Below are 65000 nucleotides of genomic sequence, written 5' to 3' on the forward strand. Positions count from 1 at the left end.
TGGCCCTTACAATCTGTGAAGCGTCTGCTAAACTTTTCCGGACATTAATATCTTGTACATAATCTATTGCTATCGCCATACAGCGGAGCGAGAAAGCATGCATATCAACACGTTGTTGCAGGATGTGAGAATGACACCAATATGTGGTATCTGGAGACAAACCATCTATTTTTGAAAACAGGACAGGTAAGTGAATAAACAACGATTATCAAACGTGTTATTGTGGGTGTTATTGTTGTCATGCTACCTAACGTGAGCGAGTTATCAGCTAAAGGGCTAACATGCCGGTGTTGTGCCGAAAACACACTCCCCGCCAGATTATGCACCCCCTTCAATAACACGCTGTCCGATTGGCTAATTCTAACCCCTCCCCACACCCAATCCTAATCCTAACCCCTCCCCTAACACCTAATCCTCACCCTAACCATTGTGGGGAGGGGGGTGCATAATCTGGCAGGGAGTGTGTTTTCGGCACGACACCTGGAAGATAACATTAGTAACTGTTACTCTAGTCTAGATTGAAGCCAACTAACGTTAGACTTAATGTTAGTTGTGTTTAATTGTTTTTGAACCAGGTGTGTGACGTTTCATATCGATTGGGTTTATATTCAACCAGGGGCGCAACAGCACATTTTCTGAGGGGTATGCGAGATCAGTTTTGGATAGAGTTAATAAATTGCAACAAACGCGAATTTAAATGCAAATTAACATGTTTCCTTCAACCATATATCCTATACAAATAACGTGTTAATTCACTTTCTTATAATCGACAATTGAATGCAAACTCGGTTGATGATGGCCATTTGCCTTTTCTAGGCAACCTTCTGGTCACGAGTCCGACTCTCTAACCATTAGGCCACGACTGTGCCCATTATTCAAGATATTACATTTTTCACGTAACAGGTCAATCATTTCTAGGCTCTGAACACAAAAGCAACATGTCCATGGACAGTGGCGATGGGACATTGTTGCAACTCAAGACAATTTGCAGCACATAAAACTGCACATCTGCCAACACCTCTGACCACTCTTTATGCAAGCCCCAGGCTTGAAATGGATTTGCCCGCACTGCTGGAGGAGGGTGCCGAGACCTTTGAGAAACTGAATCTCACACCAAAGCAGGTATTTGTGATAATTATAGCTATTTTAATAGTTAAATTACTTTTAATATGCCTAATATAAATATAGGACTGATTTAAAGCTAGGAATTGTACTCCAAAATATATTTTGTGTTGTTTTAATCAGATGGGGTCTAAAAATGAGGACACTGCCAGAGAATCGTACCTGAGGGCGATGCAGGACCTCCAAGCAGACCTCCACGTGGCAGCATCTGGATTTATAAGTAACCCAGAAGTGCCATGGATCAGGATCACCAGATGGTTTGGTGATGGTGTTATAGATTAAGTGTCCTTTCAGTGCAAAAGACCGCACCCTACATGAATGTGTAAAAGACTCAAGGTTCTGTCTGAGGAAGACTCAAGGTTCTGTCACTGAGGAAGGTGTAATGAGCCTAAAGCTTAATCACAGTTACATGCATCAAGTGCAAGCCCAAATGTGTGTAGCAGAGGTAACATACTGTGATTGTCAAGAACTATTTATACAGCGCATCCCGTTTGATGATACAAAAAAAACAATGTCACATGTCAAACAATAGGTGTCAAAACTAATCTCTTACTGTGTTTGCAACTTACTTTGTGACCCATTTTACTGAGATGACAAATCTGCCAAATGTCTCTTATACATGTACTGTATGTTAAAGATGATGTTTAAGTAAAAATGAAGCATTATCTTTGTCTGTAGTACATATTCAGAAAATGAAAAAATAAACAAAATTCAGAAATAAATTCAGAGTACTCAGAGCCTATGTTTTTTATCCTTATGGTTATGTATTTGTGTACAAATTCATCTGACAACACTGAAACATACATATTAAAATAACATAGATGGCACAGAAAACAACTGTATATATAATAATTGGTTCTGCGTTGTAGTTCAGAGTAGTATTTAAACAAATCATAGGAATTAAACATGAAAAAGTCATAAATATGACTAATAAATTATTAATGTAAGATGGAACATTCATCCATGTTACATTGTGGTAAACAACTACTGTCTGTCTATTCTGTGGGGACAATGGATAGCCAAATATTACAAAGAGCACAACAAACTGTCACCATCTTGTCAAGTGAGGTAGGTTGTCCTTTAGTGGCCCTTTAGAAGAGAGACATTGGTGTGGTGGTCTTAAGGGTGGTGTATTTGTTTCTGACCGGGCCAATGACTTTCCACATGGATCTGGTTTCAAAATGTAATCTGGTATGGTTTAATCATTTAAAAATGACATGGTAATATTAACTTTTGGAAATTTCCAATGTGGTTAACCATTAAACCGATAATTGTTCCATCTCTAATAGAGACCCACAGAGACCATTATAATTTCCATCACAATTAATAAAATTCTCATTGAATTTCTATAACGTCTCTATGTTTTATTTTAGCACGGATGTCTGAATCTCATTAGATTTAGCTAAATATTCAATTTTTGTATTTCAATAAGTCTTCATTATTTAATATATGTTTGAATAAATAGTACAGGGGCCTATTGAGCAATTATCACTGCCTCAAATTGAAGTAGAAATGTATATTTATTAATAAAAACGTGATATAAAAACGATTCAAATTTTGTTAATCTCAAAATTAATTACAAAAAAATGTATTTTCGTTTCAGAATAAAATTTTATCATCAGTTAAAAAGCTTATATTAATACAATAATTACCTTTTATTAAAAACGTGTATGAGAGGGTGGGTGGATGGATGGATGGACAGATGGATGGATGGGTGGATGGATGGATGGATGGGTGGATGGATGGATAGATGGATGTCATTGTTACGTCATTGAGAGAAGAGAGTCATTTGGCTGAAGTCTTTGTGGGCCTCATTAATCGTGTTAAATCTGAGAATTTCAAAGAGAATACAAGATCAAATATCAAACATCTACAGTTGTCATGATACACAAAAAACATTCATTCGTTTGTTCCTCTAAACTTCCTCCTAACACAACTCGAATATCATTAATTGTAAAAAAAACCCACACCACCAATCCTTTGTCATTTGCATTTTAAGGCACGTCTTTAGCTGGCAAATGTGTTTTTTTTGTAAATAAACCTACACGCCAGATTTCCAGCTCACCTCAGGGGCAACAAAGCATCGTGTTTTAAATGAGGAGAAGAAACAACATTTGATCAGGGACTAATCACAAATTTCACTCTACGATGCTTTTAATATTTCAAGTTGCTAAGCATTATGCAAATAGGAGCTGCATTAATCGTCTGGCGCATTAGTAAGTCGAGGCACACAACGCGGCTTCGGAGATCGGCTTTATTCGTTGTGTAATTAGGACCCAAATGTTAATGAATTATGCTAATTCGGAACAATTAGCATATAATATTGAAGACAATCAACAATTAGCATATGCTATTGGAAACAATCAAAAGGGCCGCGTTCCCATATGGATCTTGCACAGTATGTATAGAAAGAGGCCGTTATGGGGGGACGTGAAAGGGGTTTGTGAATTATCTTGCTTTCGTTTGCTCTCACCCCCATGTGGTAGACGTGACCTCTATAACACAGCGGCGTGTGGGAGCTCGCAACTATGTCTGCTTGCGTGCACGTGCGTTTCTTCCATAAGCGGTAAATTTGTTGATTTATTATTGCATCCGCCTTATGAACGCAGAATAAAAAGACCAATTAAGAATTTTCTTCGCAGATAATTCAACCCTCAAACCCTTCACTATTGTGTTTCACAGCTTGACCTGAACCATAAAATTCACATAATATATCCATCAGACACCGTTCATGTTCCAGGCATTACAGCAATCAAGACTCACTCCCATTAGAAAGCTCTGGTATTTCCTCTCTCGCTCGCTTTTCTCCAGTGACCTTGGGCAGGTTGCTCCAGGTGCGCTGGCAAGCGTCATGTCAGCGAGGATACCCCGCTCGCTCGGCCTCCCCGTAAGCCCACGTACAGCGCTCTGGGTGCGAAAGCAGCCTCTGAGATAGAGGTGGAGGGGCGCAAAGCCGAAACGCTACAGCCAGGTCGGCCATTTGGAACTTATTAAAACGGCGAGGCGGGCCAGGCCCAGGTTCTGCCGGCCCCCGGAGGCCCCGCACTGTCTGAGCTCATTTGCGGAGTGTCCTTTCCTACTGACAGCCTTCTAATTCGCATTTGAATTTAGGTCACATTGATCTGGGCCTGCGTCCAAAGCCGGCGCTCCCTGTGGAACCTCCTCACACAGGCAGGACTTTTCTCTCCTTTTCTGCCCAGAGAGAGAGAGAGAGAGAGAGAGAGAGAGAGAGATGAAAAACTGCCAACAGCGCTACGGGTGCACGTGAGATCTGTCGGTGTATGTTCCTTTCTCTGGACATGAGCGGGAAGGAACCGAGGGAAGAGGAAATTGGTGGATGTAGAGATGGGAAAAAGCACTTTCAAGCGGGCGGTAATGGCGTGTGTTAAACCAGCGGAAAACTAGAGGGAGGGAGAGTTCTCAATGAAGAGGAGCCCTCTGAACCGCTCCAGATGTTTAACAGGGCTTTAGCTGTAATAGGTATAGATGGAGACATGTGTTATGATATAAAGCTGACTTCATACATAAAGAATATAGCGAGCAACTTGTCATCTGTGGTCAAAACATAAGGCAGGCGAAGTTCAAGTTGAACGTGCACATGTGCGTCTGGACTCGAGGAGGCCACATTTCTGTCCTGACAAAAATCTTCGAGAACCAAGCTGTGAGGATAATCCAATGCTATAAAACACCTCATACAAACCTAAAATGAACAAACCTTTATGTCTCAGGTATACATCTGTAGAGAAGCGTGCAACCTTCTGTCTTCCCCTCCAGATAATTCACTCGGCACACCGCGTCCACATTTCTTCCCTTTGTATTCATTACCATTTCTCGCTTCTCTCTTGAAATCTGCAGATATGGAGGAGCTCTGACCTGAGCGGCGCTGATGTCTCGCGTTCCTGGAGAACTCAATTAATCACAGCATTTAAAATAAATAAATTAAGGGCGTCGTGTAGCAGTGCACAAGCAGCTGCATCCTTACAAGTGCTCCTGAGAGACCAAATTAAGCCACAGAAATGTATATCTAATACACCAGCCCTCTAATGATGCCCGTTAAAAGAGCGGGTATGTAGGCACAGCTTAAAAATTACATGGGTCATTACGGCAAATTGAAACTAAGATTTATCTGCTGCCAGAGGAGCGCATAATTTGTTTTACCTGGTAATCACAGAAGCTGTATAATTAAACATGAAAACAAAAAGCACGAGTGCCGTGGAATAAGACAGCGAGGAGAGATGGCAGGCAGGAGGAGAGGGCTTGTGAAATTCATTGGATTCTGTTTGGCAGCAAGTCATTAAGAATGAGTCGAGCTTTAACATGTGAAACAATAGTTGTTGGAGTTGTGAAATATAGAAATCAAATCACCTTAATTGTCATATTACCAACAGAACATTACAGGCAGGAAAAAGTCTGGAGTACTCCTGAATACTGTCCAAATAACAATACACATTATACACAATCTAAAGTGCACAGAATATACACGACAAATATACACGTAACGTCCAATTTGTATGTCTTGTGTATATACTGTCCATATGTGTATAATGTATATTGTCTTTTTTGTACAGTCTGTCTATTTATACTTTGCACTGTCTGTCTGCACTACATACTGTCACTTAAGTCTGTAAAGTCATACAGTTGTCTGTTCAACTGCATTCTACTTTGTATGGAGTACGCACCCAAGACTTTCACTCACCGCACGTGGTGGTGACAATAAAAGTGAGTTGAGTTGATAATACAGCAGCAAATAAGAAACGCTGGTGATGAGTTAATTATTCCAGTTCAAGTTCCAAGATCCAAGTTCAACCAAAACAAAAAATCATCATTTCATTCAAAATTCATCATTTACTCACCCTCGTGTCATTTCACACCTGTATGACTTTCTTTCTTCTGCAGAACACAAAAGAAGATATTTTGAAGAACATTAGTAACCAAACAGCAATGAACCCATTGACTTCCATTGTATGGCGACAAAACCACAGAGACATTTTTCAAAATATCTTCTGTGCTCCGAAGAAGAAGGAGTCATACTAAATGACATGAGGGTAAATGAATGATAACAGAATTTTCATTTCTTGGCAAACTGTTCCTTTACGTTCAACAAGTTCACGGGCACGTTTTTTTTCTAGTTAAACATATTCTGTAACAAATTACTGTGAACAAATGTTTTTAGGAAAATCCAAATTTCTCTTGAAGATTTAAAGAACATCGATTTTAAGCACTAATTTCTATTAAATCAAAAACTTCCTACTAAAGACCACCTTTTTGTTGTTAAGTGTTTATTCATTTCATTTGTGCAGAAGTTTGCCATTCATAACAGAAGTCAGCTATAAAAAATACACTGTTAAAGTCTGAGGGTGAGAGAAAAAATGGCCATGTAAAACAAAAATAGGACCAATTTGCAGGAATAAAAACTTGAGAAACATTACAAATGAACCTTAGGGGAAAAGTGTAGGACATACCCATGATAAAAATATTTGTTTTGTCTCTACTTAACACATCTTGATTTGATTGAGAGGTCATAGAGGTCACTATAGTGGACCGCTATAGTATCTCTTAAAAAAATGAATGCTGAAATGTATATGTATATCTGAATAGGTTTACATTCCGTAAGAGCACTAAACGCACAAACATTTTTAAATGGGTTTGTACTAAATTCATGCTTGAAAGGGTTAAATCTCCAGTATTTCAGAAATGTCTCCTAAGAAAAATCCTACACTCTCTTTATTGAAGTTTCAGAAGAGGTCTCAATGTCACAAACTTTGAGTTCAGATTTGCAAAGTCTGCAATCAAAAATCATTATTGAAGATCTCAGTATGAACGTAAAGATTTTTCATCATCAATTTACCCAAATTCTAACTCTACATTTTTTAATGTATTTTTGCAACTGCTTCATTTGTTTCTATTTTTATTTCTCCATAGCAATTTCTAGACTAAGTCATGATAACACTTAACACAACTGAGAACTCCATCAAATCTCCTGAGCTATAAAAGAACAACATCTGAGCCATAATCATTTCCTCTGGGTAGGTCCACTGACCTGAAATAAAGTAGAACTGGTCACACCGGTCCACACGCTGTTTGGCTGTCTGTATAAACACATTGAGAATTTCAGAGATGAGGAGTGAAAACACAAGAATCACTCTGTCTAAGTGAATTCACAGATCTAATGCCTACAGTGTCACCCAATCCCTGGGAAAAGAAGGAAACATCTGCATTTTAATCGATTTTTTTCACCCGAGTCTTTCAACATCATTAACTTTATTACGCCGGACACTCCTGTTGCAAAAACAATTCAGCATAATCATTTGCGGCGCATCTCCCCTGTGAGGGCATATATCCCCACCCACCCACCCGCTCCCCGCTCTCTGCCTGGCAATTACCGCAGAGCCACAGATGCATATCTCAGTCTGCACAAACTAGATGCAGCACATAATGTGATTACTCAGTCATTACATATTGGAGTGCATTCATTACGGGCAAAGACCAAAAATCTGGGCATCGTCGACAATGCCTGGGCAATGCCCAAGATGTACTAGGTTGCGGAAAACATAATGTCCATAATTTGGTGTCGGCGGTTCAAGACGATCTGCCCGAATCGCAGAGGAGTTTCAAACGCATTCAATTAATTCATTATGCAAACCGAATTCTGATGGGATGTGAAATCGTCGTTAAAAAACAGGGGAGAGAGAGAGATGTTTGTTTTTGAGATGAAATGGTAATGCGTGAATCCAGACAATGACAGTAAATCCCATCGGAGGAGACTGGAGGATTGTGGGTAAACAGGTTACAAACACAGTAAATGGTTTCAGCAGCCACCTGCAAAACGTTCATTAAAGTGATTGAGGTTCTCAGAATCGTTTTAGGCTTAACATTAATATCACAAAGTTGTTAACAGAGTCATGATAATAATCTAGGACATTATAATCCTATAATGGGGTTTAGTGAAGGACACACTACAGCCAAATCACTCTACGGAGAATCCCGGTTCCCCAAGACTGTCATAAAAGAGCAGTTGATGAAATCTTGCCAAATGATGTCATTTAAGCGAGATACGAAAGTTGGTCAATCCATGAATCATTAAAGCCGAGCGTTTTTCACGCACAAACTTCCAAGGTTTTTTTTCGGGCTGAAATTATTTATCGTGCGGTAATTATTGAGCGCGTGTCGCCGCATTTGAGTACGTGGAAAGCGGGGCAGCGCTCGACAGACTGAAAGAGAGCAGATGTTGATTATTTAAGCCCAACTGATACGATCTGCCGTATTCAAATGGGAACCGCCGACTGTAAGGAGTAATTTCATTCAGCAATTTACTGCAATATGTTAATGCCGAAAGAAAGGGGGATTAATCCCTAAATGTATTCAGTCAAATGAAATTAAATAACATATATTTGAAAGTGTAATTTTAACACACCTTATTATTTCAATCCCAGTAATTGAAACCGCAATCCCGGCAACTTGTATTAAATTATCGCGTGGCAAACGGCAACCTTTCGTTTGCCAAGCCTGAGTGAGTTTCTGCATGAAATGAATTTAATTATTCCTGTGGCCCGATATATTATTAATCATCTATATTGATTTCTGAACTCCCATGCTGCTCGTGGATATGCAAATTCAGCCGTGGCAATATTGGGATGGGATCATTTGCATGGAAGCCCATTATTATTTTATAAGTAAATTTTAATGTGGACTCAATTAAAACCCAGCGAGTGGAACAGTTCAATTGGCTGAAGGTATAGGTTCTTTGCATACATGTGCGGGACAGGAATGCATCAATTAGTAAAGATCAAACTTGTGCTCATCTGCGGAGGGAGGGGGTGCTGGAATCCAATCACACCGTCTCTTCATGTGTGAATGAGTCCTTTTAAAGATTTTCTCTGCAGAGCAGGCATGGCTTGCTATAGGATGAGGTAGGATCATTTGGCCTATCTCGAACAAATCTTTAAAGTAAATCTATAACTGAGGTGTGATTGTGGCATATTCTAAATGAGAAAAGACTGTGACTGATAATACCGAGATACACAGAGATTGAAAACCTGCAAAGAATAATTTCAACAGCGCGTTGTCTTTCGCCCATTCATACAATGGTGATGTCTGACCACACAAACTCAATTGCTATAAAAAAGTTAAACCACATTTTTTCTGTTCCGTTTTTTCTACTTTTCATTTTTTGGTTCAATTAATTAAAAATGACGTTTTTCTTCTCATTATAATACACCTGATTAGCTCTGCACAAATCAAAAGATTCTAATGACCTTTTCAAAAGCGCTCGGGGCATTACACAATACCTCAGGCAGGTAAAACAGGCAGACGCTCTCCATGCCGTTCGTTTTTTAGGGACGATAAAACAGATTAAGCGCTGTACAGAGTGATCTTTATCTTGGAGGTCAATGTGTACACAAAGCTTTATTTCCCTTTTCCTGACCCCTCTTTACAACCCGTTCTGTTTTATTACACAATACACCTCTCTCTCTCTCTCTCTCTCTCTCTCTCACACACACACACACACACACATATTAATTAGTGGGTAAAACAATAATGGTCAACACTGTAAGAGACCAACTTGTAAAAAGGTAAATGTTACTTTGAATGCATGCACAGGTTCTGTTGGAAATCCTACTGCTCAGGGTCTTCACATATATAGAGTATGTACAGTTGTGCATACTTTATCTCATAAATGTTTTTGAGTAGGTGCTCTCAATATGTGGATTTAATGTGTTTTTGGAATCTTGTCTAAAACAAATTCATACATGGACTTAGAAAATATTTCATAAACTTGTATTGTGCTAGTGCACTGTAAAAAAACTACCTAAAATTTTAAGTTAAACAGCTTCATTATGTTTTAAGTTAAATCAAATTAGCTTTACAAGTCAATTAAACTTAAATTATATTTAACTGACTTAAAGGGGGCGTGCAACGGTGTGTCATGCATTCTGACTTCTTTACAATGTTAAACGTGCTGTCTTCTCATGCTTAACATGGTCAACTTGTCAAAAAACGAGGTGGGCGTATTACGTAGTATTTCTGTGCTCGATACACTCCCCCAGCAATCGTACAGGTTTCGGAAAGTTTTTTTCGAACATATAAAACTGTTTCGTAACAATTTTTCTTAGTCCCTTATTGGACAATTCTCCCGGAAAAGCATGCAGCACGCCCACACGGCAGCAAGGACAGCAGGAGAAGGAGCATGCGCAGACGTCACTTTCACTTGTGTTCAGGAGAGAGAGAGAGAGAGAGAGCATACGTTCGCGAAGTGAAACTGAAGTCTGTGTTTTGTTGGCAATGGGTGCACACGTGCATTAGTTCCCCCCACCCCCCCCCCCCCCCCCCGCAGCCCCGTATGCTTTCGGAAAAAATCGTACAGCTGTATCTCTCTTTTATAAAAGTGATCAAACTAAATACTCTTCGAAGATACGACGTATGCAATACTACTCTATAGGTACTCAAGATTAATATGAGATTGGCAGAAACCGCGTGTGTTAGGGCATCTTTAAAAAATCGAGTTGTATTTTACAACTCGATTTTTTAGGTCAGTTCAATATAATTCAGTTCAATGGACTCTAAAGCTAATTTGATTCAACTTAAAAATTTAAGGCAGCTGAAATTGGTGATTTTTTACGTTTTCATCCACATCAAAGTAAAACATGGTTAGTTATGTGAATCTGTTAATATATGCTTCTACAACTCGTTTATACTCAAATATATTACAATTAAAATTCAAGACTTTTTTATTATTACTCAATTCTGAAAGTATGTTATAAAGTACCTGTGGAAAAATATGTGACCCTGAATCACAAAAACATTTGTAGTAATAGCCAAAAATACACTGAATGGGTCAATGCCAAAAATCATTAGGATGTTAAGTAAAGATCATGTTTCATGAAGATATCTTGTAAATTTCTCTATTAAAAACTCTATTTTTGTGAGTGGATACAGCAAAATCACAAACAAAAATGGCCGGAAACATGCCTAAAAACTTCACTCGCTGCTGCACGCTCTTTAGGAATTGCCCGCTCAAGTTTGGTATCTTTGTAAAGCTTAGAATTTCAGCTTTTCAGTTCATCTATTCTCCACAACATAATAACAATGGTAAGCCAAAAGAGGGCATTAAAAAAACCTTCTTAGCAGCGGCCTGCTACAGTGCCTCTGATTAACAACTTTAAAGGCCATTTTCTCAATGTTTTGATTTTTTGCACCCTCAATGTCCAGAGTTTTAAACAGTTATATCTCGGCCATATCTCCAAACAAACCATATCAATGGAAAGCTTATTTATTTAGCTTTCAGATGATGTAAAAATCGCAATTTAAATAAATTGATCCACTGGTTTTGTTGTCCAGGGTCACATATGATCGAAATTGTGAGTATTCTACTATCTTTCATAATACTCAGTGTGATCTACAGACAGTGCATTCTGTCTGACAGGCATGCACTCATACACACACATCTTCTCAGGGGAAAAAATGACCTTCACACAGGAAGTCCAGTGCAAGATTACTCTTAGACGGGAAATGATGTCATTGTTAACAGTGAGAACAACTCCTGGCAAAAGAAGATAGGTTGATAATCTCTGGACAAAAAAAAACAGCCAGGCAACATGAAAGAACATTTGTCTTTTGTCAAAGCAGACCTGTGATGGTGGTGTGATGTGCTTTACATCCAAAGACATTTATCTGTAATATGTTATGCATCGTGCAAAATATTGTTCTACAGGTCCTGTGAATTTAAACCTTCCCTCCACTTGAATGACTAGACAATCATAAAAAACTAAATTCACTTCAAAATACAGTCAACAATGTTTTATGTTTTACAAATACACTAGGCAGCATCAAATCTAGACAATTATCAAAAACTCCAAATATTTAAGAATTAAATGAACTGTAAATGCACAGAATGAAAGACTTTTTGAAACATTTCGAAATCTAGTCCACACACAGACAGAAACAGACTCGCACTACACCTGAACACACACGCACATACATATTAAAATAGCTTCCGGCATTCTCTCGCAAGAGCAAGGAATGTTATTTGATAAACGAAGTCAACAGAATTAGTTTGCCGGTGATATTGGCGACGTTAAACGTAATTGCTGAGCTTACTCAAGTGGTTTATGGGCGATTACTGCCCTAAGTCATTTAACTTTCCTAATTTCATTTTCTCGTGTATCTCCTGCTGTGTGTTCTGTTACGAGTAGAAGGTGCATGAGAAAATCACATCAAATCCGAGCAGTCAAGTTCATCATTTCCCATAAATCAGCAGTGTAACATCAACCGGTCCAGTTTTATAGATGCTGAAAATGCCAAAGCACTAAGCCAGAAATATCACGGAACAATAAATGGAAAATACTTTGGTTATGGACTGGAATGGGGATTTACAGATTTAAGATAGCATTATTTATATTAAGGGTCACTCATAAAGTACTAGTAAAAGCAATGGATTCTGTGCTATAAAACTTGTATACATATATATATATATATATTATATATATATATATATATATATACTGTATATATATATGAATCTAATGCATTCATGCCTTCTGTTTTTGTACAATGAAGAATTTTACCCGATACGTACATACTTTTCACAATACTTAAAAATGCTCAATGGGGTGGTGCAACAGTGTTTAATGCATTCTGAATTCTTTACAATGTATGCTGGCTTCTCATGCTTAACATGGTCAACGTGTCAAAAACGATTTGGACGTATCACATATTAATTCTGTGTCAAATGTATGTATTTTGTTGGCTTTATGTAAACAACACAAACTTATAGTGAATCAAAAGTTATGCAGGGATAATGCGATGATGTATTGTGTGCTTGTGCTGTAGTTCTGCAAACCCCCCTGCCTTCAGAGGCTCGCCTGTTTTCAGAAAATAATCGTACGGCTGTATCTGTCTTTTAAAAAAGTGATCAAACTAAATACTCTTCAAAGATACGAAGTACGCAGTACTACTCTACAGTGTTGGGTGTAACTAGTTACTAAGTAATTAGTTACTGTAATTTAATTACTTTTCCCTTGAAAAGTAAAGTGAGGGATTACTCTTATTTTTTCTCTAATTTAATTACAGTTACTTCTGATGTAATTAAACTAAATACTTTGTGTAATGTGTGTGCAATAATGGAATTGACATCAAAATTCAAAGTCTAAGTTTAAAATCTGTGCTTTAATGTATAATTCTCACATTTGTAATACTTTGGTCAGTTAATAAGAGTACATTATGTAGTTTAATATTATTTATTTGAATGAATTAAAAGAGCCCTTTAATGCCTATCCTTGAATCCCTTAACTAATCAAGGCGGATATAGGATATAGAAAGTAATAAGTAATAAGTAACTAAATACTTTTTGGAGAGAGTAATTTGTACAGTAATCTAATTACACTATTGAATATGAAATTAGTAACTAGTAATTCATTACTTTTTGATAGTAACTTACCCAACACTGCTACTCTATAGATACTCAAGATTAATATGAGATTGGCAGAAACTATGTGTGTTACCTCCGCTTTAAAAAACACAGAATCAACACCAACATTACAGCACAGTTCTGTAGTTTGAATTTACCAATAAAAACCAATATAGTTGTGCATGAAAATAATATTTAAGTATGATGTATTTTAAGTCTGAATAAAGATACTATCACAAACATTACAATGAGATGCATTTCCGTGGGCAAACATACGCTACCAAAAACACACAGACAAGAAAATGCATTTTCCCTCATTCTATCTATTGCAAACACAACAAAAACACGTGCAACGTACAATTTACTGACAGGCTATAAAACTCATGTGTGTATTTGTCAGCAGTGCTGAAACATATTGGAAAAATCCACATGGAGATGCAGGCTTGCTGATATGATAGCAGAGTAATATATGACCCTTCCAGTCAAGCCTCAGGGACCGTCTGCCACGGCAAATCAAAATACAGGACCTGCTCTTGGCTTTCCGAATATCCCACAATGCCACTGGGCATTTCCCCCTCTTGCCCCTGAGGACTCGGGGAATTTCAGCCCAGCCATCATTCCCACATCATTTGGAGCGGTGACGCTCAGATGAGAGCAGAAGTGTGTGGAGACCCCTTTTACTAACCGAGAGCGTCCCTGCAACAGATTCAAAATCCTTGATCCTCTCTCTGTTCCAATCCCTTAGCTCTACACAAGCGATTTAAAACTCATACATGGATGCCCTTTAGCTCACAGAAGCCCAGGAGGTCATTTGTTCAGGACGGAGACCACAGTGGTCAGTAAACCAAGCACAAAACCCAATCCCCTGCTTGACCCATGGTTACGCTTCTTAGAAGAAGTGTGCAGATATGAAAGGAGAGTACAGTAAAGTGCATGGGTGGGATCGTTTCTCATGTACTGCTGGAATTCCAAGGCTCAATAAAGTAGTATACCTAACGCGTTCCAGATGTGAGAAGCCCGTTCCCAGGTCTGGATGCTCAGCGATGTCCTTTACCCCAGCATAGCTCTCGCTGTCAGAATATCGCATGGAATGGTTCTTGGCAGAGGGGGGAGGTTACATTACCCCGCTGGCTTTATTCTTTCATTACTCAAGTCCTGTCATAACACATCCAATCAAATCAAATCTGCTCAGATCAGACAGCATTATCTTTTTATGGGCATGTAATATGTTTTTTGGTTAATTCGCGTAACTGAATTTACCATCCAAAGCGTTTTATGCTGAATGTCTTGGAAAGGAACGGACAGGACCTTGATTCTTTTGTTGCCGTGCGTTTCCAAAATAAATATATTCTTCATTTTGATTGATTGTGTATACTAAACTCTGATTCTTAATTCATTTTGAGTCCACCCTGTCTTTGACAAAGCAATAAAGCTATTTTTTAAGCCCAGTGTGTTGACATACGAGCAGGATGTGGGGGTTTTGCGGGTGTGCGCGGATATCTTGGAAGTCTCCTTAACATCATTTATTTTTGAATCTTAAGCCTTAAATGCCAACATCAAAATGTTGCAATATACCGTTTATTTATCATCTGAGTGCATTGAGATACTGTTTGGGGCCATGGCACAATGATCGCCACAGGTTTTTATTGGGATGGTCACCTGATCACGTCCTACTTTTTTACTGTCCACATATGCACGCACACATTTATTTATCTGTCTAAATGAGGACATTCCATAGATTGTATTTATACACGGCTAGTTATAAATACTACAACCTAACTTTATCCCACATTCTAACCCTAAGCCTAAAATGCCTTTTTGCATTTTTACAACTTGAAAAAAAATGTTTTACTATATTTTATAGTGATTTTACATATGAAGACATCCCCTTACTTACGGGTACGAATTCATTTCCAAAATATAGTTACGTGGGTACGCACACACATACACATTTAAAAAAGTAATGGTAAAAACACGGTGTTAGGTCCCAGATGTTTAGAGGTAGAGAAACGTAAACACTTAATATTGAAATACCTTTCCAATGTGTCAGGCGGAAAAACGAGTCAAAGGTAAAGTGCAAAACAAAAAGAACTTCAGCGTCTGAAACGCCTAAAGTAAACTATACTATCTAACCAAAATGAGTTGAAAAACGTACAAGGGTTGGCACCCGCTCCTTACCTACTGAGCTAATACAATGAATATAGTATCCTGCGAGTTGAGACATGTGACATCCTTACCTGCCCACTTCTCTCCAAGTATACACAGGGGATAATATGCATATACGACAGGGTTTAACAAGGTAACGTACGGATACAACAAACTGTTGTAGTCAAAACAACATGGCGAAGCAACGTGGCGTGAGACAGAGCTCTGGAGCGAGTAGTCGGAAGGGCTCTTTCATTGGGTAGAGTGATCGTTAATTGGAAGACCGGGCGATGAAGTCACACGAAAGGGGCGGGAACTGGTATGTCGGTGGACCAATGGCGCCGTCTGTGAAAGCGAAAGTAGAGAGAGAAACGGAGAGCAGCACAAGGACGTAACACATGGTAAACAACTTTTTAACGCAGTCTACAACTTGAATGTCTGGTCTTGGTTCCAATACAGGTTCCAATACAATGCTTTTAGAAAAGCAAGCGAGCACATCTTCACAAACCATTTGAGGCCACTTGTTAAACAATCACAGAGTTGAAAAACAGAGCTGTTTTCCGAGCCCAGTCAACGGGAACAGAAAGTTCTTTGTTGTCCATCAGTCACATAAAGTTGACAGCCTCTGCCATAATCTGCAATGAGGGGCGTGAACACCGTTTCCTTCCTCATATACCGCAGGAATGGATTTCTTAATTACCTACAACACACACACAATCTGCCTAAGACCTGCTGATGGCTTACAGAGCGCCTGGTCCGTTGCGGGTCCGAGACTTTCACCTCACAATATACTAACAGCCTCACTTCAAATTGCAATCGTGAGTGTACAATTTTCAACCCTGCCAAATGGAAATCCCAGAACACCCCCGCACAAAAAAGAAAGGTGGAAAACTAAAACAGTCTCTGTTCTTGGAACTTATTGGAATTAGGTTTCACTGGACGCCTGCACACCCAGGACTGTCCCTTCCCATGCGGATCCTTGGAAGTCAAAGCTCATGGACGAACAATAAGGAAAAGCCCAGGCATAGTCCATTAATTTCACTTTTTTTTTCAATAAGTAAACTTTAAGTATTCGTGAAATGAGTACTAAAGCCTCTTTAATGGTGTTTTCACAGCTGGCTTGAGCTCTCCTCCTGCTCAGCAATAAAGGTCCTTCCTGAATGAACATTAACATGGGAAGCCAGTAAGATCATACTTGGCTGGCAGCCTCTCTACTAAACACCTTGTGAACCCGCACTTCTCCTGCACAGCCAGAACTGAAATCTGCAAGCCATTCATGATCCAGGCCTGCGTTTGCACTGGTAGCCTCGAATGTTTAACCGGTGACATACGGACAGTTAATCATACACCTCTTTTCATGTTTCCCTTCTCCCCGCGCTCTCCGTTCCTTCCAAGCTCTCTTTTCTCAGCGTTAGTCTCGCTAACACCCACCCATCTCTCACTTGTCTGAAACGGTGAGATGTGATACACGTGTACGGTTAGACGTGTTATCTGGCCTAGATTGATGGTTTGGACTGTTAACAGGCATGTTAAACACGGCTGGGGCTCACGGCACCTCAGGCAGGCCATTCAAGTTCTCCGTCACACGATTCTCACTGTAACCCGCCTCTCTCACACAAACATACTGAAAATACAGACATAAAAACATAAAACGTTCTTTTAAAAGAGATTACGCGCTGTCGTGTGGAAAAGTGCTGCGAGAGGATTTTGCATTCATCGTGTTACACGGTAATAAATAACGGCGCATCGAAACGTGAGGGTGAGCAAATACTGACAGAATGGCTGCACCGAATCCTTAGCGTTTGAAGGATATGAACTGTAAGAAACAGCTGAAAGGTTAAAAAAACAAAATGTTTCGTCTACGTAAATCTAAAAGGAAAGCAAAAAAAGTCCTCTATCCTCCAAAACTGTCACTCACAGAATGACATCATAATAAACAAAATGTCTGAACCCCTGGATGAACTTGATTTTTCTGCACTAAATGATGTTATCAGATCTGAGCATCAGTGTGACACGTGTGGAGATGTGGATTATGGGAAAAAAAATGAAGTCTTTCAAATATGTCCTGTTTCTCATTTCCTGGTTTTAGATGAGCAACACAGAAGAAAGTCCTCCGAGTTTTGGATTGACACGACAGGGAGTAACCAATGACAGAATATTCAGTTTCTATAAACTAACCTTTAAACGTGTAATCACGTAGCACGAAATCGACACAAACTCATCTCAAATCTGTTTTTTTAGGCAAGCAGATGCACGTTTATGGCTTTCTTGGGCACACAAACACTGCAGTCATCTTTGTGCATATAGTTGTTCTCCTTACCAACGCAAACACACGGAAATGACTTGGGTAGTGCTGTTCACCAGGCTGCGATTTGCCAATTCAGATGAAACACGAGCGCTCTGAATCGGGGTGCAGTTCTGACAGAAAAAGCTGGATCGTGCACCACGGTTTGGGTCTTGTTCAAAACGAAGATAAAGCGCTAAGATTTACACTTCAGTGGAGCAAACGTCACTACATTTACGATGATGAAGTCTGACTTTATGTAAGAAGAGGAGAGAAATGAGGGGAGTGGGGAGGTGAGGCATAAATGATTTTCTAATTCGAGAAACTGCAAACTGACAAGATTGCCATTTGATGGAGTTATCGCACACAGCTGTTGGTTGTCATGGAAACCGTTGCGAGATAATGCGACACGTTAGAACTATTTAAGAGTTTCCGAAACACCCATCTCATGATGTCACAGGCGACATCACAGGCTGGGTGGCATGGAAACGCTGGCCCAAGTAAAGCTTGCTTGATGTGGTATTGCTAGGGTTGTAAATCGAGCCGCTGGTGGAAACATTTGTGCACCCCGAGCTGTGAAACCCCCCAGGTGCCCCTTAAAATCACTGACACAGCCACACACGTACACTTTCATATCTCGCTTAAATGAAAAGTGTCACTCTGCCCATCTGGTACGTGTCATTTTAAACGTGTCTTATGATACAGTTTCTTTATAAAACATTTTATTAAAGGTGAAGTGAGTCATTTCCGTGCCACTGGCGCTCACCGAATGAAATGATCGTTTTTAAACAGGTTTTCCGAACGCAACCTATATTAAGTTCTTAAACGTGTGAGAATACATTATGATGTTCATTTGATATTTGAATTTGGAACTGAAATATTTCACGGATATAAGGTGGAACGATTCAATCAGTTAAGTTTCATAGTCTGCAGGTTATTTTGTGTTTTACCCATGATGCAACTCTTTCAAACACTGTAATGACTTACTTGGGTCTCGCTATAGTTGGACTTTTTGCAACAGTTAGAAAGTAAAAGTGAAAGCTTAAAAACGCATCAACAATGTGGACTGTTTTAAAAAGAAAACAACATTTAATGAATAGGCTGTCAAGTTTTTTAATTTTCCTGTTTTAACCACAAGTTGAGGTCTCAGTGCTGTTTTCAGCGATCCTTCAAAGTACATTTTCATGCATTTATCTTTAACTGCACTGGTAATACCATTCTCTCACTAAGTAATAAAACTTCTATGCAATGCGGCTGTAATTTTTCTTTTTAATACACTTTGGATGTGTTTTCAGACTAAAAAGTCTTTCTGGACCTCTCAGTCTAGAGATGGGCCAGATAGGCTACTGGGCATGAATCAAAAATGTTTCTGGACTCCAGGACATCACATCCAGTTCTGTCCTCATGCTCATTAGCACATGTGTTACTTTAAAATAACATTCATCGCAGATTTAGACTTTTAGACTTTTTCTGAGCAATCACAGCAACAAAAACAAAACATTTCAGGAAAAGTCATTTGCTCTGGTCAACGAAAAATCTACTTCAGAATACACAGCAAAGGCCAGATGAGAATGGAAAGTCCTCATTCTTTAAGTTGTCAAAATCAAATGATGTCATTATTTTTAAATGCTAAATGCTGGGAAGTATGATCACATCCCTTATCTCGTCTAATTTGAAGAAACGTTTAACCGCGATTAATAAATGTGAAAAAGTGAATGAAACATGTTAAAAATGATCCAGCTTGTGGATACAGTGTATACATATTAGATTCGTATTATGGAAAAGCAAAACTAAATCCAAATCTTAAGTGAAACAGCTTTAGATTCAGTGTGTTCCCTTAAACTCATTAATCAAGCTAAAATACAACTCATACTGTGTATTGACACAAGGAAAACTGAACCTTACTAACTGTATAATCTTTTAAAATGTCAGATTGCTGAGGACATTTGTTTACATTCCATTAATAAGATCATTTGGCAAAACAAGCACTTGTGATAATTTGAGAGGATTATATTCTTTGTAACAGATTTGAACTGGATCTCTGCCATGTCCTGGACAGTTAAGGCACACTTTAAAACTGAAACAAAAAACATTATTACATTTAAAATGTGAAAAAGTTGTCACCAGGATATACGCTCATGTCTAAAGTATTTTTCATGATGCGACTTCAGTATTTTAAAATTCTGAATGACATTTCCTCAGGCAAGAAAAACACAGATGTGAAGTGAGCCTAACTAGAAAAGCTTGCGTAATGTGTTTTCAGCCTTCCTCAGAACTTGTAAAAATCTGAAAGCTAAAATCAAGTGCATGTTTCTGCTTGAGCTTCACTTTTACAGAAAAAAAATGCTGACCTTTAAACTAAAAAGTTTTAAACACAAATTTAGGGACCCCGGGTTTCCACACATCCGCAGCCAAACATTTGGTCTCAAATAAACGCCCTTAATGAACATCTAGATTTATGCTTTTGTAAATGCCTCGCTCCTGTAAAAATAAAACATCAGCAAGGTGTTAAAAATTCTTAAACGTTCTCGTAATAATCATTTTAACATCAATCCATTTGACATAGGCGTTCATTACACGTACGTCTCTCTCCACGCGCTCTCTACCGACCTGGGAATTGTAACTCAAACATGGCCTCCCTGTGCATTTCTCAGGTTAAAATGAAAGCATTTTTTGTGGTTAGTGAACTCAGCCCCAGAATCTTTCTGCACTCTGAATGAGAGACAGCGTACGAGCTGCTGTTTTGGGGAAGGGGATCAGGTTATTCCAGTGTTTTTGTGTGTCAGCACAGGGCCAACAGTGTTATTGTGCTGCAGGCAGATGCGATGCCCAGCAATGTGAAATTTTAAAAAAATGCTAGAAAACCTGCGCATTTCACTTTTTTAGTGTTGAAAAACAGGATTTCTTTTGGTGAATTACACGATCAATGTGCAAACATGGGATCAAGAAAGAAACGTGCTTTCTTAAGTATTTCACGTGCTACAAAACCTCTTCTAGCCAATAGATAATGGAGACTGAAATCATAAACAAGATCAAGACAAATTAAGAGCTTATTTTTAAGACACACCAGTTTCTCATTCAAAATATTGGATGCAATCTATTGCGAAGGAGGAAAAAGGCTGAAAATGTCAAAACACCAATTTATATTCTCTTTCCCACTATTTCTCTGACTTTATTTATCACTCTCAGCATTTAGATGTTTCCAGCCAGATGAATAAAAAAACACACCTCTAATCCTCTTGTCAATCTCCCAGCTGACGCTTACGGGATTTCTTCCCATGCAGGAATGTCAAACCCCTGTTCACCCAAAGAACCATTGGACACACTAATTTGTCTCCGGCTCTCCCGATTCAGACCACGTACAGAGAGTAACTCCTCCAAGTCTATTATTGACATATTGCCAATCACACAGACTGACATCAAAGACTCAGGCAGGTTCACTCAAAAGAAATCAACACTGTTACCCTGGGACGACTGTGCACGGTGGAAACCCTGATGTCTGACCCGTTATCGAAAAGATGCTCTTTGTAACACACCTAGCCGGTATGAATTCTCAGAGGAGGTGCCGCTGAGCTGTTGTTTTTGTTATTTTACTTTTACTCCGATGTTTTACAGTTCAGTTCAGGAAAGGTGATTAGGTGGTTAGTTTCTCACAGCAGGATACGTCAGCCTTTTTTAGAAGCCTAATGGTCATTGGTAAGTTATTAGAGTGGCCTTTGAGACAAGTTGCTATCAATATTATTGCATCCTTTTAGTCAAGTTTCCTTAAATTAGCTTTTTCATTCTATTTATGAAGTTCGCAAACATAGGTTTTTTATCTCGGAAAGATTTACTGCCAAAAAAGCTTTTTCCCTAAAAAAAGAAAATTCAATGTGGACGTTTTAGCAGCATCTAGTGGTGATGTTGTGGATTGCAACCAACGGCTCACTTCACCGCTCACCCATCCCTTTCGAAGCACTACGGTGGCTGACACAGTGCTAAGATGTCATCACGATTTTGTTTCTTTGCAGAAGGAGATAACGTATTAATGAAACGCACTCTATAGAGCAGTTTGTGTGTTTAGGGCACTAGAAACAACATGACGAATTCTATTCGGTGCACTTTCTAATGTAATAAAAACATAACGCTTCATAATGTAAAGTCTTTATACACCTCTGAAGACAAGTTATGTATATTATATTGCATTTCTGTCAATACATCCTGCTAAATATTACACGCACCATTATTAACAAAAACATTTTACATACTTCTGCCATTCAGCCAAGCTAAATGCATTCATAAAAACTTATTTGAAACTTTTAATATGAACTTTTCCTTCATTATTACAGATAGCAAATATAATTGCTAACTATAATTAGTCACTTCAACACTGACATTAATAATTAAGTCATCTTCAAAACTTATATAAAATGAATGCAGCTTTTTTTCAACGTTGAATCAACATTAAATCAATTCCATTTGCCATCAACAGGAGGCCACAAACGCTGCAGCAAGACATTTGTGATGTTGTAAATAACTTCAAATGCACCTTAGTGGGCCATCTTCAGTCACAACAAGTTTGACAAAAAACAAAGCATGTATTAAAGATGATGAGCCACCTCGCCAGAGTGCGCGGTCTCTAGACCCTTCCAGTCCAGTTCAGCAGTTTTAATGCACAGATTTAAGGGCTTGCAGTGAGGGACGAAACTTTATGGAAGTTTCAGATCTGGACAGAGACGAACCCAGAGGCGAAGTGGCCTGCAATGAGAGGACTGCTGGGGGCCGTTCGGGGCAGTGGGGGCTTCTCCCAGCTGCCCGGGAGATGTAAATGAGACAGAATGCGGAGTTAAAGCAAGGCATCCCTTCTCTGCTCTGTCCACCACACCAGGGCAGAGAGATAGATGCAGTGTCAGCTGTTTGCGGATTCACCCTCATGATCAGAGCGAATGCTTTTGAGCCCAGGGGTCTGCACTGAGAGAGAGTTAGTGTGATATACGAGCGCGACGAGATGTCCGAGGCCGACCCCCCGATCGCCACTGCAGGCGCGTGGAGAGGTGATGGTTGTTTGTTAAAGCTTTCTTGGCATCCCACACTCACCAGCAAAACATCTCCCGTGGGTTCTCTCTCTCTGCTGCGTTTCTGCAGTTCTGCTGGCTGGATGTTTAACTCGCCCCGTGGGTCAGATGGTGCAGTTCAGGTTGATAGCAACTTGATGGACCTGTGATGAAATATGGAAATAAAAGATCTGTTTTAAATCCTGGTGAAATAACTTGACTACATAGGCAGCAACTCTCTAAAGAAGCATTCATGAAATCTGACAGGTGACTGATTTGAAGCGTTCTACATGGGAAACAGCTTCCACCGAAAGTAAATAGGAGACTAGATTGGACAGATTGAGTTTGATGTCAGCATGTTGACAAGCTTACGATGCGATTTTTTATAATAAGCCCAAAAATACATATAATACAAGTAATGGCTAAAATAAACTAGTTCTGATCAGATTTTCTTTAAAAATATTTACTGATTTGGTAACACTTACACAATACAAACTACAATATAGTTTTTCAGCAATATCATTTTTGTAAATGTTAGCTAATGTCAATACAATTGTTTATTATAATTTAGGTTGCGCATAGTCTTAACACTAACAAATATTTACTTTATTAATGTAATATTTATTAAATGCTGAAAATAACATTAACTAAGATTAATAAATGCTGTAGAAAGCTAATATATTAAATCATGTTAACAAAGAAAACCTTCGAGGGTTTCTAGCTAATCTATTAAATAATGTTAACGAATAAAAGATTCTAGTATTACCATATTTTTCTGTATTGAATAAAGACATTTTTCTAAAATCTAATTTTCCCCTATCTTGGATGGTTATTCTCATATCTTTAAGTTTTTGTTTTATACACATACGCAAAAAAGAAAAATGTAAATAGCATCTAAACCTCAGAAACTTTGTTAACTATGACGCCTTAAAACGGACCAAAGCTAAGTTAGTAAAACAGACAGGATCCTCCTACCACACAGAGGAATTTTAAGTGTCTTTAAAGCCTTCGGACAGGCAAATAAATCCTTCAATTTCCTCAGCAAACACAACACTTTGCAATACTGTAAAACACTAAAGTGTGACATTAAGGAGCCTGTTTACAATAGCTTACAGAACTAAGAAGAAACCTGCCACAGCATATCATTTAGTTGGCGTGATGGGAGATTTGATCTATGTAATGCTGTAAATACTGACTAGATTTTGACAAGCCCCCCACATAGAAAAATAAGGGAGGATGTGCACATCTGGTTCTGTGGTGACCAAGGTCTCTCTTTCTCTCTCTCCTACACACGCACCTAACACTCCGTGTGACAGAGTCGGAGGTACAGGAGTAAGTTTCACATGGTGTTAAAACGCCCCCATAACACTTGAACCAATACAGGTAATTACACAAAAAAATGGGAAACAGATTAGACAAACATGAACAGTTTGTGGGACTATGCAAATGTGAGGTTTGTTTGAATTCTGGTGTAGAGTTAGTAGCCTACTTAATTAATTTCCTCTTCAACTAAATCCTTAACTTGAAGAGTTTGCACACACACACAAACACACACACACACACAGATCTTAGGATTGGTGGTGGAACAATTAGCAACACATTTCCATGGACAGAATATTTACAAGGACTGCCAATTCCCAGTTCCGTTTTACATTCAGCATCTTTCCCTCCTCAAGGTAACACGGTGCGTTAAAAACGAGGAAACAATGATCAAGTGCCCATTGGGTCAGAACCAGATTGAGATGGTGCAGTTCTCCCAAAACCCCTATTAAAATGTCAAGCCGCCGAAAAGAGAGAGCTTGTATCCCTCCCTCTTAAACCACAGAGGAGAAATTAAGTGCGGCCTCTTTGCGAGCCATAAATTACAGGTTTTAAACAACAGGGAGTCAAGGAAACTCTCCATCACTGTTGTAATTGCTCCGTGAGTGCTGCGCTCTTGTAAAGAAATTAACCTCGCTTTTGCAGCGGTGCACGGGAGACGACAAAAGAAAACAAGAGAGAGAGAGAGAAGAGGAAATGTCTTAACTTGAATGCCTCGACCTCCCAATCTAAACTGTTTGAAACCACTTCATACATAAATATAAAGTGTCCCTTCCTCAGCGATCCAAGATACCCATACATTAAACTTTAAGTATGTTTCAGAACGAGTCAAACCTCAAGGTGCCTATGTGCTTATTTTTTCTCAAAGAGTTTATTTCCACCTGCACAGAGTACAGGATTGTAAATATAAAGGCATAGATGCAATTTCATGGCTTCTTTTAGTTCAAGCAGACCAAAGATACAGCAAAACTAAGTGTCAATCAATGTGCTTAGTTATTTAAATATACGGGAATAAAAATAATTACAATAAAAAATCAATAAATCATTTAAATATGTACACAAACATTTAATTAAGGATAAATTGACAGAAAACAAGTTAAAAGTTCTTCGAAATATAACTACATATTTCGACTGGACTAGACAAAAATACTGATGAAGATTTCTTTCTCACATCACTAGAGATCAGACAAAATATCTGTTGGTCACATCTTTCAAGGGCAAAACTGGATGTGGAGGAGTAGAATGGTGAATGCAAACATTTTAAATATGTTTTTGCCATCAAGATTTTAGCACAAATGTGATTTTGCAATAACACCAAATCTCTTTTTAAGTCTGAATTAAACTGCATAAAAATATAGCCTACCTAAAAATCAAATGTTCTCATAACAAGTTTTTAATCCTAGAGTTCAGAGATCAGTCTTAAAAATGGACCGAGGCAGAGTCAGTAAATTCACCATCAAAAGTATATTTTGAGTATTATTTGTACAAACGTTCTCTTCTTTTCGTCTTCTGCAAGAGAGAGCAACGATCCCACCAGCATGAACTATGACAGCTGCGCTGTAAGATCTACTGTATTAACACATAAATATTCAAATGTCTTGTGCTCTCTGCTGGGTCTCTGTAGGGTTACGCCGGGCTCTGTTGTAAGAATTTCTGATACCACAGGGACAAATCAGCTTTATCACACCACCAAAGTCAAGCGAAACACTGACCCAAACACACGCTCACACACCATCAAGCACTTTCTCTGTGTCTCTCACTCACACATGCTCACAAATTATGCAGGAGCACCATGAGATATAGAGAGAGACCTGTGAAAAAGTGAGAGGGGTCCACTAATACAAGCTCTGAGGGACTCTAGCCTGTCTACTGTAGGTACCATTAAGAGAAATAGCATGTCTGGGAGAGGGAAAAAGAGACATGGAGAGAAATCAAAGCTACCCATGTGAAGACAACATTAAAAGGGAATGGTTTTCCTGATAATGTGAAATTCCAAATGCTTTTGTTACAAAGAGATACACAAATATATATTTTCACATTTTTATGAGTCATAATTATCAATATTATACTTGTCATAATTTGGAAAGTAACCATGTTCAAACAAACAAGTTTACGCATTCATTTAAATCTGCACTGTAAAACTTTGCTGTAGTTTTGCAGCAGGTTCGCCAGTAACTTACTGTAGATTTAATTACTACTTTCATATTCGTATTGTTTTCAATTACTTGAATCAAAATTAAAACACTTTGACTTTTGAGATTCAAAAATCGATGAGCTAGAAGAGACATTAGCATTAGCACAGCAACGCTGCAAAAATGACATTCTTCCTAAGCGTTTGTGTCTTGTTTTCTAGTAAAAACATCTTCTTACATTTCGATACATTTACAGAACAAGAAAAGTGACCTAAGATATTTAGTCTTGTTTTATGAAAGAAAGATATATAAACTAGGTAGGTGTAGGCTTAAAACTAAATTGTAAATTAAATCTACAGCAAGTTACTGGCAAACCTGCTGCGAAATTGCAGCAAAGATTTACAGTGTGCTTTTTGTATTACTGTAATTGTATTTCTTTACAAACTAAATGTCTTTTTTGTATGCGTTCTATTTTTTCCAAATTAAATGACACTTTATTTAATACGATGACATTCATAATATTTAAGTGTGGCTCATAGGTCCAAATGCTTTTAAGGGGTTGCATATTATTGATAAGGATGCAAGAATAACCTACTGTAGGAGGGATTGCATGTTTATCGCTAAATAAAGATCTTACAAGTCACATAGCTTAGTATGTGTGGCACAGTTGTTGCTGGGAAAAAGACGTGGCAAAACGTTTCCTTTTCAATAACGAGAATAATTAGCAGCTCTTTAAAAGAGCGAGACCAACAAATAAACAAATAGCGTTTGATTGACAGTGGACACACGGTTGTTAGGCCTATTTCTTTCCTTCTGTATGGATATTGTTGCTTTTGTTCGTAGACACGGAAAAACATACTGAACTGTGAACAGTCCTCTTCATGTGGTGAAGGGTGAGAATCCTGCTTCAGCAGATTAATGATGATGAACTCCGTGCAGACACGTGTTACAGCGCGAGAGAAAAACAATTACCATCACACGGCTTCTCGCGGGATACAAACATACACTTTCTCCTCAGCTAGCGCACAACATTTTTACCCAATAAAACAATGCATTTCTCAACTGCAAGAATGTGATTGTTTACAAGGCCAATTGTTCATTTCAGGCATGATTTTGTTTATTTTGCTCACAAATGTAACAGAAGAATTAATGATGTTTTGTGGGTGGTTGTAGCTTACCTTCCCATATCTGCTGTTTCTTCTGTTCGTTGTCCAAAACTACTGTAGATCACGTGACCAACGGACTTTGAGTAGGCTGGATTTTCACGCATTGAACAAGGATGGCAGGAAGTAAAGACAGTAATGAAAAACGATTAAATATTACATTTTCATAGTTTAAAGTTGTGCTTTTATCACTATTTGTTAAAATACATGAAATGAATACACAATAAAACCAAAACCAAAAATAAAGCTTTTTATGAACAAAGCACGTTTAGTCCACCGGATGTTCTCTGCAACCTCAGTTTATGCCAGCATGGCATAAAACTCATCAAATAAACACACAGCAACATAAATGTCTTCACACTGATATAGAAATAATAATTACGCATATTCTTGTATTTTCATTTTTGAGAACACAATTTCTCTGAGCCAATGCGAGCACTGCAGATTTTCTTTGTTATTATTAAATCATTAAAATTATTTCTGCTGCTGTTCTGTAGGGGATTTACAGTAAAAGACCCGTAGACCAGTTATGAATGAATGAAGACAAGTCAGGATTGTAATTAATAGAAGAAAATTTACTGAAAAAAAATAGTTTGTAGTTTTGCCAGCAGAAGTCAGCTTCAGCACTCTCAAGGAGTTCCACAGGCCGACCTGCCTTACATCCAAAATGCAGTAGTATTTAAGCTAACAGAGTCAACTAACTACTTAAATCAAGCTCACATGATTGGTTATCATTATCAATAGATAAACAAGAACACAAAGCTCTCAAACACTTCTGGAGTCATGAGACAGGACATATAGTCCTATAGATTATCAAAGATGACAGGCACGTACTATAATACAAATGAAAACATGACGTTACGTCTGTCTCGTGATTTTCCACTCTTTCTCACTTTCCTGAAACAAAACAATCACACATACACAAACTGCTCAAGGGTAGAGTGTGTGTTAACAGAAGATGTTTTCAAACATGGTGATAAGAAGTCCCTTTTCACAGTCACACTGACCTAGCAGGAAGAGAGAGCCTAAGCATTCATTAGAGACTTAAACCATGAATTATTCTCTACTTTCTGTATCAGAAAAGGTTGGTGTTAATCATGCTTAAATCATCAGTTTAAAATAAGATCATGCTGAATAATGATTGATTAAGAAATGTAAATACCACATAAAAGTATTTACGTATATTTGAAGTAAGGTGAAGCCACGGCACCGGTCCCTTCAGTTCCGACATTTTGTGCTACCATCAGATTGTGCTACTCTTTCATGAAAGTTAGGTTTTTGGTCTGGGTTGTAGATGGGGTCAGTGTCATCTTTTAAGGAAAAATAAAAAAAAACACCACCACCAATTGTGAATCATGTAACCATTTAATAAACCAATAAAAATCCTCTGGAGGTGGTTTGTACAGCCCATTTGCAGCTGGCTCTGGCCGTTTATACTTAACTCTGTTATCAGAAAAATTCTCAGCTGTCAGATAGCGTTCCCCCTCATATATCTGTCAGAATTTAGTCTTGATGCGCTTCCTGTTCAAGCAGGCCCACCCAATAGGCCAACTGGTGTAGTGGTTAGTTCTTTGGGTTTGTTTTGGGTAGGTCATTGGTGTAAGGCCTGCGTCCCTTTTATATTTTCTCATTGAACACAATGGAACCTTATCTGACGGCAGAATTTTAGTTGTCAGAATACGTTGTCCTGCTTTGATTGAATAATTTAGTGATAGAAGCCTCAAACTCTGAGAACCTACTTCTTGTTGTTTTAAAAGTAAGCAATGTAAATGTGAGAGAAGTTTGAACTTTCTATCCCATGTAACACATGGGGGAACGGTATCTGACAGTAAAATTCTCAACTGTCAGATAGCGTTCCCCTGCTATAGCTGGCCAAATTTAGCTTTGATGGGCTTTATGTTCAAGCAGGCCCATCCAATATGCCAACTGGTGTAGTGGTTAGTGCTTTGGGTCTGTGATGGGTAGGTTGTTGGTTTGCCTTCATTTTTTTCTCATTAACCACAGTGGAACTTTATCTGACTGCAACATTTTTAGTGGTGCAGTGGTTATACTGTTAAATAAAAGTACTAAACAATGACTTGGAATGAATGCTTTCTGCTTCATACTGTCTAAAAATGCTTAAGATGCTTAAAGGCAGCAATGCTAATATATTGCACTTACAGGTACTGAGTGACTATTATCCTACAGTAAAGAATAAACCTAAAATTTGATGACAATTCTCAAATTGCTTCTAATCACACAAGTCTATGAAGACAATCTTCCCAAAAAGGGATTGACTTTCCCAGACATTGTGATGTTTTGAAAGATGTCAATTGAAACCGGAGATCTGCTATTAAATGTCTCCAGTGGTTCGACTGCTTTCCCTAAGAGATGAAGAAACCTCAGCGTGGACTCTGACATCAGTGAGGACGGGACGGGATGATGTCAGCACAACACACAGCTGAGCTCACAGAGAGGTGAAAGAGTCTCTCACACACACGCACACACATAAATATAAAGCCTATTGGCCTCCTGCATTGCTGTGCGCGTTGCATGTACGAAAAGCAAGGAGGCCCTGTGATTCATTACTACAACTTCAGATCTAATGTCTGTTCTCTCTGTGCCGTGTTTTATTTGATGCACATGTGCCATATCCAGCATGGGTCTGCGCTGGTCACAGCAGGGCTCGCGGACTATAGCGTGTGTGTAGGTGTGTGTGCGTGTGTGTAAAGGTTACAGTGCAAGTCCTGCGCTCTCTCAGATGCACGGCCCTGTATCGCACACAGAGCATCGCTAAATGTCAGATTGTCCATATGGCCCCCTGGCCAGCAGATGCCACTTTATAAACCGGCCAATCACGTCGTGGCACGGGCAGGGTCTCCGGGGCCTCCGTCGTCACGGTAGCAAGCCAGTTACACCCACACACACATGCCATCCTCCAGCAAGCCCTCACTACAGGGCCTAACACTGGACACCTGCTCAGGAGAACTGGAGATGGAGAGAGAACGAGAGTGAGGGAGGTGGGGGTTCAGAGCACATCTGCTCCTGTGGGCACCTCAGACTCGCAGCCTGCAGTCCTGTACAGCTCTGATTAATGAGGCAGAGCTAAGGTGAGGGGCCCCAAACAACAGGGGCATCACGGCTGTATCGCAGGACACGCGCACACACACGTTCAGCACATCCACTGTGTGATGACAACAGAACTGTGTTTTTCATAATCCTGCTTTAATCGACATAGAAAAAGAAATGTAGATTCTTGATTGTTTGCTTTATTTGTATTCTGATTTCAACTTTTCTGATCAATTAAATGAACGTTTGCTCTAAAATTATTTTTTAACTTTTTCAAAAATGTTCTTGCTTTCATTAGGAATGATTCATATGTGCAGGTTAGACAAAGGTTTGTCCTCGTAATCTTTAATCAAAATATATCCGAAACATCTTTCTGCTGACATCATAAGCCCTGTATTTTTCCACCCCTCCCCTCAAACCAGCTGTCAAATACACACTGCTTTTCACAATCTAATCAATTCCCAATGGACAAAATTCCAGCCCTACATTTCCTCATTGAATATCCTCTGTCTGTCTATCTATCTATCTGTCTGTCTGTCTATCTGTCTATCTATCTATCTGTCTATCTATCTATCTATCTATCTGTCTGTCTGTCTGTCTGTCTGTCTGTTTTTATAATTCACTGTAATGAAATGAAACCCATTCACTTTGCACACACACACACTCTTGATGTTTAGTCTAAAAGTCACAAATCAAAAATAGTTACATACAGCAAAAATGTTTTATTTAACTGTTAATTTGTCTTTGTGTCTATGTGTGTCTTCGTGTCAGGGGAAGTGGCCCTGCATTAACCTCTTAGCAAGGGTTCACAGGTCAGCAGGAGGAGATTGAAGAACATTTCCACCTCCAGGCTGTGCAGGGGAACGTTTAGTGCGCACGCTGGGCCGTTACATTGAAATGCGTCTGTGGGAAGAGGTCAGCTGGTCAGAACTATCAGAACAAGCAGTTCAGGCAATGTAAGCTTAAAATATAATCAACTCTCGTTCCATTATTGTAACAGCATCAGATTTCACGAAATATCAAATGGCTCTCTCTTTTTTAAACAACCTAGTCATTCATCAATGCCCGTTTCAGTTTATCCACAATAAAATATGGATGAATAGAAAAACGGGCTGTGTTTTCGCTGACTGACCGACAGTCTGAGAGAAGTTACAGAGTTTCTGAATGCAGTTTAACTTGACATGTTTGAAATGATAGAAGGATTATGCACTATTATTAATACATTATTGTTAATATTTCTTTTTATGCTTGAGCATATATTTAATGCATTTACTGTATGTTTACAGTATGTAACAGAAAACATTATATTTTGTATTATGTGATTAAATGGTAAAACTTTTTATGAAAACTGATTTAGAAAAGTGTGTATATACATTTATGAAAATTACTATATGAAGAGTTCATTTGCAGAAACAGATGAACATTTTCAATAATTGAATACATTTCTTTTTGTGCATTCCAAGTAATATCAGTCAAACTGCAATTGGGTTATTTTGATGTTTTAAGTAATAAAAAAGTACAGCTAACTAATACAATAAAACACATGATTTTAGATTTTTTTAAACATAGTTGTTGCATCCAGTATACTCTTTCTTACATAAGACTTCTGAGTTACCTCTAACACTTTTTCTAACCAAGCACAACAGAGATGGTCCCTCAGGGACCCCCGCCTCCAGGGCCCCCGCCACACACAGCATCTTATATGTAAATTAATACCTTTTTCTAAAAAGGCTCTGCTTTCTTTTTCTTAAGTAAAAGATTGTTCTCTTTTGATCCGCTATTGCTGGATTATTCATTCCTTGTAATTGCCTGCCAGGGTAACAGATATTTGCCCATATCACAGGAGACTCTGTGTACGGGGGCAAATCCACAGCAGTGGGACAGGGAGAAACGGCCCTTCATGAGAAATTAAACGACAATAAAGTGAGAGTTATTAGAAAGACAAAAGATCTGAAGATGTTTTAAGTTTCTACGTCCCGACGAAAAATCCCCTGCCTTCGCATGTCCCTGGACCCCCTTTACAGAAGTGAAACTCAAAACTAATTAAAATTTAATGAAACATTTTTGACTGTGTGATGGCAAATTGAGTTGCGTTACAGGGCTGTGAAATCTGAAAAGTTCAGAACACACACACAAAGTATGAACTGTTTTTGGCCACTTCAACAAGGCTGAAAATATATGTTAATGGTGTTTAAATGTGCCCGTTTAAATGAAATGTGATGTATGTGGCTTAGATCAGCGATAAAATATCATTTTGGATTGCTGAAACAGACCTGCTTTGCATAGTTACTACATGCTAACACTTCTTCATCAAAACACATGATATATTATTCACACTTTGCTTTAACTGCGGTCCAAAACTCTTCATTTTTTTGGTGACAGCTTTTGCTGCAAGGCCAAGATTTCTGTAATTGATTCACGCTACAGCAGGTAAGAGATAGTCAAGCTGACAAAAAGGTGATTGCGGTCTGGAAAAGTCCTAAGCACGACGAGGAAAACATGGGGAAAATTAAAACCAAATAATTTTGTCACTCAAACGCTAACATTACGATGATATTAATTGTAATAAATTGCCTTTAGCAGCTGCCGCTGAAATATGCGTTTCTGCGAGGCTCGTTTCGATTTCATATTTCCCTCGCATCCCTGAAATCACAACCAGATGTTGTCATCGGCTCGCCTTCCTGTTTCCTCTGCCCAATTCCCACACAACGATGGAACGTGACACTTTCCCTGGAAAATACAATAAAATAGAGAAGTAATGTACAGCTATTTCCTTTCATAAATTCTTCGGCCCTCTTGCCATGCTAGTACAAGTATCATGTACATATATTTTAATGGAAAGCAAAGCAGTGGATGGCTGTAAATCGGAGGCTGACAGCTACCTCTGGGCTTTTGTGGCGTACCTGGGCGGTGGTGATTTATGAGCGGCCGCAGTGCTCGTGCGTGTAATTCCTCCTCCCAGCCTGTCGGCGGACCACATGCCTCATCCAAGATAGACTTGGGCTTCGCGTCCGTAGCATTTACATCAGATCCATTAATTCTCCTCATAAAACGGGCTCTTGTTAAATCCTTGGTGTTTCGAGTCTGACATCATCACGCAACCGTGTTTTTGGGCAAGTTTAACAATCATAGGTAGTTTAGATGGTTCGAGTTAGGTTAGGGTGTGGGTTAGGATAAAGGTTTCGTAAGACTTGAAACACCAAGGTTTTAGTCAAAACCAACAAGCCACGCCCACGTATCTGACTCGAAACACCAAGCGGATTACGTGTAAACAAACTCATCGTCCACGTTTTAGATTGCGGTCACGGCCGGACATTTGAAATCGAATTGTTGGAACGAGGTTTAAACCGACCCGCTTTGCGCTCAAAGTAGTTTGGCTAATTTTGACCGAAATATATTATCAAGTGCTGCTGCTGTGGCTGTAAATTTTTATGAATTTTCCCTTCTTTTCCATTCGCTAACCCTCGTAGAGAGAGGCATAATTTAGCGGCTTTAAAAATTGTTCAATGGCGTTTTGGATTGCAATATCGTATAAACTTCAGATGTTTCTCAAGGGCTGGACTCGAGCTGCCATTACAGCATCTGACCCCTCATAAATGCACACCTCTTTAAACGGTGTTGCGGAGCGTGACATCATTTCCCTGTGTAAAGTTCAGAGATGTGTGAGGCAGGATTGCTCCCCAGCGTCGAGCGGCCTCGCCTCTGTTTGCGCGCTGAGCTAATCGTGTCTTTTTTCTGAGCGGTTGCTTGCGGTTTTTACGTCAGGTTAAAGCTCCCTAGTAGAGCGTACTCCATCCGCTGGAGGCAGAAAGCATGCTGGGAGGTCGGTTGGGTGTTTGAAGTGAAAGGTGTTAAAGAGCTCAAAGCGATGAAGAATGGGTAAGGTCAAGTCAAACAAATTTGGTGTTGGAGCTGGATTTCTGTTCTGGAGTAATTGTTTGTGGAGTAATTTAACAAAAACTGGTGATCTGAGTCATACGTGGCATGATTACAGATTACTACAAAAACTGTACTGAAGTGTTTCCCAAACTTTTGACAGTAATGTTCAAAAAATAAACATCCTTTAGTGTTCCTACACACACAGACTACAGTAACACGAAGTATACTTTATAAATACACCACATATTGTACAGTATTATATCAGTTTTAATATTTTTTAGGTTTTAAAGTTTGCACGCCCCTCATCACCTCTCGCATCCCTGGGGCTACATACCCCATTCTGGGAACCATTTGTTTGTACCACATAGTATTACTTATTTTGTTTGTTCGTTTCATCATATTTTAATATTTAATTAAATGTAAGTAGGCCGATGTCTTCAAGTCACCATGATCTGCTTTGGTGAATTAATGTTTTCTTAGATTTTTGATCTACTGTAGGTTTAGATTTTTGTTTTAGGTTATCTTTTTGAGATATTTAAATATATTAAGTGCAATATTCAAAGCAATCTATTCACATGTGAAATGTACCTGTGTGTGTCAATCAAACAAATGACCATGTAAATCAAGTGTAAATATTAAATATTATAAGCCGACTTTTTATCATTGAAAACAACAATATATTGTATTTAATACAACGCATTAAAATGATAATATATAGAGTTACCATTAGTATATATATTAGGATAATATTGGTAACACTTTACAGTCAACAAGGTTGTATTGGTTACCATAAGTTAACATGACCTAACAATGAACATTATTTCTACAGCATTTATTAATCTAAATTCATGTCAGTTTTAGCATTTATTAATACCTTGTCAAAATCAAAAGTTGTAATTTTAATGCACCATGAACTGACATGAATAATTGTATTACCATTAACTTCAATCATCAACAAAGATAAACAAATGCTGAAAACTATATTGCTCATTGTTACCTAATGCATTTACTAATTTTATATGTGATACAACAAATGTATTTTCTAGGTAAAGAAGTTTGTGCAGATTGTTTCTGGATCAGACCCTGGCCGCAGCACCAGTGCCCCGGTGGAAAAGGTGCTTGGGTGGGAAGAACGAAGAAGAAAAACGTGTTGTAAGCAGGTCCAGGTTTAGCTAAACTCTGTACGACCACCTGCAGTCCTAAATTGGGCAATTAAAACCGCGGAGTGTTTTCTTAGTGGGTAATGCTTGGTAATGAGTTCAACAGTGCAGGTCCACAGAGAGCCCACCCCTCAGGCTGACACCTCCAGCCCGAAACACAGGAAAACAAGCAACTCTCTACACCTCTCAATCAATCACCTCACCCCACAGCTCTCTAATTTCTTTCTCTTTCCATCCCCATAATCTCTCTCTCTCCTTCTCCATACCTTCATTTCATTGACCGGATCCCTACAGCTGAACCCAGGTTCGGTAAATCCCCCCACATCGCCCCCTCTTCTAATTAAGATTTCTCTCACCCCTCTAACGTGTATTTTTCCTTCTGTTTCGCTCTCCATCTCCCTCTTCAACCCCAGGCCCTCAACCCCAGCTGAGAAGTTCTGTGGCTGACAAGAAATCAATGGTGTCTGGGCGTGGGGGCTCAGGTATTGGATTTCAGGTGGGCCCAGAGGTGCCCGAGCGCAGGCCGGCGAGCCCCGCAACGCCGTCCACGGCCGTTAGCCTCCCGCACCGGAGACGCAAAGTCTTTGGCTGCCGGATAAAAATGTCAAGCACTAATAGGTTCCATCGTGATTAACCGAGATAGAGTTCGCAAATCCTCACCAGAAAACGTGTTAGAAACAATCTTTACAAGGTCTTCAGGGTCCTCAGTCTTCTTTCGAAGCGCAGCTAAGCCTCTTGGCTTTTGTGGGGGATAAATAAATAAACAATGGATGAAAAAATGATTAATTAAAAAATCGAGAGGTGGAGAAGACGCTTTGATTGACAGGAGCCGTCCAGTTGCATTGGAAGTTGAAGGAATATGCATGAAGGGGAAAGATGTGCTCTTTACCTGAGGATGCTCCCATCTGCATCTCTCGCCTCTGCATCACTGCGGGCCACGAGAGCGGGTTACGCACTTATTTGACAGACTTTCTTTCTACCGTTATCGCCTGACTTCACTACAGCGGCCTGACCGTCACAAGGAATACAATCGGCTTTTTATGAACATCTGTGCAAGCGGTCTTGTCTACAATCTGTTGTACACATGAGTCGATCTCCAAAGGAAAGCTTTAGTCTTTGAACTGTTCAATTTTGCAGTAACGCATTCTTAGGGACTTAACCGAGATGCTGAAAGTTAACATTTAAAAGTTCAGAAACAGGTTTGAGGAATGTTATATACAACATGAATGTATAATATATTAAATCATTTACAAAATATACAGTAGAATATGCCCCTCTTTGACAGACAGACAGTTGACAGACAGTTAAGTTGGAAGCAGGGATAGAAATTTACAAATATTTCTGGTGTTTTGCTGGAATTAGTTTTAGTCATCAGAATTGCTCATTTAAGTCATAAACTAGTTTACCTCATTATTTTAATGGTGTGATGAAATTAGAGGTCAGAAACTTGGAAAATAAATTATATTGCTCAGCAAGAATATTGATGACAAGCAAAAAAGACATGTGTTAAGTAATTTATAAATATCAAGACCAAAATGTTATATATTATATAACGTTTTTGTCTTTATTGATCTTTGTCTGTGCATGCTGAAGTATAAAATCCTTCAAATTTTTGTTTTAGAGAAAGGTTTTTTTTACACCAGACAAAGTATTTTTTATACTTTCCCCACCTGTGTTTTTTCATACTAATAATAATACTAATAATATTTTGGTGCTGTAGTTTCATAGCCAGGTGACCCTATTAATAAAGGTCAGCCAAATTTTCTTTTTTATGCTCAACATTTCATATTCATCTACAATAATGAACAACTAGAGCCTTCAAACATTAACAGAAACTCTAATTACCGTTTCATGGGGTTTACAAAATTTGCAACAAGTTTAATTGCTTGCTAATTATTTATATCATAATAGCACAGAGTGAGCCCCTTGATCATGCTGTTATTAGTTTAATGTAAAGGTAATAAAAAGACCCGCTATTAAACTGAACTTAGTTATTAAATTGCTGGCCCTTGTGTACGTAACTGTCACTTAAAATTATTTGTGCTTTCTTAAACGCTTCCCGTTCCTCCCCAAAAGCCCAGAAGTCCTCTCTGTTCCTGCGCGATCCAAATCGGCCCGCAGTGGACAGCATACGGGCGTTCTTATTAGAGTATGGGATGATTTGGAAGCATGTTAATGGTCGTGCAGTTGGGACCGACGGAAGCATCGCAGTGTTTATGTCAGGCTTGTTCTAGGGTGGGGAACGCAGTTGACGGCGTGAGTGAAGTTGACTGTTCAGCAGGGAATGAGAGATCCAGAAGGCTCGAAAAGCTCATTAAAGCTGAAGAGCTTCAGATCTGGAACATACAGTGCAGTATTTTGGACTGGACAACAAGCCTTCAGTATATAATGTACACACTCATATTCAACAGTATTGGGATAAAATAATAAAGAAGGCTTGTTTAATTAGTAAAAAAAAAACATATTATATTGTATTGTATTGTATTAATTACATCACAAAAAATTAAGTAAATAAAATGAAAATAAATTAATAAAATTGTCTTTACATCTGAATATTCATTTTGCAATTAACATCCATTTATTCAATAGATTATTTAATGCATCTGCAGATTGTCCTTCACACTTTGCAGGTATACAATAATTCCCCAAAATCAAATAATCGCAAATAAATTTAACCGCAAATAAAAAGAAGAATTCAATTCAATTCAATTAATGTCAGAAAACACCATGAGCCCTGCAAAACATTTTCATCCCTACTCTCACCTCCACCCCATAATCACCCAAGACCCACATTTCCTTCACCAGCAGCCCACCAGCCTTCCCATGGTGCTCTGCTTCTAATGAATTTCCTGTCACGCGGCCTCAAGAATGTCAACACTCAATCATACAGTAATTGAATACTAAAGCTGTCCAAATGTCTTAGTTTTTTTCTCAGAGTCTGCCGTAAGAACATTCGCTTGTTTGTAGCCTTGGAACTTTAAGCCATTCTTTATTGTTCATAGATTTTTGTAATCTATCCAACATCTGTGCATGAAAGACGGGCTGCGAGTAAAGTAAAACCATGTAAAAGTTGTCGAACATCCAGGGCTCGTTTCTTTGCGAGGGCCATTTTGGAGTTATCGTATTGCGGGGACAACTCCCAGAGCGACTGGCCTGTACAGAAAGGTCTGAGAGAGGGCAGAAAAGAGCCGAGCTTTTATAGATTCACACACGGCATGCTCGAAAAATGCAACATGCTCAGAATGACCGCATCATCTGGAAATGTAACGTATGAAACGGTGTAGAGCAGAATCATGTCGGTTTATTTTCTTCTCAAATGTTGGGTCTCTTTTAATGCACTTTCTAGTCAAAAGAACTGAGAACAGATTGACAGGTAGTTGATGTACAATTTTATGTGAAATTGCAATCATTTCAAATGCACTTTTTTATTTTTAATTAACAAACATGCGGTTAATGACATCATATCAATTGAATTTAAATGATAAATATAACATTTTAGAATGATAACAATTTTAAATGATAAAATTGTATGTGACTATACACTTATAGGTCAATTATTTTGAACACATTTTTGATGTTGAAGCAATGTTCATATGTCATCCCATTAATTTTGGTGAAATTAAAGTTTACCTCACCAAACACTATTTCATCCAAAGATCCAAAATGTATACACATTGACGTACATTCATTCAACAAAATATATATTTGATATACGATTTCTTTTTAATTGGCATGGTCCTGCCCTGTTCTTCTCAAGGTGTGGAGACCCGGGGGCTATTTCAGCGTGTGCCTGCACTCCCCATCCCGTGAGATGCCTGAAGAATGGACCTGTTTGTCGACAGACTCATAAAGGCCCATCCGGAGCTCCTTTTTTTTATTTGGAGCGTGTGCGCCTGTCTGTGAAACCAGGTCTGGTCCTCGGTGAGCACTTAGCACCTGTAATGAACAGCCGCGAGTCCTCACCCGGCGAGCGTGACCCTGTAGCGACACCGTTGTAGCCCTGCAGCAGGACCCCTGTCTGAGGGTCACGCGCTTTTTATTTTTCTTGGCCTGGACTGTTCGTATCAATCCAAGCTTTCAAGGAGAATCAATCACTGAGGGCGCTCACAAGCTATTCAATATGAACTAATTTGATTTGCCGTTATAAGGCAATAAATAACCGCTATAAAACAACACTCTCACGTTTGCCGGGACAAAAAGCACATTGTACATCCGAAATTGACTTCAGGTTTTTATTATTTTTTTATTTTCCCTCAGAACAATGCAGGCCATCTGCACTTACCATTAACATTCCTCAACGCTTTTATTTCTGAATGAAACAGAACTAGGGTTGAGTCAAACAGGACGATGGGAGGGAAAAATACAGGGTCAGATGGAGACTAATGTGACAATGGACAAAAACGTGGCACTGCAGTCGTGTTTTTGCCAAGCTGCGTCAGGTGTTTGGACAGAGGAGTAGATTAGGAGGGTGGAGATTTATCGCGCGCCTCTCCAGGGGTCAGGTCAGCATGTGTAATACGATGTAATCGCGTGTTAAACGGCCGGGCCTGTGCGATCTTTCTTAAGCTTATTAAAACACATTAGCGAGTATGTTGACTGTTCTGGAGTTTGAGGGGATCAGTATGTGAATCATTAAGAGGGACTTATGAACTTCTGTTGTCATTCAAATGTGGTTGTGTCATTGCTTTACAGGCCTTGTGCGTTCCACATTTCAATAACAGAACATGTGTTTCTTAACACACTCTTATTTCTTCCGTCTGGATCGCTGCCTTCCACCTGTTTATACCAAGAGATACAAGAACTTCCAAAAGATGTGAAGATTGCTGCATCAGCCACCTGCATTAAAATACACAACACAACTATGATGCTTTTTCGATGTGTGTTGGCTCTTTTGGCGAACAGATTTTTGGAGTGTGTTTGCTTACGCAGAAGACACAGGTTTTAAAAATGTACAGAAAAGTTGCAATGAAGAATCTCAGTAAATGATGTTCGAGTCAGTGCTCATTTCCTCTAGCAGTTTTGTGCATTTAATTTTAATCAAATAACTTCAAATAAAAATGATTTTTGGGCCAAAACAATGATTTTTGTGTGCTAGCTATTCTACAGTCTATTTTTCTTGAATTGCTGTGTTATTGTTCATTTTTGTAAATTGTTTAATATTGTTTCATTGGACACATTCACCTGGCCTTGTGTTTATATAAAAACAATATAATATGTTTTTCTTGTGTTTGTTCATCGGTCTGGCTAGTGGCTAATAATATAACTATTTATATTTAATTTAATTTATACTAATATTTTATTGTATAATAATTGTATTAAATAAACAATTTGTTGAATTTTATGGCATATTAATTTTAGTAAATAAACAACTTGTTGAATGGGTCGTGTAACTTTGTAGCATTAAGTTTAGCCAAGTAACGGTTCTTCTACTGGTAATTCAAAATAATACTGACTTGACGTACTTTTAACTTGCTAGCTAATGTAATTTACTCGTTATTTCTTTTGCTTGTTATCAGAAATAATCTACAGGGACTCTATTCTTTGCAGATGTGTAAGGACGTTAAGTTTGGACCACAAACATAAACATTTGTTTATGCTGTTGCTTTGAAACCATAATATGCGTTTTGATGGGAAGTTTCTTTGTGACAACTTGCCCCATATTAAGTAACAAAAAAGTTTTTAATAATATTTAAACAGTTAAAACAGTAAAAAGTGACAACCAGCACCATTCTTTCTTTGATGAAATTCTATTTAAATAAATGATACACTATGTGTACTGTATGTAAATGTATTCAGCCCCCATTGTAAATAACATCAGATAAAAAAGACAAACAACCCGTGAGATGTTTCCTTCATACACTTTCAGTATCCCAAGAGGCTGATACACTGGAAAAATGTATCAAACCTGAGTCCCTTAAATCCTATAAGATCCCAGCCGTGTTGTGCCTCAGTGTGTGATCCTGATGAGAAATCCACCGTGTGGTTTTGGCTCGCTCGGGGACCGGGGACACGACCGCGTCTCAGGCAGTCCTGATGAAGCACTGAGGAGATTACAGCAGTTAACACGGGGAGCATCGTTCATGTTGGAGACATTGATGATCATTAAATGGAGATCAAACACTGTCTCTATCCTCCCTGCTTGCTTGTTGGTCAAAGGGGATAGGTAATGCACGCGGCCACGCTTCATTTAGGGCTAAAGCGTTTTACAGGTCCTTCCCGGACCCCTCCGGCGTACGTTCGCGAACGCGAACATAGATTGATTAACCCACATTGCACTCAAACAGGAAATGGAACCTGAAATTATGAACATCGCACGTTCATTTCTCTTGTCATCTGAAACAAACTGCAACTTTTGACGGGAATGAATCATGAATCATGAATCACAGGTCAGTCAAACACGAGTCAAAGTTGAGCACATTTACTCATGTTTATTTCCTACACACAAAGGAAACATTCTTCATGCATAAGGCGCGGTTGTGGGACGGTTTCCCCGGGACTCATCTAAGCAGGGTATTGTTTTTGACACATCACAAACATCTTGGTGATATTATACGGCTTATGTTTTCAATTACCAACAATCGCTGGAACGCTGAAACTGTGTTTAGGCCTCTTTCCGCAGGAGGTCAATGAGTTACGGCACAGGATGATCGTGTTAGAAGTTCAAATCTGATTGCTCATGTGGTTAGCGAGGTCTTCTTCTGGGTGTGGGAAGAATGGAGCGGTGTATTTCTGAACCGATCCCCGCTTTTAATCACGAATAATTGCCACGAGGAGTTATGTGCCTCTTTCTGACAGAGAACACAGTGATAAACAGTTTCAGACCCACGCCAGAAAGTTACAGAAGAATTGTATGCTTTTCTCAAGTGATTAAGATTTTTTACGACAACTAAACAACTTAATTTCAATTAATCACAATTGTTGCTAAAAAAAACAAAATGAAGAAAATTCCAAGACATTATTCGAACTAAGGATTCTGTTCCAGCTATTTTTGATAAATGCACGATTCTGCACATATGTATTGTATTCCAACTCAGCTGTTAATGTTACGATAAGCCATAAAATTCTTAAAATAGTTTCGTATTTAATATGAAAAGAACTTAATTTCAATAAATCATCATTTTTTGTTGCGGAGAAATACCCCAAAATGAAGAAAATTCATTATTTCAAAAAATACTTTGAAATCTATTGTTATATTAGTGCCATGCTCATGAGACGTTATAAGTTATTTTGTTGAAAGTTGAAATAAAAACTGTACCTGTTCCATTCTACACATCTGCATTGGATGCAAGACCGACCTCAGCTCTCACTGTCATAATAAAGTATAAAATGTAGAAATTAGTTTTATATTTAACATGAAACTAACTTATTTATGTCACGCTATTAATATTTTAAGACAAATTCATTAAACAATTTTCAATTAATATTAGTAAATCACATTTTTTGCATGCAGAAAATAGTTTCAAAATGAAGAAAATGAAAAGACATTATTTGAAAAAGGATCTTATCTATCTCTTTTGTGATATTAGTGTCATGCTTTTGAGAATTTAAAAGTTATTTCTAATGAAAGATGTAAAACAATACTGTACCTCTATTTCATTCTGCACATCTGTGTTGAATGCGAGATCCACCTCAGCTCTTACTGTCACGATAAAGCATGAAATTCATTCAAAAGTTAGTTTAATATTTAATATAACATATTCATAGCATTGATTTCACATTTTGTTTTTTACCGTATATTTGAAACATAAACCTTACAACATAATTGCTGTGTAAATGGATTATGCATTAAACAATATAATAAGACACCACAGTGAGATATTCTGCAAGAGTGCATCAAAACAATGTGTATCTACATTATACAAGCAAAAGTAGCTTGATCATTTATTTATATTCAGTCGCTAAACCGAAAACAATCGACAGCTCCAGAATAGGAATCTCCTGACTACATTCGATTGAGATCAGTCTCCTCCTGCCATTTACTGCTCTAATCCTCTATATTCCATCAAACCTATTGCCATAATGAATGCAAAAAAGCCTCTCCCAGCGGAAGGATGCATTTTAGGTCAACTACATACATCGCCATCTGTTCTCCTGCATGACTCGAAAGAGGAGCTTTGGAAAGAAATGAGGGACGGGAAATGGTGGAGCAGAGAAAGATATAAGATGGAGGGAGAAGGCGCTGTGTTTTGGGAGCGTAGGGCAGGTGGTGGTGAGAGAGGAGCAAGTGAGACAGACCGGTATGGGAATTCTTCACAGTGACTCGGAGGAGAGCATTCATCATGCTGTAGACCCTCTGCCTGCCTTATGAGTGAAACCTAATTGACACAGAGGACGCTGAAAATCCCTTAACATACTCCTGAGCATGTTGCCGAAACGGTTCAGGGATTCAGACAGGGGACGGTCGTTGTGTAAAATCATAGTAAAGCGGTGTCTTTATGCAGTTAGTGATACAAGGGACACCAGTCGGGGCATAGATTTGCGTAAAGCAGATGCAAAGTTAAAGTGCACCAGAGAGAGACAATAGACTGGAATGAGATGTGACTTGAAGGGTGTTAGGGAGTACCTAAGAATATGAAAGAGAAAAAAATGACAAACTTTAATACATTTTTCAGTAACTTGACTGATTGTTTTCCATTACAAGCTTCTTTTAAAAAATGTAAAACTTCTTGGTTGGGTAAAATATGGACATTTCTAGGTTAATTGAACCAATGGTTGGGTGTATTCATATACCCATTTCGAGAATTTCTCAAAATTTTAAATGTTTTTTTTAAGCAGTTTGTATTAGCAAGTTACTAAAATGTAGTGAAGTTAGTCTTTTTTTATTTTATCTGTATATATATTGCGGTTGGTTACTTCACAAAACTGCTCTTACCCACAAGACACATGGCATATCATAAAGTGTAATGTGGGGAAAAAATCATGAATGGGTTTAAAAATATTCCTTTTGTATCCAAGCAAGCAGATCAACGTGATCCGTTAAACTCTCTTATATGAATAATTGGGAAGTCACATTACGTAAAAAAAAATAAGTTAAACCAATAAATGATTCACTTGTGCAGTGATGAACTGTGTTAAGTGCTAAATTCAAAATAATTTCATATTATTTATAACATTCATTTTACTATGTAACATTGTGTTAAATGCTGCTGTTGGTCACCAAGCGTGCTTTCTAAGTTGTCTAAAAATAAACTAAATTATCTGATATTAATATATCATTGCTATGTCCAACTATTATGTACTGTAACTATTTTTACACATTTCTCAGCTACATGCACATCTCAACTACATTTAAAAGAACAAGCAAAATTGCAACTGAACAGCTAGCGACCACCGTGTGATTTAGGCTTTGCATGAAAACAATATACGTTTATTTTTGTCAGAATTTGTGTAACAAAAATGCAGAAAATGAGACTAAACTCACCAGATTTACATGTGAATGGACATTTTTTGTCACAGTGGTATTCTTTAATAGTTTTATTTAAAATCAGGGGGAAAATGCGAGTGGTCACCTGCCGTGACCAGCGATAATCTGCACAGAACCCGCTCATCTCAAACGATCTAAACGTAAGGCTCGTCTCACACGCAACTGCCATGACAAAATCCACTTTGAGAACCCTGTTCTCACCATCATCTGCATTCTCAGGGTCAACACGGGGCAGGAAAAGCAGAGACTGTGAAGTTTACGGATGATTTCTATAAAGAGACAAACAAAGACGCGTAGAGAGAGAGCTAGAAAGGAAAATCATTAAAGCTTCTGGAAGCATTTCAAGTCATTCTCATGTACGGGAGGGTCCGGGGGGACTGTTGTGTGGGTCTTGGCAATGACAGACCCCTCGGACCTGCAGGTGGGTTTTACTTCAACCTTCAGCGGTCTCTGTGGGTAACGCACTCAAAAAAACATATTGTTTTCTCGTCTTTTTAAGGGTGCGTTGCGGAAAAATGTTTCAAACGTGCTCCGTTTGTGATTTATGTCACATTTGATGCTAGTTTAATATTAAATTCAAATATGTCTTGCTTTAGTACAATGCAAAACTATCTCCAGCCCAAGAGGAAATGTGGACCGGGGGTCGGTAAGGGTCACAGGCCTGGGGAATGGAGAGCCTGCGGCCTAGTTGACAGGGGAAAATATTTTGTAATCTCCAGGGTGCAGCTAGTTCAAATTCAGCGCTGCTTTCGCTTTACTCCCAGGACAAGAATTTGGCTTCAATTTCAATAGCTTTTCCAGATGTTCTTTTTTACAATTTTTTTGACCCTTTCTCTCTTTTTTCAGCGCGGCCCATTGTGAGTTTTTGAATACCACAATTAACGTTCATAAATCATGTCGTGGACACTTCCCCTTCAATCACAGGGGAACTTTCTGGAAAGGTGATGATACACCGGCCGCGAGACCAAAGTTCACGAAACAACTTTTATTTACAGCATTTTGATACAAAAGTATGGATAAGAATTAAATAATTGGTTCACTTGCAAAGAAGAATCAAAAATCTTCAGTCTGAACAAATGTATGTCGACACGAAAAAGGTCACTTCTGATTAAAACTCATAAGATAGGAAATGAAACCGTACGTTGACGTATAGCTCACCCACTTTGTCTCAACACTGGTCTCAACAGCAAGAAACACAAGTACTGTCACGCATGGATGGAGGCAGAGGAACCGGTGAGGAACATGAGACCTTGGAGACCGCGCTCGACCCTCAGGTGACCCTGACATAAGCGTGGTGAGTGAAAGACAGAAGGCAGAGTCTCAAAACACGCTTACAGGTCAAACGCTAACACAGCGCAAACAATCATTCAACCCCATGGCTTTCACCGTGACTTTCTCTCTCGGCCTATCTGTGTTTTCCTCCATTTTTTGCTGCGGTCTTCTGGGGCCCTGTGTTGTCAACACCAGCGGTTTCTACCAGGTAATTGATAGGTATAGAAAAATACTCTCTAATTCCACCTCATCAGCTCCTCTGAATATCATTTGACAGTAAGGAAGACTCATATGGATGCTACAGAAATGTTAAATATCCTACTTTTCTCGCTTGTTTTCGATTTCTAGATGTGTGCAGAAATAAAAACACAGAAAAACCAGGTAACTATTAGGTAAAAACCAAACAGCTTATTTTCCACCATGAAGTTTGTTGCTAGAAAAGGCCAAATCTGTTCATGTCATTAAGCAAATGCAGTACATGATCCTTAATGATATTGCTATTATCAGAATGAGACTTTTTTTGAATCAGTCCATTCCTTAAGACACACAAAACCACAGATGAGATATCGTTAATATCTTAATCATTTCTTTTAGACGTCAACGAGATCAAAAGCAAATGGAAACTTTTGCATAAATCCCTTGCATCTCAGATATTTATTTCAATAAAAACAGACAAAAATCTCAATTATAACCTCCATTAGAGTTTCAGAAGACATCTCAACAATGTCTCTGAGCTCAGATTTGCCGAGTATACAGTTAATAAGAACTCAAACATTTCTCATCAAATTTACCCATAACTCATTTTACACCTCCATACTCTTCATGTATTTTATCAATCGTCTCATTTGTTTCTATTTTTATGTAAGAACATTTCTGAGACTGAAACACAGCTGAGAACTCCATTAAATCTCCTGAGCTATAAAAGAGTAATCTTCGAGCAACAATAATTTCCTCTGGGATTCCAGTAAATATTATAGAAATCATTTATTATTCTACCGCTATAGCATTTACTCGTGTTGCAGAGATTATTGTTACTATAAACCATAATGAAATATGAGTGATGTTTCGACAGAGCCACACTTTTCTGGGAAATCAAAACACAAATGGCTTACTTATAGCTGTCTCTGTGTATTAAGGTGAGATATGAAAAGGTATTTTAATGTCAAGAAAGTTACACAATTCAGATGTAAACAAAGAGAAAAAGACTCAGCAGATCTGATATTCCAGAGCAGGCTGTTGTACGCTCAGCTCACGTTGCATGTACAGACAGACTCTATCATCATTTTACATATTGATCTTGGAACAGCCGTCGGTTCATGACAAGATGATCTAAGAGCTCTGTTTGGTAAAGTCTTAGCAGTTCTGCCGTTTTTACTGGAGCCAGAGCATTTTACTGTTACTTTTTAATTTCTTTGTGGCGATGACATGGGGTAATTTAGCAGAAATACCATGGTATTTCAACAAAGGAATATCATTTTGCCAGACTAAACCTTTTTATGAGACGGATAAACCCGAGCACCGATAATCTTGCAGATGACAACTTTGATTTGGTTGATCGGCTGTGAAGACCTCGAACCTAAAACCAAGCGACCTCAGGAATCGCTCGCACGGAGAATTGACAACAATTCTTTCATCCAAACACACAACAGATTAAATAATGCATGACGGAGTATCTCTCTCTCTTTCTGCTCTATCACTCTGACCTGTCGGAAAATCTCAGGACACTTACCAGAGGCTTAAAAGAAGCCAAAGCTTTTTATGAAGTCAGTTTGGAGTGAATTACATGCAGAATGGCAAAGAGGTGATTATTTTTTAGCTGTTGGCCTTGGAGGTGAGCGGGGAGAGCTTGCTGATAGCCAAACAACTTCATCTGCTTACATGATTATAATTGCTGCACGTGGGACCCCGAACGGCGATGTCGACTACCCCTCCTCAGAAGGGGCGCAATGCCCTGGGTAATACACTCGGTTGGAGAGGGGGAACGAGAAATGTTATCATTAACAGCTCATGTTGCATGTAGAGACGGGAAATATTAAAATAAATAGAAAGTAGAATGCATTATCTATGCTGAGATTTTAATCAAAATAATTAGCCGGGCCACAGCGGGGACCTGTTTTGACCTTTGTGCATTAGAGCGATTAAAACCTTACCTGTGTGCTGAATTTGAACCAGCGTGCCTCCAAATATAAGCCCAGGGAATTGACCACTACTACAGTGTTGGTCCAACAGTGATTGCTTTTGACACATAGAGAGCAAAGCAGCATATCGGTCCAGAGCATTTAGAATTACAAAGTCTATAAAATGCCATTTAAAGTTGATGTACACTGTAATGTAGGCAAAAGCGTGTATCATTATTTTTATTGTTCGTATACATTCTGTATACATAATTATTAGTTACTGAATAAATATATAAATACAGACTGTTCAGAGAGTAGAAAGTAACAACTTCAAAACTACGCAATGACGTTATGAATATGTTAATTAGCGTGTGACATCATCCAGCGCCACAGCTCCACGGTAGCCCGAAAGTGAAACTCCACCTATGGTAGTTTGGTATTGCAACTTGAATTTCGTTTATTTAAGAGGTAAAATAAAAACTAAAATAGGACAAATGTGCATTTTCTCACCTTACTTCCATTTCAAAATATTTTGTTGGGTCTCGAGATTATACCTGTCAAACGTCTGAGAATTGCTGATTTTAATAACTCTTGGAGAGAAAATTATCACTCCATTCCTTTCGCATCCGGTCCATGCATTGCTTGGCTGCAAAACTTGATGCTTTGGTTTCTTTTGGAATATTTTTCTGTTGGCGAAGACAAAAATCAAGTCGAATTTAGTTTAAGACGCAAGTTACTTGTTTATAAAACTGCTCGATAAAAGAAATATCCTACTCACAATCTTTCCTTTGGCCTTGCACCTACTGCCACATCACAGCCGTGCTGAGTAAAACAGTAAAACAGCTATCTTGGATTCCGAATCTGGGATTTAGTAAAGTGGTTTTGCTGAAATTTTACTCCCAAACTGCCAGAAGATATAAAAACAAAACAAAAAGGAGATTTTTAAACACACCATCAATCAGTGTCTAGAAAACAGATCTGATCCATCTGGTGGGATGAAATAAACCACCAAAAAGCCACTGAGAAAACAGCAACACACTGAAAATATTTTAATATACACGATTGTACTTAAGAAAACCATTTAACCGCTGGTTACTCCAATCTTTGTCTCTACATAAGTAGAAAAGTGTGAGGCAGCAAGGGAGTTGTGGTCGCCTATTGGTTCAAGACCTGAATTCAGTTTCAAGCACTCGTGACTATCAAGTCGTGTCTTTGTGAGATGTTTAATGACTGCTTGCTCCAAGACATAATCTTCAACAAGGGAGATGAGATGACCTAATGGTAAAGGACTTGGATTATTGCCACAAAAACTGGAAGTTCAGTTTCAAGTACGGTTGGCCCAGATTTTGTGCTCCATCACAATTGCTTTAGAAAGAGTCATTTAACCAGCGGTTGCTCCAGGCCAACGTCCTTTCAAAAAAAAGGAGGAAGAACTGGCGTAACTTAATTGTTCAGGATCTAGGCTGACACCACAAAAGTTTTCTTGTCAATCTCAGGTACGGATGACCTAGAAACTTCAAGTTACATGCTAAATTTAAAATTTTCCTTCATCACTATTTTGAGCTGACATCATTATAGTCATCATTATAGCGCAGGTGATGGAATGAGTTGTTTGATCTACAGTATGGCGGCAAAGAGCGCCATTTTAGTCTCAGATGAAGATGACCCCTAAAGCACTCAAAGGGATATATCATACTCTTTTACTATTAATGTATTTATTTTGTAATAAATACTTGTAATAAATGTGAACACGAAAAAATCATAATTTAATCACATAAATGACATAATTTAATTTTTAAGACTATTTGCACCCTTACCGTTACGAAAAACAGCCAACTGTGCTTTTTAAACCTGTATATAAATACCCTCTTCACATATGAATTGAGATGCTACAGATTTGTTGAGTCTTACGTCATTTTAATGGCCACATCCTTTATGTTGATAAATGCAGTTCAATAAAAAAATCCAAAAAAATAAAAACATTACATTCATAATGATAAGTCTCCTACAAAGGGTACAGTCACAGACATGACTGTGTAATGGCATTGAAATGAACTAACACTGTCGTTCCCCTCATCTGCACGAGTAAATCCCCCCATCACGCATATTTAACCTCACTCCATCCTATAGACAAGTTCATGGCACTACACTGATTCCAGTTCAGTAAAAGTGATAATGTCTTGTTAAATCAGATTGAACACACGAGCGTCTCATCCTCTCCCCTTTAATCACCGCGTGGGCTTTGATTAGCCGTGGCGCAGGAATGATGGGTGGCATTTTCCAGCCCTGCTGGGCGTCTGAGGAAAATGATTTACCGCACTTACAGCTACTTCCTTCTTTTTTCCTCTTTTTCCTCCTCTCATTCCCAACGGTTTTGATCTATTTTTGCAGCCTGACTGCCAGTCGTTTATCACAGGCAGAATGGCTAGAAAGTAATCTGGCATTAGCGACCAGTGACTAATACCTCAGGATTAAAAAATTGAAAGCCGAAGTTTGTCATTTGAATAAATCATGACAGCATATCACCATTATTAAAGATGAAAAAGGAGGACTCGGCTGTGCTCCGGGTAAAACACGCAGGAGGGCAGAAAACACGAGCCGTAGTGATGCTGCGAAAGGGTCTGTGAGAGGACTGCATTGTTAAAGGTTTCATCGTAACACGGGTTAAAGTAGAACATTTACGGAAGATTTACTGAGAGCTTCTACACCAGTGTTTTTGAACCAGGGGGTACTACAACAAACTTCCAAGGGGGATTCAAGATGACTTAAAATGATTTAAAATAAGACAAAATAAGCCTTAAAATAAATAAGCTACGTTTCTACATCTTTCTAGTTGTGCCAAGCTTAAGAATATTTTATTGAGAGGGAAACAGAAGCGGCGGTGCCCTCAAATATTGCTGGGGACAACAGGGAATCGAAAATCCTGGATTGTTTTCGACCCGAGGTTGGGTCAGAAAGGGACGAACCCAACGGCTGGAAAGTAATTTACCCTATGCAGGGTTGTTTCTTCCCAAAATGCTGGGTTATTGGGTCAAATATAAACATTGTGTGAGTTAATTTAACCCAACGGTTGGGTTCGTCCATTTTTGACCCAATGCTGGGTTGAAAATATTCCAAGATTTTAAGAGAGTCTCTCACAAGACAGCACATGCCGTATTCACAGCAAATTTACAAAAATATGTGTCAAGACTCTACAAAAAACACACTTTACGATTATATTTTATTTCTGTGTTAGTAATCTATTGTACTTTCTATATTTGGTCTAATGTTATGTTTATTCAAACACACAAATCTTTTTCACAGATTGATGGAAATGTATCTGAATTATGTGAATAGTTCAACACATTTGAATAATTCAAATGTTTTTATTTTCTGTTATTCAGTGACTAGGCAGTATACAGGTACCTCAGGGAAAAAATGTGTAAACTTTAAATGAGGTAACAACTCCTACATTGTTAGGATGAGTAAAAATCTGACCTAGACGGGTTGTGTAAGATGTCTGGTGTGATACACTTTTTCTCGGGTGGTTTTGGTAATGCTAACCTGACCAAAGGTGATTTCCTTCTGTCTCAGACTTATACACACTCTGCCACAGGCCACTGGTCAAACTCTCCACCTGTATAATTTATGACACACACACTTCTCTGAAAGTAGTTTCTGTTCTTGTGTCTCACAGCATCCTGCAAATAAAAAATGGACAAAACAGAAGACTGAGACACGAGGCAGCAAAATATAGAAATTTACCATGTTTTTGTACAGTAACTACTATGTGGTAATATTTAGCTTTATACTATATTGATTGATTCTTGTGTTTTTTTTCACTCCTTTTCATACTCACACATTTTCCTTGTTGCGATCACCCTTCTCTTTGGGCTAGCCGCTATGCTAACCGTCACAATGGAATGCTACATTGACACACACTTAACTTTAGCCGTCTAGCTTTACATTCACACTTAACTGAGCATGTGCTAAGCAAACAGTAGGGAGCGTTTAAAAAGCACTTTGAGAAGTAAATCCCTCTTGGCAACATAAAGTTCAATTAAGCAAACAACCTCTGTGCTAGTTAACCCTGCTCCACACATCAAAGTTGATCAATAAGGTCATAAAACCAGTGCTAAAAACTACCACGAAGTGCAGCGCTTCTTCTGGAAGATCCTGTATTGTTAAACCAAAAAATAACAAATTAAAGTGTGAAAGAAAGGAGGAAAGTTAAGCTCTGAAACTGAGAGAAGACGATGGCACCTTTTTAGTCCACACGGTACCTTTACTGTTAATGTGAGCATTAGTGCATAGCGTCTCTCTGGACCGCTGCACTTTTCTAGCTTAATTATAAAGCGCATTGGCTAATGAACTGCAGGATTACTGAGGTGATAATCACTGTCTTCGTATGTGCATTAGTGGACAAGAAAGAATGAGAAAAAGAAAGAAAGAATCACCTAGAAAACTCAAAGAGAGTCATGCGTGTACACTAGGGTGACCATACGTGTCATTTTTCCCAAACACGTCCTGGCCAGGATTTCGGGTGCGTCCTCCGGAGGTTTTTTATTTCAGGTTTTATTTCAGAAAAGCAACCGTTATATTTCAAGGTAAGAATAAAAATACGTCTTAAGAGAAATAAAGTTAATTTTATAATGTTTTTTAACTGAAATGTGAGAACCTCGATGACGTATGCGGTGGACAAATGCGACCTCGGGAGGACACACCTGAAATCCTGGCCAGGACGTGTCCGGGAAAAATGGCCACATATGGTCACCCTAGTGTACAAACACCTGATAAACATCCTAAAACAGCACAATTATATTAATTCAAAATCAAAAAGGTTGTTCTTTATAACATTTGACAACATTTGGCAGTGATAACCAAACACTTTCTCAGCTAAAAAAAACACATTTGTTTCATATACATGTGCTATCAGGGTCAGAATGACAGGTCAGGGTTAAAAGGACATGCAACACTAAGGAAGAAGACGTATGACCACGTCATTTTATTCATAACCTGCTAAAGCCATCCATATATTTCAGCTCACAAGAACGCTTTCAAATGCGCGTATCAGTGCGTGTACGTGACCCAGTTCTGTCCACACACTTTTCTGCTCGCCTTTCATGCATGTGGTGTGTGTGTCTTCGTAAAGGCCAGTGTTTGCTGTGTGTTTTACACACTGTGGGCCCTGTCAAAATAAGGGGCCCCTCTGCGTGGGCTTGACATTTCAGCAGCCCGCCATTGGCTCCTCCTGCGATCTTTGCACACACATGCGCTCGCAACTTCCCACGATGCCTCTCTCGGTTTCCACCCACCAGGGAACCGCTCCGGTCTCATTTACCCATGAACCCCGGCACCACCACCCCCGCCCCACGACATCTCCGCCACGGCCGATTGTATTTTTGATGTCCAGAGGGGCAGTGCTCCGATTTATCATCTTTTAATATGACATCTCACATTTATCACTCGGGTGTTAAAACACGCAACGGCCATCGAAAATGAGCTTCATTAGCCGGATATTGTGGCTGTAAGTACGCCGCTAATTAAATTCAAACAGACTCCGCCGACCAGAGAGGCAATTATATTATATGCACACAACATGATGAAGTATTCCTCGCTCTGTTAAAGAGGCAGCGCAGCATGCAAATATTTGTGTGTCGCTGACCCCTCCAGCGGTCTGACAGAGGCGGCCCGGACGTAGCGTTCTGTTTGATTGTGTTAATTTGGGTTTTTGAATAATATATCAGGGTTTCCTCTTTTGCAGCCTGCTCGTGCAATTAAGCACCGCCCGGGTCCAGATGATTACAGGCTATGACACGCACACCTTATACTGCGCGTGGACTTTTTAAAGTCTCATTGTTTAATCTTATTGCTGAGGCGCTTTGGGGGTGGTAAGTGGAAAATTAGAGTTATTGACTTTGATATAATGAATTGTTTTAAGCTGCGAACGCTGCTAAATTCCCACCTATCCGTAAGGTCGGAACGGTCGCATTTCGTAACCGATCTGGGGTCTTAATTGAAGCCCGAAAACAAAGGACTAAAATAAAGATGTAATCCCACACACAGCATCAACAGTCCCATAAAATAAAAACGGTGGAGCAATTAAACGCTTTGTTTTTACCACATACAGCAGTTTTGACAGGAGCTTAATGACTTTTCCACAACGGAGGGCCCCAGGAATGCGCGGGTAAAAGAGCGGTGCAGGACCAGGATGGCCACAGATGTCACGCCGCGGCCTCTCTGTCTCTTTTTCCACTCCATTGAGCTTGTTACAGCCGCCCTCCATACGCAGGCTGCCTCCACATCCTCTCCCGAACACGGGCCTCTCTGCGTGAGGTGGGAGACTGGGAGGCCGCTGGAAATGGGTTGTGAAAAAGGGCTCCCAGGGGTCACGTGGAGACTGAGGGGAGAGAGAACAGAGAACAGCTCGGCACACCTGCAGGTCGACCGGCCGCACGCTGGCTGGCCCCACGCACCGGCCCATCTCGTGGACCGGTGGTCCAGTTGTCATGCACTTTTGCCCCGCTCCCTCCCACGTCTCTCTCATCGTGCCCCCCGTTCGTCTTCGCCGGGCACCCCCCAAAATCAACAGCACCTCCTGGGCACAGCCTCCCATTAAAGACATCTGTGCATAGGCGATGAGCAGATAAATCATTTTTGCAGAACAATTTTGATAAATGAGCTGTTCGCTTCGGAGTACCTGTGCTTCAGCGTTTCTTTACCCTAGTGGTCTATGGTTTCTGTTTCCAACATGCTGCAGGCGTATTTTAAGCCCATGTATACACACACACACATGCCAAAACCATCTCTTGCCAACAGCAAAAGTAGAAGTTGGAAAGATCTTTAAATAAAGGAATGTTTTAAAGCATTGTGTTGTACAAGCAGCGAGTTATCTGGCAAATACAACTTAAGGTTAATGTTAACCTCATACTTTTGGCAAGAAGTTAACAGAAATTAGTTTAATAATGAAAAACAAAGCATAAATTAAATGTAATGCATAATCTACAATCTTATTTTCATTTTAAAAGGATTTTTATGACAGTGTAATTTTAGGGCAATTCAACTATTTGATGTTCTGAATGGTTTTTGTCATTATCTTTTTATTAAACCAGATGATGTTTTGAGTTGTTTTACTTTCAAGAAGGTCTGTCTGCAGTATGTCAGATGCTATAATTATCTATTTAATCCTGTAATTAAAAATGATAAGAAAAACAAGGAATTATTGCTCCCACATTTTTAAATCTGCAGCAATTTTGCACCAATCCATTGTAATTTCTGACCCTTCGTAATGTAACTTTTCTGTGTGGTAAAGAAACATTGGCAGAATAGTAGACAGTCATAAATCACCGTTCATTTTCCATTTAAATGACCCCACCGAGCATTAATTCATGTTCATAATCATCTGCAAATGCAATCAACACAAGACACTTCGCCACACAAGCAGAAAACCCAAATAACAAAATGAAGAAAATGTATTCGCCTAAAACATTCCGTCAGTACAAAAGTTTTTCGAGCCTTTGGAGAAAGAAAACAGCCAGCGCAGTCATTTAATGAAAGTTGATGGCACACTTATGCATTTTAAATTACTGCTTTTCTTCACCAGTTCAATTATCCGGGACAATATAACAATCATAAAATAAATTAGGCTTTGCGCTTGAGGGAATTGATGAGGTATCTTTGATGTAATAAAATCAAACAAATATCTAATTAACCATAACCATTATATTATGGTTTACAATTTTTATTAATCGTTGTTAATGAAATAAATCATTCAACACTACGGTCAAACTAAAGGTGCATCGTAACACAAATTAAACAAGAATTCTTGAAATGTGAGAGAGGTGTGTTTCAGCAGGGGGCATCTGGGGGCATCACGGGTCGATTCCACATGCTGTGGTGTTTAATACAATCCCAAGCTTCCCTCATCACTTCAAGAAAACTGTAAAAGTGTACTCTACTTTAACTACTATATACAAAGAAAAACGTTTAAATTCAGTTGGATTACGAGAGCTTGTTTTCAAGGTGTCTCGGGTCAGATTTGAAGAACTGTTAATTGTTCAGGTAGTCTTAAATCCAAATGTACCTCAGCAGCTGAATAATGAATAAGTCAATGAAATATGAATATATACTTTATCCTGAAAAAGGGGAAGTGTGCACATGACAGACTTCATTAGAGACTGCGTACTGAAGAGCTCATGTCACTTAGACGCACCCGCATACCTGCACACAAAGATACAAGCTGGTCCAAACGTTCATGTTGAACATCTGGGATCTGAAAACACAAAGATGTTGAAAATTCATGTTGAAGAGTCATGAAAAGGACAAATGTACAATTCTGCGTTATCTCTAGGTCACTAATCAAGCAAGTGTTAACCAAAAGATCAGATTCCCTTGCATCTCAAATCATGCTCGGAAAAAATGGACCATTCGATTTTTAGATTTTATTCATTTAACAGAAAGTTCTGAAAAGATACTTAACAATGGAAATAATAAGCAAATTATGTTTTGCCAGTGTATGAGCCAATGACTGTCCAAATGCAGTCAGTAAAATAAACAGAAGACATATGAAATACAACTACTGAAATAGGTGTATTTTAAAATGTATTTAACCTTACTCAAATCGTGTTCAAAATAATATTTTAATAATAAATAAATGCAATAGATAAATGCATTACAAACACATATTGTTCCTGCAGTTTAATTGGTGGAGAACTGCATTGGTGTGTTTAATGCCCAGGAAATGCACATATTGTTAAAAAATCTTTATAAAGATTTATAAAGTCTGCCAAACATATTATACATTTCTTTGACTATTAGAAATAAAGTCTTAAACGCTATTATAATGCACCGGCTTTTTTATTTTGTCCTATTTTATGGCGTTCATATTTTAGATCGTTTAGCCCTAACAACACTGGGACCCAAAATACAATCATTCACAGAATAACATTTAACTGATCACAAAATAACACTAGATCCCATTTTTCACTCCCAAAAACTACATTTCTAAAACTTCCCTTTAAAACATGTAAAGACACAAAACTGTCAAATGCATCTTTCACAAATCTAAAACAAGTCTTTTGGTCCCTGTTGTGTGTCTAACCGCCCTGTGACTGTAAACATACTCGTACAGACAGAGAGTGAGCAGTCTGCCGCTGTGAACTCGCTCCACCAGAGGCCTGTGGTTTGTTGTCCTACACTATATGCTAATGGCATCATAATGTTATTTAGATCAATCAAATCTCTGGAGGCCGGCTGCATGACTGGAGCCGTGCGGTAAGGTCAAGAGCAGCGGGGGGGGTTGAATGTGCACAACATCGCAACAGTGCTAAGCAGCCCCCAGGAGTAGACTTTCTCACTTTGACTCTCTCTTTATCTGTCTGTCTCTCACTCACTAACTGCATCTTCTCCTGATTGGCCTTTGCTCCTCCGTCAAATCAGGAGCGATACGAGTTCTCCCAAAGACCCTGCTGGGATCACAGTGACCAGTGACACGCTCGACCGGAACAATGCATGCTGGGAGGCATCTCATTAATTTATTACATGTACCTTTATGCTTATGTTAGATTTTTGAGTTTAAAAATGCATGAAAAGAGTATCGGTGTCAAATCACAGACATGTAGTAGTAGTTCAATATAGCTTTAAAGGATAATGTATGGACGCTTTCATCGGATGCACGCACCTGGCCTGAAGTTAACTTCTGGTGTTTGGTTATACAATTTATATTAGAGTAATATTTTATTGTATATTTATTGTATTAAATTAGATTAAAACTACTTGTTCTTTACGGAGGTCTACCGGAAAAATAAGTTTGGGGTACATAACGTTTGTTGCCGCTGAAACCACCTATAGACTTGAATTTTTTATTTGAATTTGATTATTCTCAAAATATTATAGTTAAATCTTAAAAATATTTGCTTAACATTTTGATTCGGTTATAAATGTTATGTTTTTTGTATTTTGTTCAAACTTGTTAAAATCAGTTTTGTTTACGTCTTCTGAAGTGGTCTATAGACAGATTGTCATTATTGCAACAACCCTTAAATTGTACACAGCAAATACTACTCAACTTCCTAAATAAATTTGATTTGATTTAAAACATAAATATGAATTTCAACAATATTGCTTAGAATGCAGGGATTGACCAATCAGAATACAGTATTTCAAGAAACTCTAGAGAGCGAGAGTAGATGAACAACATTTTTTTCTCATCTAACGATCTCATCTTAGTCATGACTATTATTATTAAAAACATATTTATATAAACATAAAATATAGCAATTAACTTAACATGGAGATTCACATATAATGACTCTCCTGATACGAATGGATGTGTGTTATAATTTTACAATCAATATTCATTAGGGATGAACGCTCGAGTCTCCTCTGCTAACATTAGCATAGCGTGATAAATAATTTGTGCGCAAAACAAACTTTTTCTTTATTAACTTCCATTTATCTTACGCGTTAAAAGCCTCTTGTTTCTCACCGAATCACACAGGAATTAATTTCGCAGTTGCTAATGGTGTTCGAATTACAGGCATTAATACACAACACGTAACATATGGACCTGGTCACTTAGACAGGTGTCAGCGATTTACAACAGCTAGGCCCTATTTTTCATGGTCTGCAGGGCTGTAAGCAGGACGGAGATCCGCTCTATGGTTTGTAAGTGTAATGGGTACGTGTAGATCATGGTGCGATGATGCTGCTTTACAGAGGAAAGGCAGCAAGAGATGCTTCCTAGACTCCATCTTCCACTTACGAATCACAGAGTTTCCAAACACAAGCGCACAAACACACACACACACAGACACTCCACGCTCGTACGCGACAAACCGCAGGCGTACACACACGCGCTCAAAACACACAAAAACTCAATCGGGCTCCCCAGAGGCCCGTACGAGTTCTCAGTACTATCCCGTCTCCCATGACGATTCAGTTCACCAGGTGTTGTCTGCAACAGGCAATTAGTAGAATAGGTGTACCTGTCAATCACAGGGGCTGGAAGATTAGCTGCTTGCCTGTAATTAGCGGGTTAGAGGCTTCTTGGCCCAAAGGATAAAGGCTTTGCCAATAATGGGCCCTGGGGTATTAATTACTGAAGGTCGAAGCTGCAGTAAAGGCCAGGATCTTAGCAGTAGAGCACGTACGATGATTGTTTAAATTTCAAAAATAATACTGGTCTGACAGTTGTTAGTGTCCCAGGGGGTTGTGGGTACAAGGTAGCCGAGGTAATTAGTTTGAAGAGGAAAGGGCATGGTTGCAGGCGTGTTTGTGAAGAGCGCGGGAGGGTAAGAGAGGAAGACGGTGAACGAGAGAGAGAGCGAGCAGAAATAAGACAATAGAAGAGCGAAGAGACGGAACGGAGGTGGACGAGCCGCGTGGTTTAACCCCGCTGCGGCCTCACCCACCACCGTCATCGCCACGTACGCTCGTGCGTGCGGGGTCTTATTAAAGTCCTAAAGATGGACTGACAGATGCTGAGAGGTGAGGAAAACAAAGGAAGCCACTCACCTCGTGACGGCGGCCGCCGAGCGGCAGATGCCAGGAAAAAAGCAGCGGCGGAGGGGTTCAGCCAGAGTTCATTCGGAGGAGAGGTGATAAAGTGGACCTGCCACCGACTTACTGGACCCTGGAGGCCCCCGGGGCCGGCCCTGTTTCTGCCTCCTCGTAACGGCATTAAAACCCAGAGAACCCCGGCCACATTTCACGGGCCTCCCGCGGTGCACCTCGGTACACATGTCAACATGTAAACACACTCGCGGCCATCGCTCGCACTCCTTGGCCGTCGTGGACGAGCTGTCGGCTTCACGCTGTTCTAGATTAATGCGCCGGGCCGGTCCCGATAACGTGCGCGGACGTAATTTATGAGGGTTCTAAATGAAGACCTGAAAACAAAGGGGGGAAATCCCTGACCTGTCTCTAGATTTCAAAATCCTACTCGGTTTCTCGCCAGGTCGCAATAGGACGCTTCAGCTCGCACTTTTACCCTGGCAGGAACAGTAAAGCTGTTACAGTAAAGACTGAGGTCGACTGTGTAATTCTGCCATCAGATTTATTCATCCGAGGACAGACTTCTAGTTTGGCAAACGGGTGGGAAACTGATCGATGGAGGATGAAGGAAAAAACAGGGAAAGCTAAATCTTGAACAGGGACTCATTTTATTTGCCAGAGCTGCACTTGTCTTAGAAGTTAGGATTGCCGGCTTGTGGTTATCAAACATAAAAAATGAATAACAGTGAACCTGCTGAGGCCGGATCTCCATCCAGAACTTGCCGGATCCCTGCAGTTCAGACGGAGAAAGCGAACACTAATTCATGACCAGCAGAGGGCAGCGTAGCTTCCATTGGTTAAGCAGCAGGTCTCTAATAAATCTGTGCTCATGTAAAACTCTGCACCTGTGAGTGGCCACGGGCTCTGATCTGAGAGGAGCCTTCCGGTGTGCAGTAAACATGTCACTGGGCCTGATGCTCACAGCGCAGTTTATCCATACAATTAGACCGCAACCGTAAATAAACAGAAGGTAGATTTTCCAGCAGAAGCCTGACAAACGCCTCCCTCTCCGCTCAGATTCAAGACAGAATAAAATCACAGAATGAACCAAGTGAAACATCTTAATCTGCATAAAAAGATTTAAACAAATTGAAAATCTGTTCATGAAAACATGTCCAGATTACATTTAAAGAAAATAATTACTTAAATAAATTACCTTCAAATTTCAGAATTTCATCTGCTGGTAGGTTTTAATTAGATTGACCTCATTGTTAACAGTTTATATATTGTTAATATATATTGTTAATATTATTACAATTTCTAATTTAATTAAATGTAAAAAATGTTTTTATAGTGATTATAATTTATGAGTCAAAATTTCTATGAAAGAAATGTCTTAAGGTTCAATAATAGATTATTAAATTTATATTTATACAAAGTTGTATTTTTATAACTTTATAAATATATTTGTTATAGTCATATTTAATATAACTTTATTAAAATACACAACATGTGTGTGATTGAATAATAATACCAAAGTTAAAAATAATAAAATGTATTTATATAATAAAAATAATACAATTTTATAAATAAAACAAAATGGCAAGTATAAATAAAATGATGCTAACCATAGAAGGACATTTTTGTCTGTATGGTTTAATAAAAAAAACATTTAACATCTGTTTCGAAAATTAAACAGGGTGGGAAAATGTTCTTTAGACTATAAAAAAGAAATAAATGGTTATTTTTTAATGATGTTTGACTGAATGGTTCTTCTCTGGCATCACTGTAAAGAACCCTTTGAAGCGCCTTTATCTTAATTGTTAAACAAACTTTGATATATAAAATATAATAACCAAATGAAGACGGGGGAAGAAAAAAAGAAATATATGTTATCAAATGTATATGAATTAAAGCAGAATCAGTAAGGTATAACATTACCAATCATCTGATTTCTTCATGTTCTCCTCCGGGAGCATCATACAGCAGCGGGTGTTACCCGGCATTCCCAGAAGTCCTGTGTGACAGAGATTAAAGAAGAGTAAACAAAATGCTCTGCTGATCTCTCCTTCTCTCTGACACACGTTATTACACTGACACCTGTGCGTAACATGTGGAACTTAATGTCTTTTCATTTACCATTTGCTTCTTCCTAAACAAGGCACGGCTGTGGGTGCCGCGCGGGCGCCTGGTGTAAAAGACGTCTGGGGAACGCCAGCTGTGGATTTACAGTCAGACAAGCAGTCGTCCAGAAATACGTTGTAAAGGGCCGACCGTCGATAAGAGGAAACCGTTCGTTCTTCTGGTTTCTTGTGATGCCGCAGCGTGCGTAACAGATTTGTGCGTGGGGGAGGAACCGAACAGGTGTGATGTTCAGGGACAGGATCGGCATTGTTGCAGAGACTGAACTAATGTCCGCATCTGCCGAGGTGCATATTGAAGCATGCGTTCAGTTTTGGACATGCAATGTTTTCTTTCTGAATTTTACAAAGAATGAATGACCACAGTATTAAGATCACAAGAAAAAAAGGCATTGTTGATAGCATCTATTTTTTATTTAAAAGAGAGTTAGTTTGGAGGTTATACTCGCGGGACGTGCTTTCCCCGCCTTCTTCTGTGGTTGTCAGGGCAGCCGGTCGTCAAGGGAAGGCCCAACCCTTGGCACATCTTGAAGCCCTGACTCTGCTTTTGATTCAGTCTCCTGGCCAGCTTTAAGCCCACACTAATCGCTAACAGAGACTTTTTCCTTTTCATTCGTCCTACTGGTTTTCTCATGAAGATTACATTCCTACACCCTCTCTCGTTCCCTTCCGGAAAAATTTGGACAGGCGGATGCGTGCGACTCCTTCCCCCATGTTTCCCACTTTGATCCAGCACGACTCATATGTTTCCTCTAATTAAGAGGGATTTCATTCGCCTTTCCTCAATAAAAAAAGGAAAAACCACAGTTTTCGTTCACGCTTTCGTTATGTTTGTTTTTCCTTCGCTTCAAAACCCATGGCGATTCTGAATCCGGCCCGAGTCTAAAACAGCAAAAAGACATTACAGATAATGAGGGTAAACTTGGAGTTCTTCCACCTCAAATTTCGAGGTAACGCTGGAAAAATCTGTGAAACTTAGTGAGATAGAGTGAAATGTCGTAAAAGTGCTAAATCTTTGTCTCTCCCTCACCGGCCATGCGTGCTTGGAAGGAGCCCAGGGCCATTAGTAGGCATCAGTTCTGGCTGGTGTTGGTTGGAGTTAATAGTGTGTCTCCAGTCCATCAGGTCAGTTTGCCGGGTGGCACGGTGCTAAAGTCTCCTCAGTGGCCCACAACGGTTTATGGGGAGCCGCCTGCACTAAGCACCGCTCCTCTACGCTCTCATTCCCTTCCGTCAGCCCACGGTCCAGCATCCTTCCTGGATCAATGACACAAAAGGACTTTCATTTTTCCAAAAACATATAAAGAGGATATCAGTGATTAAAGAAGATCAACCAGTTAATCTCTTTGGTTTCAGAAACAGTTAAACCTTAAATTTCACAGAATCGGAGCCTAGGCAAACATTGTAAAAACGTTGTAAGTGCTCGTGTGAACTATAATTTCCATGTAACATTGAATGGTTAGGTGACTCAGATCCGGATTGGGGAAACCATCCGGTGTGGTTAGTATAGTTATTTAGCTGACACCTTTATCCATTTTTATAGTTCCCCTCAAAAACAGAAGTTTATTCAGAAGTGCTATTAATATTCTTCCATTAAACCTAAAAAAACTTTTAGGGGCGGTTTCCCGGACAGGGATTATCTTAAACCAGGACTAGGCCTTGGTTAAATTGGAATATTTAAGTTGTTTTTTAAAACATACGTTACAAAAAAACATTACTGGTGGGCATCTTGAGACAAAACAATCACACTGATATCTTAAGATATGTCAGTGCAAGTTGTTTTCGATTAGGACATCTCTAACATTTAAGTTAGTCTGGGACAACGCTTAAGCCCTGTGCGGGAAACCGCCCCATAGTCTGTCTGTATTATGTAGAAATCAGTGTTGGGTAAGTTACTCTGAAAAAGTAATTAATTACTAGTTACTTATTACATATTCAATTGTGTAATTAGATTACTGTACAAATTACTCTCTCCAAAAAGTATTTAGTTACTTATTACTAATTACTTTCTATATCCTACATCAACTTTGATTAGTTAAGTGATTCAAGGACGGCTCTTTTAATTCATTCAAATAAATAATATAAACTACATAAAGTACTCTTATTTACCGACCAAAGTATTACAAATGTGAGAATTATACATTAAAGCACAGATTTTAAAGTTAGACTTTGAATTTTGATTTGTTAATTCCACTATTGCACACACATTACACAAAGTATTTAGTCTAATTACATCAAAAGTAACTGTAATTAAATTACAGAAAAAATAAGAGTAATCCCTTACTTTACGTTTTCAAGTGAAAAGTAATTAAATTACAGTAACTAATTACTTAGTAACTAGTTACACCCAACACTGGTAGAAATACACTTTATGTCTTCTCAAGAAATATACTTAAAATTACACTTAAGTACATTTACAGAAAGGTCTGTTTGACCTATACTGGTACTCTTTGTAAACTTTTGTTTGAAATATACTTAATAGACATAATTCTCCTAAGTATTCCTGCATGGCTTGACTCTTTTAAAGTTTCAACAAGTACAGTTAAAAGCATATTTCAAGTACTTTCATGTATAAAAAGAGCTTAAAGATATATAAATAGTAGAGATGCACCGATACATCAGCCAATAATCGGTATCGGTAAAAGCAAATTTTGCCGCTATCAGCCGATAGTTTAAAAACAGTCGGCGATCAGGCTGATATATCCTGTCGATCAAAAGAGGACAGGAAAATGCAATGAATTTGTGCTCTGTATAAAGAAAATGTTAAGAAACATCACCAGTTTAATGTTCAATATTAATACTCATATGAATTAATAACATTTAGAAAGTTGTAAATGTAAATGAAAACGTAAAGTTAAGAAATATTTATTAAATCTTCAGAA

General features: G+C 38.9%; 2 long non-coding RNA genes across 2 annotated transcripts; both read right to left on the bottom strand.

The window, feature by feature from the left end:
* Window positions 1-41457: 41457 nt before the first annotated feature.
* On the bottom strand, window positions 41458-48624 carry LOC130564014 (uncharacterized). Its single transcript, XR_008964180.1, has 4 exons — window positions 48539-48624; window positions 43279-43331; window positions 42948-42998; window positions 41458-41733 (listed from the first exon to the last, which is right to left on the bottom strand). It is a non-coding gene; the product is annotated as an uncharacterized LOC130564014 (long non-coding RNA).
* Window positions 48625-48671: 47 nt separating this feature from the next.
* LOC130564015 (uncharacterized) lies at window positions 48672-54651 on the bottom strand. The gene is made up of 4 exons (XR_008964181.1): window positions 54606-54651; window positions 52049-52185; window positions 49284-49409; window positions 48672-49191 (listed from the first exon to the last, which is right to left on the bottom strand). It is a non-coding gene; the product is annotated as an uncharacterized LOC130564015 (long non-coding RNA).
* Between the last annotated feature and the right edge of the window lie 10349 nt (window positions 54652-65000).

The sequence above is a fragment of the Triplophysa rosa genome, linkage group LG13, assembly GCF_024868665.1.
Source record: "Triplophysa rosa linkage group LG13, Trosa_1v2, whole genome shotgun sequence".
Taxonomy (NCBI): Eukaryota; Metazoa; Chordata; class Actinopteri; order Cypriniformes; family Nemacheilidae; genus Triplophysa; species Triplophysa rosa.